This window comes from Lissotriton helveticus, chromosome 5_1, assembly GCF_964261635.1.
Source record: "Lissotriton helveticus chromosome 5_1, aLisHel1.1, whole genome shotgun sequence".
Classification (NCBI taxonomy): domain Eukaryota; kingdom Metazoa; phylum Chordata; class Amphibia; order Caudata; family Salamandridae; genus Lissotriton; species Lissotriton helveticus.
The window spans coordinates 1,355,912,744-1,355,984,832 of record NC_136065.1 but is presented as its reverse complement, the minus strand read 5'-3'; the positions used below and the strand labels follow the sequence as shown (position 1 = coordinate 1,355,984,832).

At 44.3% G+C, this 72,089-nt stretch overlaps 1 long non-coding RNA gene across 1 annotated transcript; it reads left to right on the top strand.

The window, feature by feature from the left end:
- The first annotated feature begins 34,392 nt into the window (after positions 1-34,392).
- LOC144753624 (uncharacterized) lies at positions 34,393-62,333 on the top strand. Its single transcript, XR_013594435.1, has 6 exons — positions 34,393-34,461; positions 34,552-34,619; positions 34,702-34,778; positions 34,865-34,946; positions 35,259-35,338; positions 59,465-62,333. It is a non-coding gene; the product is annotated as an uncharacterized LOC144753624 (long non-coding RNA).
- Positions 62,334-72,089: the final 9,756 nt, after the last annotated feature.

The window sequence follows — 72,089 nt, the reverse complement described above, 5'->3', positions numbered from 1 at the left end:
GAGCAGGGGCTTCGGATATACTCTTGACGTGATTGAGTTTGGGTTTAATTCCTAGCGCTGAAATCTCGTGGCCTAAGTATTCAACCTGACTTTGTCTGAATTTGCATTTAGACAGTTTAAGAGTGAGACCAAAATCCTGTACACTTTTTAAAACTTTAGCCAAATTTTTATCATGCTCCTCAAAATCTTTTCCATGTACCAAAATGTCGTCCTGGAATGCAATTGCACCCTCACATCCTTCCAGAAGTGTCTTCATGAGGCGTTGGAATACGGAGGCTGCACTAGCTAGACCAAAGGGCATACGACGGTACTGAAACAAACCTTCAGGTGTAATAAAAGTGGTTAGAAATTTGGAGTCCTCATGTAAAATCACCTGATGGTAGGCGCTGGTTAGATCAAGTGTGGAAAAAACACAGGCGCCAGAGAGAGTGGAAATGAGCTCATGTATGTTGGGTAAAGGATGTCTGTCGATCCAGATCTCCTTGTTTAAGCTGCGGAGATCTACACACAGACGAAGCTCACCGTTGCTTTTCAGGGATAAAACAACGGGCGAAACCCAAGGGGATGACTCGACCGGTTCAATGATTTTTTTTGAAACTAAGTCAGATAAAATTAACTTTAATTTATCACGGTAGGCTAAGGGTACATTTCTGACCCTATGTCGGACAGGAACAGCTGATTCTTTAAGGATAATGCGGTGTTTAAAATTAGCAAACACACCCAAATTATCATTAAAAATGCACGGAAAATCTCTTTTTAGTTGGGAGACAAAGTCATTTTCAGGAGGAACTACATATACAGGAGGGGAGGCATTGGGATCAAGCTTGATCCCTAGATCGAACTGATGGGGCCAACATAAGATAGATGCTCCTTTAGAGGAGACGTAAACCTTCCCCTTGATAGTTCTATCTTTGAAGCTGATCTCTGCCCACATAAAACCTTCAAGGCCTATCTTCTTCCCAGTATACCCACCGGGATGTATGTCGGGTGGTGACAGTTCTTTTGGAGACCAAAACTTGTCGAAAACATCTTTGCCTATTATGGTGTACCAAGCACAAGAGTCAATGAGCATGGAGATTTCTACACCATTAATAAGAATGATGTCACTAGGAAAACCTTTGCACTCGGTATCACCAACACACAACATCGTGTTAATTTCAGAAGGTTGTTCGCAGTCATCATACTCATCATGTGATAAAAAATTTACTTTCTGTGTGGATTTGCACATTTTAGTAAAATGGCCTGACTTTTTGCATTTAACACAAATTTTGTTCCAAGCAGGACACCCTTTGTAATTTCCCACATGGTCATTAGCACCACATCTATAACAAATTATGGGAGACCTTCTTTGGAAATTTCTGTTGTCCCTGCTAAAGTTGTCCCTTCTAGTGATATTAGAAGTAGGTTTTCTGTAATTTGGGGGGTTCCTGACTAATGAAACCTCCGGGATCGTTACTTTAGTTTTAATGTCATGGCCTCTTATTTCGTTAACAAATAATTCTGACTGCTCAATACCTTTTGCAATGTTTAGGACAGCGTTAAGAGAGGTCTCAGTGCCCATCCACAAACGTTCCTGTATCTTTTTACTTTTTGTACGCATCATGATTTGGTCCCTTAAAACTTGATCAAAGTCAATGGTTTCAAAGGAACAAGAACTAGCTAGGGTGCGTAGAGCAGCTACATATGTTTCTATGGATTCATCTTCTTTTTGAATTCTAGAGTAAAATTTAAAACGTTCCATCACGGTGTTGATTTTCCTGCCAAATCTAATGCTTAATTGCTTGACAACAACCTCAAATACATTTACATCACCAGCACCAGAGTTGTCAATAGGTGGAAGACTCTCTAGTTCTTTAAGACCGGCTCCACCTAGACAATTTCTAAGTAAGGCAAGTTTCCTTTTAGGAGAACAGCCGTCTTCTTCTACCACATCAACATAAGCTAAGAAAGTAGGATACCAAAGGTCCCATTCTACTTTGGGATCACCAGCTGAAGGTAGAAAATGTGCAGGTGAAATTACGTTGTTCGACATTTTTTTTTGAATATTGTTAAAAACACTCAAAGGAAAGAACAAAGGAAATGAAAATCACAGTTATTTTGGTTGGACGAATTGTCAAAAACACAGTAGTAATACAGTCAGAGTCTATGGTACCTTTTCTGCTTTCAATACAGTTTCTTCGTAACAAAACCATAAGCAGGAAACAGGCTGCAGAACATAATGGTCAAAATTAGGTAAATAAGTGTGGTAAATATCGATTGGTAAACGAATAACATAAATAATAGTGATGTTAAAAGAGTTAAGGAAACGGGACTCCGATCGGCGTTTGGTTGCTGTGGTGATCCAAGATGGCCGCTGGAACGCAGCGCTGTGCGTGAAAGTAGAGCGCTGACAGATGACGTGGATGCACGCAGGGAGAGCGTGTTGCGATGATGCGTCCGATCCAAAGAAGAATTCTGGCAGCGAGTGGAGCGCACGCGGGAGACTGGGTGAGTCTCGTGTGCTTTTCTTTTTTTTAAAAAATGCGCTTGGGAGATAAGGCTGTAGCAAATGCCCAAAAGTTCCACGGAGACACAGCAGATAGTAGATCTCACATGGAAATCAATCAAGTGAACATATGAGATGAAAATCTCAAGATTGTAGGCACAAATCGCCCAAAGTTTCAAATTAACATGGAAAACACGGAGAAACAGCCGCAGGTGCAATCAAGGCACGTTAAGTTAGGAATGCTGCCGCTGGTGTTATAATTTAACACATAAGAATCTTTTAAAGAGTACCTTTATAGAATTCACGCTGTAAACGCTGTAAACGAATTCACGCTGTAAACGCTGTAAACGGTGAACGCTGTCTCCGCACAGGATTTTCTTCTTCTTTTTCTTTTGTTGAGAAGCAAAAAAAAAACACGGGTTCTGTAGAGCTTCAGGCTTGATATCCCACCCTCGTCGCCAGAATATGTAGTAAATGGATAGAGGCTTCTTGAAGATAAATCCAGTTTATTATACAGAGACAGCTTACACAACCACCACGAACAGATGCACAGCTGTAACTGATCACACTAGAACATTACACTCCCAAAGATCCCTAAGAATCCTCAGGCAGTAAGAACCAAAACAATTCTAAATAGAGCACGGGAAGGGAAGTACACAGAATGGAATACTACACACGGCAGCAGAGATCTGAACCCCCAAATATGTTACCACAGCGCAGCTCCCAATTATGGGTATTGTTAACTCAATATTATGCAAGACTTGGGTTTTCTTTGCATTTAACTTATATCCAGAAAAGGACCCGAACCTTTTCGCTTCCTCCTTTATTATGCCCATTGCTGTTCTTGGATTAGGTGTAAGAACTGCAATGTCATCTGCGTAAGGACTCCAAGCAACACCATCTTTCCTTTATCTCCATCCCTTCCAATGTGCCTCCCCAACCTTGTTGACTTGCATCAGTTGTAGAAACTACAGGAATTGGGGAACTAGAGAAACTCCATTACGGAGATTCCCTGGAATCAACACCCAGTTGACATCCTTGACCACCACAAGAGACACTGCAATTAGAGACTCATAATTCTCTGACTCTGGAGGTGAGGAGATGAATTGGCTAACAGGTGATAGAAGAGCGGATTTAGGTGAGAAAGCTCCCTTAGGAAACTACAGCTATGATAGCTTTCATACAAACCCAAGACTGCAGACAGCTGCTGACTCTCTCCACATTGACCTGTATCTTAGAAAAAGAAAGGCAGAAATATGGAAGTATGGAAAACCCAAATACCCTCTAAATGAAGAGCAGCCACTCCTAGAGCAAGTGCCTTGATGTCAGGCTTTTACCTAAAAGTGTATACCTTTGTAGCAACCCTCAGTAACGACTAACTTCTGCAATGAAAGGGGGTGTGGAAATAAATGTATTGAAGGTGGAGTGTAATCCTTCCTGCCAGATCAGTGGGATTACAGACTGAATGGTGGTCATTTTACATGGAATCTTTCCTACATATTGGTTCTCAGTTTTCAAATCCAAGGCTGGATGAAATCTTCCATACATTTTTGGCACCATGAACAGGATTACATATGTTCCTTGTCTCTGTAGATACGGTTCGTCCACAATTGCTCCTTTGCTGAGTAGATCTTGTATGCATTGAGTCTCTGAAGAACCGGTTAAACCCACTTACTGGGTCTCGGCGGCGGGGGAACTGCCCAAGTCTTCCATACCTTCCATACTTAGTAAAAGGAGACACAGGAGCCTTTGTCTGCAGGAGGAACCCAGATTTATTCAATAGCCCGTGATATGGAACAGAGTCCCAAGCTAGTCAGAGACAAGACAGAAGAGGCTGCTGCTTTACTCTGCAGTTTACAAGCCTTTTATACTTTTTCATTCCAGTCTTTTGGCTGTTAGTTCATTGTTCAATCAGGGCAGTATTTGCAGTTGATAACCAGATCCAGACGACGTTTGTAGATGGTGACCTGGTCAAGGCTTGGTACACAAATCATGGTTCACTTGGCTTGATCAAGGCTCAGTCTTTCAGGTCATTGTTCAATCACCTTGATCAAAGCCCGGTCTTTCAAGTCATTGTTTAATCATCTTGATCAAGGCCCAGCAGTCAGACCATTGTCCAAATAACCTGATCACGGTGTCAAGGATGTTTACCAGGCTGGGAGCAGGAGGTGGAAAACAAATCATTTACTCAGGGTGTGAGTGTCTCGTGGCCTTCAGATGAACTGCAAAGAACAGGGGGGTTGGGTGTGCGATAGTTCCTGGGCAGAAATGCAGGCTGCAAGATGGCTGTTGTCGTGTTAGTTAGTTTTTCCTCAGGCATCAGCAGAAACGACCAGGTGGGTCGTGTGGAAGTGTTTGACACGAGATGGCAATGAAAGAGCAATGGAGTCCCGGTACAAATGATGCCGATCAGAAGAACACTTTTTCTCGTCTCTTTTAAATACATTTTTGCGAGTGGAGTTTGCTGAGAGATTGGATTTGGATCATATTTTAGCGTTATAAAATAACCATTATTTACAAGGAGTTAGACCGGTGTGTCTTTCCCAAGGTGGTTCTACTTTCCGAAAACCTTTGGGCTTCTTTCCCCCTATTGTCTCCCCTTGATAATCATTTTTTTGAAGGTTAGGATTGAGACTGGTGGAGTCAGGATTTATCCGCAGGTACAGCCTCTGGACACGGGCTCGACAGCAAAAGAGATGACACACTTGTTGAGTATTCTGTGCCAGTCTCCTTGGAAGGAAACAGTTCTTTGCTGGAGAGGACTTTAAGGGCTGTAATATTTTCTTCGGCTGTTTTTTTTAATCAGATCATTTAGTCCTGAACCAAACAGTTTCAGGCTGAAGAATGATGTATTAAAGACCCCTTACCCACATCTAACTTACATAAATTTAGCCACAACAGCCTCCTAGCTGCAATAGAAGCCCCAGCTGTGGTTGCAGAGAACCATAAGGAGGCAAAGGTTGCATGCAAAGTAAACTTTGCCAAAAACATAATGTTGCCCATATTGATGTAGGGCCCTCGCCCTGCTGCAGACGGTCAAACAAAGTGTGATGGTCTTTCAACAGTGCGTGAGCCACATGGGTTGCACAAGAACTACACCAGCAAAGTTTGAGGCAAAATACCACTGTTTCAGAGCACTTTCCACATCGTTGTCATAGAGTCTGATAAATATTACTCTTCTGAGGCCAGAGAAGAGATTGATGCCATACTTGATAAAAACTTCATTTTCTTTCATTAATTGAGGAACGGATTCTTCAAAATTTGGAAGTGGGTATCTTATCTTGAGAAAATTAAGAAACTGGGTCCATCAGTATCTCGCCGATCCTTTAGTAAAATGCTCTTTAACACATCATTAAAGAGGTAGTTTTCAGAATCCTCATATTGAGCATAAAACCACTCCACTGAGGGTGTGATGTAGTGTCAAACCCTAGAATTTCTCTAATATGCAAACCCCTCTCCCGGGATTGGACCCCTTCAATACATTTCTTATGGCATTGATTCTTGCTCACCATCATTTGCACTATTGTTGAGCTAAAGTTGTTTCTTTGTTCCTGGCTCATTCAGAGCTACTGAAACTGCATCTTGAATCATTGCCTGTTAGTCATTTCAGACAAGAGTTATAATCCCTCTTCTTGCTCTGCATGCTGACGTTTCTGGGTGCATTTCTTAGGCTCCATTATTGTTCCATCGTTGTACACATGGCATTTAACACTGTGCTAGAAGCAGGGGGTTTCTAAGCAACCAGATCTCGTTTTAAGACAGCTGGGAGTCCATAGAAACCTTCTCTCTGTGTCATCCAAATTTTCGACATGGGCGCTTTACGCTGACAGAAAAATCACTACCTCACTACAAGGGGGAAAGCAAATGTCCGACAGTGTGTCCTATTAATAACCTCGCGCGTCCCAGCTAGTGTTGGCACCTGACAGATTTTCCACCAGCACCAATGGCATTAATGTCCAGGCTGGTGCAAAAATAAGCAAAATCACTTAAAGATGGTACTATTAGTCCTTACCTGTATACTCTTCAAACAGCAAATATAAATAGAAAGCACTTCTAAATGTGTTTTAGAGCTGCATTAATGATCCATGACTAATATTTAAGGTAAACAGAGAAAGAAAAGTAATGTTACAAATGAAGGCATGGGATTTTATTTCCAAGTCCTATTTTGCAAGAGCCAAATGCAGGTTTCTGCGAGGCGGGTGAGGGTGAGGGGGTCAGGGGACTCTTTAGAAGGCCCCTAATCATGAGACATGGAAGACTCAGGGGCTCCTCATGATATTATGCGGGTTAGGGGCAACATTTTGTGTTACGCTGCTGTTATTTAGTCTGGTCCCTTTGCAGAGCCTTTGAAGACTCTTAAAACAACAACGTTTCTCTTGGAAATGTGGCAACCATAGCCAATGAAAGAATCAGCATATGTACATGAAGCACCTGTACCTGTGCTTAACTTGTGAAAAAGTAAGTGCCGGGCCCCCTTCAGGAGGCTACTTCAGCTGGCAAGTCCCATTGTCCCTGCCAGCACAGCCAATGACAGTACCAGTACAACTACTAACTGTCGCACTCCTCCAAGTGTGACAGTTCAGACTATTCCAGGCCCCACAGCTATAAGAATGACTTGGGAGGCAGGTATTAGTCATTTTTAAGATATATTAAATTAACAAACAACTTTTGTTGTGATCCTCTCTAAGGGGCTCATCATGATAGGGAGCGGACGTCAGTCCACCCGCCATCATAATGGTGATGGGACCACTCGCCAGACGTGCGGTGGTCCCACCAGCCCAATTAGGATGCGCCCGCCATACTGACCATTGCGGACTGTGCTGCTGACTGCAGCAGTGTCTGCAATGGTAAAAGGGCATGCACAGCATTTCCCTGCACCAAGCGGTGCCTGCCACTAGGCACAGGGAACAACAGAGGGTACCATGCATACCCCCAACCCACCCGAGGGGGCCCACAACGGGACCCCAAAGCCAATCCCCGTCAGCCTCGATGCCGCCATGGAAAGGCTTATCATTCACCCTCATCCTAATATGGCGGACGGTGCCTGCTAGGCACCGCCACCATATTAGTGGCCCAGCTCCGCCCAGCAGGCAATCGTGACGATTGCCACCGGTGGAAAAGCAGAAGACGGACTTTCCGTCCGCCGCGACACCCACCACCATCATAATGTGGCGGGGGTAAATCTCATGACGATGACGGAACGATCGACACCGCTGGGCCGGCGGTGGCGATCGTTACGCCATTGTAATGAGCCCCTAACTTGGGTATGATAATCTGCCACATGGTGGTGTTGTTTAAGTGCCATACCGAACACAGGAAACTACAAATTAAGCACTATGCTGCACACCATAACATGGCTATCAATGGAGCAAAACGTCACAACTGTCGGATAGAATTTAAAGGTACAGTCTTACCTCCATCTCCATTTCCATCTTCGATGTTCATGAGGAAACAGAATGAAGCAGGACGAGGGAGAGGGGGAAGGAGCATTTTTAAGTAATAGGGGAAGTTTTCTACTAAAGTATAAGAAACAATTTGCAAATGCTTCGGAGTAATCTCTCTCCGAGGGTGGGGGGCTGTGACAGCTCCACAAAGTAAGGACTATCATAGGAAAGACGGGTGAGGAGGTAATGGGCATTTTACAGATGCATTACAGTAAATACATACATCTAGGGGAAGGTTGTCCCTTTCCAAGGATGCAAAGGTCATTGGGACAAAAATGCTCAAGGATATCTGTGGGTGTGAGAGTTGATTTCTTAAACTGTGGAGATGAGGACAACAGAGCAGGTTTTGGCTCACCAGATCCTTACTCATAAGTAATGCAACACTCATGCCATCTGAGACTCATTAATGAACAGCACAGGCCTCTTTATGAGATGCTTTTTATTAATGCCATTTATTTGTGTAACAAGCCTGTGCGTTCTGATATCGACAGAGACTAAAAACACAGGAGGTAGCAGGAGATGTGGTCTAGTGACTAAAAGGAAGACTAGCTGAACAAGAGATCTGTATTATAATCTCATCTTCTCCACTTACCAAAATTGTATTATCTTGGGAAATACATGTATCTCCTTGTACCTCAGACCCTAGGCAGTAGTGCGCTATAGAAGGAATGTCATTCATTAACAAAGGGGTTCTATGTGAACTTAATATTTCTCGATTCATGGTTCGCCTCATGCTAGCTTTGCAGGACTGGAATAGTAAGGGGCACAGTATGGCTCACATGATGTATACACAGAGCTCGCAGTGGTGTTTCTGGAGCAGCAATGAAGCTGCAGGGCGGGTTTAAGGTGCATATGATAGAGCCATGTGGGGAGGCTTAGACTGGAATAGGAAGGCAGGATGGGTGTGCCTTTGTCAGTGCAGTGTCCTGGCCTTCAGAGCTGGAGTATCATGGGGTCCTGTAGGTTAGTGGTACCCTGACAGACAGAGGTGTGGTCCTAGAGCTGCAGTTGTGCAAGTTAATATTGAAGGTCATCAGTGCACTTCCACTACGGGGATACCAGTCCCCAGGTATTGGGATGGTTGTCAGAAGGCCATGGGCGATCCAGTACTAATCTTACACGTGGCAGGTCTTAACAAGCATTGTAGTTATAATTTCGTTTATATAGTGCTTACTGCCTCTAAAGATAAGTTGATGCGCTTTATGCCAGCAGCATGCTGCACTGGAATTCAAGCAAACCTGGCAAATTAAAAAAAATATTTGACTGTGTAAGGAGGGGGTGGCTTAGAGCCCAAGGCCTCCTTCCAAGAACTATCTAAGAGGCATATCTGGCCCCTCCCCTGCCTCCAACAAAAAAAAGAAAAACAATCGTCCTATGGGTGGTGACGAATTCCTGTGTTGCTTTCATACCTCTAACGGACATAGGCCCATCAAATCTCCTATTTGCAGTGATTTCCAGCTTACCATGCCTGCCACCATATGATATTGGTTCCTCACCCATGTGACCCTGTGAAAGAAGCCGACTGAGTTGGCAGGTGTGTTTCAGGTTAGTGGTTAGTCCAGTATTGTGTTATCCAGTGGCACGGCTTACTATGTAAAAGAATGAGTGCGGTGCCAAAGCTCTGCTCAGAAGCACGCGGCCGGCATTATTAAATGTTACTGAGCCAAATATCAAGGTTGATAGTCTGAAAAGCACCTCATACCCCTTTAATCAACTACTATACACCCCCATTACCCTTTGTCGCACTCTTGCATGTTTCTTTTTTCTCTCGCTGTGACTGTTTTTCCACCTGTCTCTTCCTTCTTCTTTCTCCTTTCTGTGTGTTCCCTTTGTGGACTCACATGGAACCACCGGCTCAAATTAAGCACTGTATTGAGCCTAATCTATAAAATAATGTGTGGAATTGCAGGGTATAGCACAGGTGCAAGAGCTCCGGAGAGCACAGTACTGAAATACCATGCGTTTCGAGAAGTAAAGCCACGAGTGCTGCACCCTGGGCAGACTAGGAGCCGCTGCTGCAAAGCACAGTTTAAAATGTTGGGGCCCAGTGCCTGTCAGGCAACAGGCAAGGGAGGTGGGGCGGGGGGCGATGGCATTCTACAGAGCTGTGTGCTGTGTCCACTACTGTTCAGTATTGTTGAATGTTTAATAGACTAGGGTCAGAGGTCAGACATGAGCTGCATTTGTCAAGGTGACTGTAATAGAGGTGCATTTGTGACTAAAATCCATTTTAGGTTGTGATGAAGTGCATTGGTTGTTGAAGTGTTTTTATTCTGAAAACAATGTGTGATCGAGTTGAGTTTGCCAATGTGAATAAGGTGAGTTTTGATAGATCTCGAGGGGCCTTTGTTGTTCAGATACATTTGTTGTTGAAGAGAAGAGCATTTGGGGTCCATTTTAAGATAAGAGGCCTCAGAGGCACATTTGTTGTTGAAGTGCGTTAGTATGAACGGCGTTTGTGAGTGTGGTGTACGCATTTATAAAGTCAATAACTCTGCATTTGTCGAAGTGACCGAGTAGCATTAGTGAAAGTGATGAGGTCCATTCATCAACATGAACGAGGCTGCAATTGTCTGTGGTGTGCATTGTTCTAAATACTGGAAGCATTAATTAGAGGTGTGATGATGAGGTGGTTAAAAGGTGACACTGGCGGCTGTGGCCTGCCTCCTCGCTGCCTTCCATCATGCCTGCTTTAGAATCCCTCTCTGCTCCTAGAACGCTGACTCGAGGCATGTCTACTTCTGTCAGTGTCCACGCGCTGCCCCCCTGCGCCCCCTGACACGCTGATCACTTCTTATCTGGTCCCTACACGCTGTCTCAGGCAGAGCTCTCCCACCAGCAGCCCTTTGTTCCCTAATAAGCCGAGGCGCTGCTGGTAATCCTCCGATGTCTGATAGTGTAGAGAAGTGTGGCCCATTCCCCTGGAGATGAAGCGACTGCTATCTCCTCCTGGCTGCTGATAAGCATGGCAGGCTAACCCCAGCTGGCTGCCAGGTGTCGGGAGCTCTGATAAACAGGGTCGCTTATTTCTCGGGCTCTAAGGTGAGCAAATCCGATTTTCGATGTTACACATCAGTCCTGGTATCTCTCAGAGACCCCCTCCCTCCCCCCTCCGTTTTCCTTTGAGCGTTTGAGGCTCATGAAAGCAGTACCAACAGCTGCGGTCACGGAAATATGCTGCGCTAGAAAGACAAACAGTGTTGGGTCAGTAAATCAGTCATTCGCTCTTCTTACCACCTGCCATGAACAATGTAAACCAACAGCCTACATTCCACCCAAGTTCCATCTCTGTCTTTCCACTTCCCTCCTTCGGAAAAGTCGAGGGGCAACAAAAGTATTATTTTTGTTGGCGAAGTTTGCAAAACTCACGATGTTTCTCTATCACAAGCTTTCCAAATGTTCCTGAAATACCTTTGTTTTTGTCTATAAACTGTTTTTCTCTGCAGAGGGAGACAGACTCTGCATTTTTACATTTTGCGGATTTTTGTGTGCACGTTGCCAATATATGCATTGCTTTTCTATGCACCATGACATTATGTAGTAGACGAACGCATTTTTTTCAAATTATACTTTGTGGACAACCACTTTGTTAGCATGAAAATCAAAACATAAACTGTCAAAAGAATCACGACTTTCAGGTAGATGTGACAAAGCTAACGACCTCTTAAGCTTCCTCAAGGAAGCAAAATACACTTTCGATTCTGCATACCCCTATTGAAATCTAAATTCATGCAGCTGCCAACCAAAAATTGTAGAGCTTCTGCAAGACAATCCTACACAGCTGTAGTAGTGCATTAAAAAAAGTATGGGAACTGTGATCCTGAGTCCAATGGTGGTGGGGTCAGTGTGAGTGGGGCAGAGCAAAGGAGTGTTTAAAAAGACCAAAATATCTTGTAAACATTTTGTTGGTATTTCACCTTCAAGTAACTGCATATAAAATAACACACCTAAATGAAAAATACATGCAAGTTAAAGTAATTATTGAGAAATTCACTTTTATTTTGTGAAACCTCTATTGTTTAATAAAGTACTGCAGATATCAATGTGTGTAGCCAGAGAGAACCACAGAAATTAATTCTATTTGATGCAGTGGGAAAAAGTGACTTGTGTGTTTTTAGTGTTAGGAAGTGACAGCCTGTGACAAAGCAATGTGAATATGTTTGCACACAGTCTAAAATTGGGCTTCCACAAGGTGCACAAACAAGTTTAGGTTTAAAATTCAAAAAGTGCTTCCAAAATATAGATCTAAGTAATATGCAGACTATACTGAGTGCAAACATGGAAGCACTCCAATGCTCATTAGGTCACCTTACAATCCCTCTCATAAAGAACAGCTCTTCTAGTGACTCAATCAAGTAAAGCCAATACCGGCTTCCAAAATGCCTTTACATTTGCAGATTAACCAATTGCGAACATTTACATTTCTTTCAGGTAACAGATACCCTGGAAAGAGGGATTGTTTCTTGTTCAGCTGTTTGTCCTGCCTCAGCTTCACAGCAGAGAAGACTGTCTCCCCTTCACTTCAGCTGAGGCATCTCATATGTCAGAATTAACTATCCCGGGGTGGTTGCCTTTTAACATAACGTGGAGGGATCTGTTTTTGTCAAATAAAAAAAATATGGGCACATCGTGCCCCTTCGATCAGGCCACCTCTGATCACATACTCTCCCATAAACAGGTCTTCTACTGTAAACCCATTTTAGAACTGCTCCTTTGCTTGCCAATGCAACCTCCTTCTATTGCACTTATACAAGTGATATTAAAACGCCTCTCTCCTATCTACTACACACTTCTAAAAAACTAGAGAAGGCATTTACAGTTTTAGCAAGAGGTCATGTATAATCTGCCATCAATTGGTTGTGCTCCCACCGCACCAAACTCGTGGCTCCAGCACTCTTTTCAGAGTCTGAGGAAGCACTTGGTTTCTGACTGTGGAGCCTCATGCTGGCTCTGTTCTCAGAGACCTGGGACTAACCCTGGGCGTAGGACTAGCGTAGCAGGCATTTTTTGCTTGCTCGTGGTCCTCAATGTCAAGGTGGAGACCGCGAGCGGGCAAAATAACATCCCGGCGAGACTTTTTCCTCGTTCGCGATCAGCAACCTCAAGTTGCTGATCGAGAGCATGGAAAATAAACCTCTGGGCGAGACTCTCATTGCGGGGAGGTCAGGTTTCTCATTGCGCGTATGCTCGGAACCTCTCGCGATGAAAAACTACCAGTCCACGTTGAGAAAGCTGCCGCGCGAGTACAAATCTATTCGAGCGGCAGAAAACGACCTGACACTGCACAAGATGCGGTTTGCAATGATTGCACAGTGCGGACAAGCATCCGGCACTGTGCAATCAGTGCGAACAGCATTTTGCACAGTGCACTACGCAGTTCTCATAGTTTGCGTAGCGCTTCTACGCAAACTACGCCCAGGATTACCTGGGGCGTAATAGACCTTCCACTACTGGTCATCCGATCACAGAGGGGATCATCTGTCCTATTTAAAGTGGGCATTTGTCATTAGAGCTCTCTGCCCAGGACCACCATATGAGACATTATGGTCCCTGGTAAAGAAGTCAAACAATACCTGCAACCCACAAGGAGAAAACCCAGGGCCAATCGTTTTTTTTTTTAAGGAAACCAGCTCTCATTCTGCATGGTGGCTGCTAGTCAATGTTCAGTGCCTAAATGCAAAGAGATCTCCCTTATCTGGCACCAGGAGAGCAGGTACCATGGCCTTCATTGACCTGACGGGCCATCAGGCAACCTGCCAGAACATACATTCTCCCCTCATCATTGTCCCTGAGGAGTTGTGCTTTAAAAACTAGGCATAATTCTCTAGGCGAAAACTCTACAATGATTGCGTAGTTTCATTTTACTGCTTGTCAAGTATTTCCCTAACATTGTCGCCTTGTGTTCTTGTTGTGATCTTGATTCATTCACACATAGACATGTATTTGCTTGTGTTTGTGTTATTTTGACACTATATGGTTCTGTTGTCATGGTGCTATTCAGGGGGTTCGTGAGAGAGTGGGAGTTGCCGCTGGCTGGAAGGAAGAGCACCATGCATGAAGAGCTGAGACTATAATAAATCTAAGTTCAAGCATCCAGAGACTGTAGAACTCTATAATTACGGCATAATTTGGCAACGAGGAGCCAGCCAAGTGGACAGAAACCTCTTCATGCGTAGATGTGAACCGATGCATTAACGGCATGCAGATAAGTGGGCTTGTAGCACTTTACAGCTCAGGTGCACTATTCTGCAGATGAAAATGTATAACAGCAGAGAAGGAGATTAAAGGCGCTAAAGACAGACTTTGTTTAATAAATTATCGGCAACCCATGCCAATCTAAGCGTGAAACTAACTGTCATTAATAGCGAGCAGAATTATTTCCATGCATTCACACAGAACTCTTCATGCCCTGCCCAAGTGCAAGTGTTCGAGCAGAACTCTTCACGTACTGCCCAAGCACAGGCGTTCACACAAGGCCAACTCGATTGTTTATGACACAGCGTGAAAAAAGAGTTGCGCACATTTAGGGACCGCAAGCACAAGGAACAAGGAAAGGATCACACACGCAGGCATGGCCTAAAAAACAAGCTGACCACAAGTGAGTGTGAGTCACGATCAACACAAGCTGTTTGTGTTAAATGTCGGAGGATCAAAAGGAGATCGTAAGACGTGCAGGAGTAAAAACTTGCAGGAGTAAACGTTTGGTTTACCACTCACCTGAGGAACTTCATGTCCTCGCTGCTGTTTGTTAGTCAAATGACACTTTGTCAAGGATTAAACCGCACAGTGTACACACCCACTGATTATTAGAGGAAAAAACCTTAGACATCTCTTTTCAATATGAAAAACATAATGGGACAATTTGTAATTGATTGCAATTATCTAAGGGGCAGGCTGAAGGAGATTAATCTAAAGTACGTATAACTGTGCAATAAAAAAGGAATACAATAAGGTTTTTTTTCAAACATCAGTTACAGTTATATGTACGCATGGACAGTATGGATATCACCTCCATTTCACCACCACAGTTCTTCTTGACATAACCAGGAGTTCCACCCAAAGAGTGGGAGTAGTAGTTGGACATGTTTGATAATTACTTGTAGGCATTGGATAGTTAAGTATTTTGACCTAGCTGGAAGAAGGCAATTCTTTTAAGTATCTTAGGAAGAGAAGGACAACACATTTTTAAATACTTACCTCCAGCATTCAACACTGAAGGACAACCTATAGAGAAGGTGTATAGTGAAGCCAGGAAAAGATGAGAGATGAGATTTGTATAGGAAACTAATGTAGTGATGAGGAGATATAAGTTCTATATGCTACCACACAAAGTAGCTGAATCGATAGATGATTTTGTAACACGATTACGATACCTTTCAATCAAGTGCAAATTCAGAGTAGTGGCAGAAAAAAATGATAAGAGACCAGCTCATTGTTCAGTGCAGGAGCAGGAAAATGCAAGAGCGTTTCTGGGCTGCCAAAGATCCATCTCTAAGGGAGGCTATAGAGATTGCAAACATTGTAGAATAATCTGAGTATTGTATGAAAGAAATAGAGCAGAGAGACAGCAAAGGAGATACCAGGGGGGAGAAGGAGGTGTTAGCGGTGGACAAAATGGATGAGGAAGTAGCGAAGACCTCCAAGTGGAGCTTGAAGGGAGGAAAAAATATTCTTGGGAATAAAAGTGTTTGAAATGAAAGTGGTAATAGTAACATGATGTGCAGTAAGTGTGGGAGTAGCATTCACACTTTTGACTCATATTTATTTTTTGCAATTGAAAAAGAGTGTAGGCAGTGTGCTCACAAAGGACACTTTGCTAGGATGTGTAGCGATATTGGAAAAAGCAAAGTGGCAGCCTTGATGGATAAAAGAATAAAATAACTCCTGTAGAAAATAGTAAATGTCCTGATATAGTTTTATATGTAGGGGGGTCAACCATTGAGGATAGAGGGAAGAATAGATCCAAGGCAAAATTTAATATAAGAAAAAAAGTGGAATTAATGGTAGACTCAGGATCATTGTTTAGGAAGTTGGGGACCCCTATATAAGAGTACACTAGCTATACATAGGGAAAATTATCTAGTTTGAAAAGGTCTATAACTAGTAAATGAACCTAAATGGATAAATACATCTATATCTTATTACCCACTATATACAGACTTGTGACCAACTACATAAGTGTGAATTTTTCTTCAATTTTTATTATTCAAATATATAATTTTTTTGTTGCTTTTTTTAGAGATTAAATATACATTTTATGGGTACATTCCAATATATTTCATAATGAATTGATATTTCTATGGATTATCTCATACAAATCTTAAAAAATTACATAAAACACACATAGAAAACATGTAAATCGTCAGAGCCTTGTATTCCAGAAGTCGATGTTAATACAGATACAGTTAAATAATTTTATAAAAGGATTCCTTCGAACGTAGAAGGGTGCTTAGTAGAATTTACTTCTTCGATATATGAAAGGGTCCATAATGGTTCATATAAGGACAGCCAGGAGAATAAATTAGGATAAGAACAATCACTCTTAGGATATGATCGCTTTATTGTGTCTGGGGCCAAATACGTTTTTTTGTATAGTTTGGCGAACATTCTTGTGCTCTAGGATGTAGAACAGGGTATGGCCCTCACGGCGTCTGGCGCTCTGCCGGTTTGTGCAGAGCGCCAGACGCCGTGAGGGCCATACCCTGTTCTACATCTTAGAGCACTAGAACATTCGCCAAACTATACAAAAAACGTATCTGGCCCCCGGACACAATAAAGCGATCATATCCTGAGAGTGATTGTTCTTATCCTAATTTATTCTCCTGGCTGTCCTTATATGAACCATTATGGACCCTTTCATATATCGAAGAAGTAAATTCTACTAAGCACCCTTCTACGTTCGAAGGAATCCTTATGTCAAATTATTAAACTGTATCTGTGATAAACATCGACTTCTGGAATACAAGGCTCTGACGATTTACATGTTTTTAAGCCAGCATTTTCTCACATCTTGAGCTATCTTCCCATTGCCAAAGACGGGTCACCTGATGAAGGCTTCCAAGCCGAAACACGCGTAATGTGTTATCCACCGCTTTGCCTGTGTGTTACCTACCGCATTGCCTCCATCAATTTTGTCTTTTGCTCATCTATGTGTGTTTTATGTAATGTTTAAAGATTTGTATGAGATAATCCATAGAAATATCAATTCATTATGAAATATATTGGAATGTACCCATAAAATGTATATTTAATCTCTAAAAAAGCAACAACAAAATATCTATATTTGAATAATAAAAATTGAAGAAAAATACTCACTTATGTAGTTGGTCACAAGTCTGTATGTAGTGGGTAATAAGATATAGATGTATTTATCCATTTAGGTTAATTTACTAGTTATAGACCTTTTCAAACTAGACTCAGGATCATTGTACACAATCATTCCCAAATGCATGTTCCTAGTGGACTGGCCTAGTGTGAGGTTGTTGCGAAAGGATATCAATCCGGGAGGCTATCAGGGCAAACAGATAGACATCATAGGGAATATGTATACAGACATTGAGCTTAGGAACAGGCACTCCAAAGGAAAGGTTTACATATCAGAGTAAGGACCACCTATATTAGGTTGATTCCATCAGTACGACCTTCACATAAGAATTGATCCACATGCACCAGTACAGGTGATTAAACTGTGTATGACATATTAGAAGGCTCATAAAGGGGTTCAGACATGAGATGGGGAAGTCAAATGGGTATGTGCATGAAATAATGCTCACGCAAGGGGCTATACCAGTACAACACAAAGTCAGAGGGGTACCAATCATGGGGAGGAAGGAGGTGGAAAAAATGTTGGGCAAATTGTTGAATAATGGTATTATTGAGCCCATTGAGACATCTGCTTGTTTTTTTCCAGTGGTGATTACTGAGAAAGCAGATGGCAAATTGTGTTTTTGTGTCGATCTAAGAAGCCTCAATCAGAATATTGTCACAGACAACTTCCATTACAGAACATCAATAAGCTTATTTTATTGTTGCAAGGACGGAAGCATTTTTCTAAATTGTACCTGAAACATGCGTATCATCAAATTTGTCTCCATGATTGCTCAAAACCCTTAACGGCTTTCACTATTATGGAAGGTACTTATCAGTTCACAAGAATGCTGCTCGGGTTGTCCTCAGCCGCCAGTGTCTTCCAGAGGATGGTTTGTGAAGAATTCAAGGGTTTGGAAAATTTGAATTTATTTTCAGGATATTATTTTTGTATTTGGAGATAGTGTAGAAGGTCATAACACAGCTTTGTAGGAGACCTTGGGTAGAACTGCCGTCTGGTCTAACGTTAGGTAAGGAGAAATGCGCATTCTTGGTTACTGAAGTGGAATACTTGGGACACACCTTGTCACTTGAAGAGGTGAAACCAGAAAAAGATTTACTTTCAGCAATGAGATTACCACCCATTCCACAGGACAAGGACCAATTACGGTATTACAGTGCTAACCAAGTATTACTTTAAGTTTGTTAAAGACTTTGCTTACAAAACTGAGTTTGTAAAAGCATTGATGAGAAAAGGGATTGATTAATCGTGGGGTACTGACCAACAAAGATGTTTTGATAACATTAAAAAAGAGTTTCTAATGCAGATATTCTTGTACCATTTGACACCTAGAAGAGCACAATACTTACGGTTGATGCTAGTGTTACTGGAATTGGTGCTGTTCTTTTGCAAAAGGTAGGTTCAATACAAAGAACTGTTGCATTTGCCTCATGCTTCCTGACTTCTGTTGAGAGTCATTAATCTGTTATTAAGAAAGAGACCTTGGCAGCCGCATGGGGAATGGAATATTTTAGAATATATGTGTGGGGCATCAAAATATTCTCCCTACAGACCATATGCCTGAATTGAAGATATTATCCCTAAGTGGATGTAGGGAAAGGATCAGCGAGGCTTGAGAGACTTCCTTCACATTTTCAGGAGTATAGTTTCACTGTAGACTATATACCGGGTTGTTGGAATGTTTAAGCTGATTGCTTGTCAGAGTTGTCATTGGCCTGGAAGAGTGTGGGTGAGGAAGTTGTGAACAGGTGTGCAAGGAGGGAGCAGTGGCCAGCGTGGAAGATGTCATCCAGTGGGGTCATGGAGCCATTGGTAATTTGGAGTGGCTTTGTGCCACGTGTAAAGATGATGTTTTGAAGTTAGTACAAGAAGTGATCAAAAAAGGAGGGAAGAGGGAAAGCACCTTGTCAAATGCTTTGAGGCCCTGCAGCAACGTTTTGGATGAGTTGCCAATGGTGGCAGATAAGGTAGTTATTCAAGTTGATAAGATTCTACCACCCATTGATGTTTGACATTTTTTTTTTTGAAATAGCTAATAAGGGGCATCTGAGTTAGACGGGTACAACGAAATGGTGGAGGATAGAAGTTTGGTGGCAGAGGCTGGACAATGATGTAGTGTCATGGGTAGAGCAGTTTGTTAAGTGCAAGGAGTGTGAGAAGAGGTTGAACGTGGATGCCTAAGCTCATTAAGTTGTATTTGTGATCCAGGTCAGGGATGGTATAGTATGTGTCTTGACTTTATTGGTCGCATGTCAGCAGTTGACTGTTGTAAGAGGTTTGCCATTGTGTTAGTAGACGTTCATTCAATGTCGGTGATTGTGAGATTTCTTCCTGAAATTTTGACGAAGCTCATGATAAATGTCTTGCGTGATATTTTAATGGAGGAGGGTTTTCCTGCTGTACTTATAACTGACAATGGAACCAAATTGACCTCTCAAGAGATGAAAGAATGTAATATTAGACACTCACACACGGCCAAAGATAGTGGAGAGGGCAAACCGCATAGTTGAAGGCGCATTGGAATTAGCCTTAGTGAATAATTTGGATGGTGAAAACGTGTTTTCTGACTTGGTGTGGGCATACCGTACCACGGAACATGCAACCACCAAATTGATTCCCTTTTGTGCAACGGGAGGGAGGAGACCCACAGCCAAACTTTTTCCATACTTGATAAGGGAAATGATTGAAGTGAAGAGTGTGGCAGTAAATGAAAAGGTTCCTGGGCTATAAAGTGTAAGGAGAGGATTAATCCTGGTGATTGGATCAAAGTGCATTCGGGATGCATCAGGACCGACTTAAATAAGTTCTGAGGGACTTTTCGGGTGAAGGAGTGCATAAATCGCATGCAGTGTTGGTCAGTGGGGAATTAGGAATATCTGTAGAGTGACCAAGTGTTGTTCTTCAGAATGTGAAGAAGGTAAACAAAGGGAGAACGAAGTTATTGATGGTGAGGATGTATGCAGTGGATACATGTTTGCACAAGACCGCCAAATAGGGGGGGATGCAGGATTGAGTGACAACAGGCTTACTTGAGTGCCAGGAGGAGACAATTTGGGTAGTAGCAGAGTTTATGTTGATGCTGATGAGCGGATAGGAACTTGCAGAACTCAAAGACCTCCAAGAGTCCGAAAGCCCCCAGTTACATGCAAGAGTATGTACATTAATTATGAAGCTTTGTTCTACTTGGCATTAGGTGTAAAATTGTTATTCTTTTCAGCTTTTACAAGTATGTACGTTAATTATGATTCTTTGTTCTACTGTTGATTAAGTGCAAGGATATTCTTTCTATAAAATTAGATAAGGTATTTCAAATAACAAACTTCTTGTTCTTATAGATCTGTGCTTGCAAGTTGCTAAAGCAAAATGTATGTCATGTTTGGTACATTAATGTTTTTGTAAATATATATATATATATATATATATATATATATATATATATATATATATATATATATATATATATATATATATATGTGGAAAATGACTAAAACTAGGTATATATAAGCGGCGTTCATTTATGTTCACCACAGCCACTGTTGAAAGTAAAGTGAAAATCGTGAAACAGTGGCCACGCCATCTTGTCCCTTTTAGGTCCCACCATGCACGTAAGTGGCAGCCATTTTGTGTGTCGTGGCCTCTCTGCCCACTGTCAATAGCCTGCGCGTCTCTCCCCCTCACTCCCCGGCCTTGCAAGCATTCCCCCGCGCCCCGACAGCCCCCGGTCTCTCCTGCTTGGGCCATAAACGCACCTCTAACGCGACCCTGTCTCCGAGCCACATCCCGTGCTGAACCCCCTCGCTCTTTCATCTCATTTAAAGAACAGGCCCTTTTGATAACCTCTTCCTCCCTGCCCGATTGTCCGGCCTGATCCCAGGCCATCACCTAGCCCAACAGATGCAGTTTATTGCCCCCTACAGTAGGACCTCGCCTCACATCAAAGGAGCGGGGATTAATCAATGCCTTCACACCCCTAGATCCGACCGATCGCCCACATTCCTGTTCCCAGCGGAATGTCCAGCTGCGCGATAGCCATCATGCTGAGAGTTGGGTGGGGACCTCTACTGTAGATATGTGTGAGAACGGGCCTGAACCGGGGATTCCAAAGATGCCTTTTTGAACTTCAAAGCAATACCACGGATGTCATAAATGTAATAAAGTCATAAACTTGTGTATAAGAGGCCAGGCCTCAGAGATGCGGTTAGAGCACCTCGAGAAGATACCCTGTTGTCTGATTTGACGTGTTCTGCTCCGTCGGAATAAACTCCTGTTTCCTGCCTTCCTGTCTCCAGCGCCTGCCTCTTTGTTTGGTAATATCGGATGGTATGAGAGGCGGCTAACGCCGGGCAAACACTGAAGGTTCTTGGTCGACATCGGCCCTACCTTTTCACAATTGGCGTCCCAAACGTGTAGCCCATCAGCGACACGTGGATCCAGTGGGAGAGGTCCCAACGACAGAGTGAACGACTGCAACGATCGGGACGTGCACCTGCCCGATAGACCCTCGTCTGGCAGCCGATCATCCGAACTTCACTGGTTCCGAGCAGACCTCTCTCGAGTGATCTACGGTCCTGACTGGGAACCATCAGGAGTGCCACAGCAATTACGGAGAATAGAGGACGATCAGGTGCTGGAAGCGGAAGACGAGAAACTGTCCATGCGGTCCGGGTAAGGTCGTGTAACACGACAAATTGCGAATTGATTGTTTGATTGTTTGAAAATACTAGTATTACTCATTTGATTGTTTCTGAGAGATTCTCTGTCTGCAAACAGGGAAGAATAGGAGTATTCTCTCTTTGCAGATAGTGAAGGGTAGGTAACGCAGGCCTTTGCCCCCTTTGTAATCCGTCGTGCCTGCTTCCCTCTCCATTTGATTGATTGTTATCCAAGCATTTACTGTTTTGGAATTGGTTCTCTTTGGATCATTCTCTATTTGCAAACAAGCACAGAGTCGCAATACTCTGTTTAGTCTTTGCAGATAGTGAAGGATAGGTAACGCAGGCTTTTGCCCCCGTTGTAATCCGTCGTGCCTATTTTTATCCCTCATTTGATTGATTGTTTATCCAAACATTGATCGTTCGGAATTGGTTCTCTTTGGGTTATTCTCTATTCACAAATAAGCACAGAGTCGCAATACTCTGTTTAGTCTTTGCGGATAGTGAAGGATAGGTAGTGCAGACTTTTGTCCCCTTTGTAACCCGTCATGCCTATCTTCTCCCCATTGTTCAGTAGTTGGTTCAGCCCGGACCGTTATTAGAGGTAGATCATCCGGCTCCACCGGAGGACACCCCTAATGAAAAGGACATGTATATAAAAATACGGATTAGCCGCTGTATCGTGCTAGCAAACTATAACATAAAAATCGTTAGGAAAAACAAAAGGAATAGAGCAAAATCAGTAGGCCACTGATGGGATCTTTTTGACCCCGCTAAAATAGAAACATTAGGAACAACCCCTCATGAGAAATATGAAACTGGTGAGAAGAGCCGAGCTTGACGCCATGAAGGCCGCAAGACAGCTCGGCTCCGCCGCCCACCCCGCCCAAATAACGACAAACCCTATGCAAATATTAAAAATATATACAACACTCCAGCAAAGTAATATGTTAAAACGTTTTATTATATAAATATTTACATGGCAGCCGGCTGCAACATCAATCCCAATGCATTCGCCGTCTGCTTGACGCTGTTCCTGTCCCTCCTTCCTTAAAGTAGCAATGTTGGGCTACTTTGGGCTACTTTTTAGTTGGCTTTGGGCTATAGAAAGTCTACAAAAGCCATCAGCCAGCGAGGTAGCGTCGGTGGCGGCCTGGGGTGGAGGACCGTTGTGCGAATAGGCCGGAGGCAACACCACGCGCCGAGGCCCGTCCCCAGATCGTCCAGAGGTGGTGTCCAGCAAGTTGTGTGCGGGGGATGCCCTGCTGATGGCTCCCCCCTTTGTTGCCTGGTTCAGCCATTTTGTATATCTACGCCAGGAGATGGCGTGGGGCGCCTGCGGAGAGGTGGCGCGGACAGCCCCCTCTCCCCCCCCCCCCCAGGTGGAGGTTCCTCTCCCGCACTAAGACTGCCATTAGCGTTCCACTCAATGAGCCCCCACGGTTGACTGGCCGGGGGACCCGCTCCAGTGGCTGTGGTGAAGGACAGCTGCGGGAGGGGGGGGGGCTCTCAAGATGGCGGCCGGCTCCCCGGATTTGGGCCTGGTCCACTAGGATGGCTCTGGGCTACCATGGAACTCGGATGCTTGCCTGCTCGGGCATGAGCCCCACTCTTGAAGACGTCCTCCCAGTTTTAAAGATTCTACGAGAGTCGTTGGCCCTCGACTCCCGCGGGCTTCCGGTGGGGGCAACCGCCACTGTTGCTCGACTATCCCCCATGGATATGCCGCTGCCCCGGGTGACCGCCGCCTTATCCACATCTGGTGCCGTAGGAAAGACTGATTCAGCGCATCTGTGGAGGGATACGCCTGCTGTCCCGCTCTCCGGAGTGGCCACAACGTTGTCACAAGATGGTGGTGCTCTCATGCTGACACTAGCTTTTGTCTGAATTACTAAGAGACACTGAAGACTGCCAACTCGATCAGCTCCGGTGGGACCTCAGCGTGACCCGGTAGGGAAGATTTTGCCTTCCTCGCCTTTAAGCCGCGGTTCATGCCGCCTGTCCTTTCTGCTGGCGTTAACGGAATTTTTTGAACTGCCGAAAGGGATTCTGGTCCGGCCGCTAGTTATTGGAGGCATTTAAACTATACTCTGGACCCGCCTGGCCTCGACCAAAATGGCGCCAGTATGGGCGGGACTCATGCCGCCTGTCCTTTCTGCTGGCGTTAACGGAATTTTTTGAACTGCCGAAAGGGATTCTGGTCCGGCCGCTAGTTATTGGAGGCATTTAAACTATACTCTGGACCCGCCTGGCCTCGACCAAAATGGCGCCAGTATGGGCGGGTTCATGCCGCCTGTCCTTTCTGCTGGCGTTAACGGAATTTTTTGAACTGCCGAAAGGGATTCTGGTCCGGCCGCTAGTTATTGGAGGCATTTAAACTATACTCTGGACCCGCCTGGCCTCGACCAAAATGGCGCCAGTATGGGCGGGACTTGCAACTCCTTATGAAAATTCTAGTTACTTAGCCTTGATGTTATGGGGGATGTATGCGGTCTTTGTGCACATGGCGGGCGGGGAAGGGTACTGACTGGGCATGCGGACAACCCTATTGATGTCGGGTTTTTTACTGTTGATTATTGTATTATTAAAGCTCCGAAGTAATGTTACTCATGATACTCGCCCATGGTGTGCGTATGGACGATTTTATTGTAACTGATCCTGTTACACTTTCAATTATAAAATCAACCTTCACTGATCCTGCAACCGTTTGTCACGTTTAGTTTTTTCAATTAAAATGGCTCGCTCGTTACGTACTCCTATACTACAGTGTAATCTCTCCTTACCTCATGCGTTTCCCGTCTGCCCCGTGGCCAGCCTGTATGGTTGAAGGCCCGTATTTGAATGCTGACATTTTTAAAATCAAAGTTTTAAAAGAAAAATATATATGGAACTAGCATCATAACAGTCATTTAGATTGATAGTTTTTTTCTTTTAAATACCATGCTCTGCGAACAGGAACGACCCTATACCACCGTAAACCATTTCTTTTCCTCGAATGAAAACATGAATCCGTCACCCCCCCACCTTATACTGAATACGCCTGGCCTTTGACCCTCTCCTACACGCGGTCTGTACTACCGCCCTCGCGCGATCTATGTAATGAACAGACTACCATTGGTCATCTTTGCCGCACTACCAGTTCCTCTGGGCTTCAATGCCGAGACACAAGGGACTGCATCCCAGAGAGATAAGTCAAGTACGTGGTAGGTAAAAACATTTTCGTGTTTATGCGCGCTGATATGCTTTGAACGCTGCCACCCCCCCTCTTTTCCATTTTTTGCAGGTTACATCGGAATTTCAGCTGAAGTATGGAGAAGACCTAAAACCGCACCGTGTTCCACGCGAGGAAAATAGGCTAGCTCTGTGAGACGGTACATTATATGTAGGAGCTATCTCTGGGAGCGTGAAAAATTGTATGGTATGAATGTGCGCATGGGCCCTGATTTGTACGGTATGAATGCGTATGTGTGGCGCACGTCTGGGTCAATAAAAGAATGCTTTTTGTATGATTGAGGCGTTGACGAACGGTTAATGGGATAGGAAAATTAAGCCCGAACATGGTACCTACATGTGAAAGACGAATAAAAATATAGCACTTTCCTTACTTAGGAACGACTCTCTCTGGAGCTAGCGAATGGGAGAGTGGCCTACACCAGAAACTTGAAGGCTTATTTCAGTACGACGAACCCAACCCCAACCGATATCCCAAATGTACACCCAAAATAATGCGCACCAGTGAGTCAATTTATGTGCTGACTAAATAAGAAAAGTTAAGAGTACCCCGGGTTGGGGTTCATCCAAAATCCCCCTCAGCCCAGATATTAGGGATATTGTTATTTTTTTAGATTTACCCCTTCTCCTTCCACCCTCATAGAAAAGTCAGAATTGTACCATCGCACGTCCGACTGACACCCCTCCTTTACCTCAGCTTGGATCATCATTTGCTAGATGTCGGAAGACCCCACCATGAGTATAAGCGCGACTGGACTAGTGTCCGACCAATTAAAAAGGAGTAAGTATTTTTGAAGCGAGGTTACCAACAAAAATTGTCTACTATTAGGAAGGAAGGAGAACAAAGAGCTCGACCCCCAAAATGAATTAAAGGGAATACTGAGAATACGCAACATGCATGACAAAGTCCTTTTGCCCAAAATAGCTCTGTGTTCTGTCTTAGGTTTCCGTACTTGATGTATGTACTGTCGCACCCTATCTGGTATTTGTGTGTAAGTAAACTATGAATTTATGTTTTCCCTCAGCTTGTGTTTTATACGTGAAACCGACCCGTACTGTTCTATATGTGTGTGCACTGAATAACCTATTATTATACACGTTTCTCTCTCTCTCTCTCTTTATGTTGTACGTGTGCTAATGGCCTATTTGGTGCACACGACGCTCTCTCCCTCTGAGGGCTCCCTTGCTCCCTTTTGAATAAATGATGACACTGTACCTCGCCGGCACAGGTATAATTGGCTTTAGACACGACAGTGTTTGAACAAATTGACAGAAACAAAACGATCGTATTTTGCCATATTACTACCTCTCCTTTCTGCAAAATGATGGAACTTAATTGGCTGAGAAAGAAAGGACAGGTAATACGACTAATGTCCCCTAATCTGACCCTTAAAAGGGAACTATATGTCAGTGGCTTTTTGTTTTAGTGCTTTAGTAACACCACCCTCATCATTCGGATTACCACCGTCCATTGCACAAAAGTAGAATGTCCGAAACGTCCCCGTTTTTCCAGAATGGTCCCAGTTCTGTAACCAACCGTCCCAGAAAATCTTAAAGACTGTAGCCGATGACCTTGTTTTTAAAGATAAATCGTCCAAAAACTGATAAAAGTTAGCCGTTGCTGTCAGAAAAGAAAGAGAAAAAAAAATAAAAAATAAATGCTTAACGTATGTCCTTCCCTGGAAAAAGTAGCTGTAAGCCCATGATAATAAGCACTTCACACTTTTTTATGAATTAGCAGACCTTGAAGAAAAATATAGCTCAACAGGATTTGTTTTAGAAAAACACGAGTCTCTACTGGAGGAGCCGGTTTGAATTTGATGAACCATGTAATTGTTGGATATCAGACTTCTTGCCACGCTCGCGAATATAACAGGAATAAACACCAGACAGACATGATGTTTGAAAATAGAAAGATACTTGCAGACCTGCACCACAGCAATGATGCATGAGTTAACAGCATACACCGATGTAAGGGTTACTAAGCATCCACCCTATCGTGACCAATAAACGTTTCCCCAACTACTTGGGGATGGGAGAGAAATTAAAGTGTGTAAACATCTTCCCCTGCCAGTTCTCTAAGACTTGTTTTTTTGTACTCATTTAAAGATAACGTGCGGTCGTCGGAGGAGAGGGGCCGGACGTGACGCACAGCCTGGCTGCAGATCGGGGAATATCTATGACCTCGACCAAGGTGGAGCCACAGAGCAAAGAGTTGCGGGACAAGGTACCATTCTCAACGTGGAAAGTGAAGGAAAGAAGGGCTGTCCAGAAGCCCCTGCATGTTGATGAGCTTGTGCCGAAAGTCCCAGCCCATTGTGCCCGATTGATGGGCCCACTTGCTTGAAATTTCTGCCCTCCTTGGTCCGTTTCAGACCTGATCCCACTCCACCCTCTTTTCCCTCGGCCTCCCAAAGCACGCCCCCATCACCCCCTTTTTCCATATGGAGTTTTTGAACTTGACTTAAAGAAGAAACACAGCACAAAAGATAGAATAGGGTTTGTCCCGAAAGAAGAACGGAATACGGGTACCCCGACTAAAGTACCTATGGTAGATTAGTTAGGTAACAGGACAAACAGGACTGTGGTCCGAGAGCAAAGAGTGGCCACACCCTGCAACGCGAAATCTGAATCCGAGCTGGACGCATAGCTCCACCGCCGGTGCTCAACAGTGCCAACAAAAGAAGAAGAACAATGAGAGCCTACCAGTGATGGCTCGCTGTTATAAGACACTGGAAAGACGAACCCTTTTTTTGACATTGCCACCCCTTGACTGTCCCTTGTATTAAGTTGAATTCCTCTCCCAACCGCTTTGTATTGATTATCACCCAATTGAGCTTTCGAAACCTTACATCGGTCACTTTCAACTGTACATGGATAACTAAGAAGGCGTTAACTCTGTATCTTGATGATTGTAGAACACCAGTTATGCACATGAACATGCTGTCTAGTTTTGACCCCCATGGAGTCCAGACCTCAAGTGATAATAGCCCTTATCCTGCCAGAATTTTTTTTTGTATGACATCATGTTTGTATTCAAACGAATCTCCTACATTGTCTAAAGTAATGTCCCTGCCTCCAAGGTCTATCGTATGACGCAGCTAATGTAATTTTGTATGCACTGTCTCCCCGCCCATCACATTGACTACATATAGTTATGTGCGATTCTGTCTGCATTGATAGCAGAATTATTTCCATCTGCCTGTAATGCATATGGGCTACCAAAGCGAATTGTATAACTAATGTCAGCTTGTACATCCTCACCTGTGACATGAACAGGAATGAACTAACTTATGATAAAAACTGGGAACTGTGGAAAATGACTAAAATTAGGTATATATAAGCGGCATTCATTTATGTTCACCACAGCCACTGTTGAAAGTAAAGTGAAAATCGTGAAACAGTGGCCACGCCATCTTGTCCCTTTTAGGCCCCACCATGCACGTAAGTGGCAGCCATTTTGTGTGTCGTGGCCTCTCTGCCCACTGCCAATAGCCTGCGCGTCTCTCCCCCTCACTCCCCGGCCTCGCAAGCATTCCCCCGCGCCCGACAGCCCCGGTCTCTCCTGCTTGGGCCATAAACGCACCTCTAACGCGACCCTGTCTCCGAGCCACATCCCGTGCTGAACCCCCTCGCTCTTTCATCTCATTCAAAGAACAGGCCCTTTTGATAACCTCTTCCTCCCTGCCCGATTGTCCGGCCTGATCCCAAGCCATCACCTAGCCCAACAGATGCAGTTTATTGCCCCCTACAGTAGGACCTCGCCTCACATCAAAGGAGCGGGGATTAATCAATGCCTTCACACCCCTAGATCCGACCGATCGCCCACATTCCTGTTCCCAGCGGAATGTCCAGCTGCGCGATAGCCATCATGCTGAGAGTTGGGTGGGGACCTCTACTGTAGATATGTGTGAGAACGGGCCTGAACCGGGGATTCCAAAGATGCCTTTTTGAACTTCAAAGCAATACCACGGATGTCATAAATGTAATAAAGTCATAAACTTGCGTATAAGAGGCCAGGCCTCAGAGATGCGGTTAGAGCACCTCGAGAAGATACCCTGTTGTCTGATTTGACGTGTTCTGCTCCGTCGGAATAAACTCCTGTTTCCTGCCTTCCTGTCTCCAGCGCCTGCCTCTTTGTTTGGTAATATCGGATGGTATGAGAGGCGGCTAACGCCGGGCAAACACTGAAGGTTCTTGGTCGACATCGGCCCTACCTTTTCACATATATATATATATATATATATATATATATATATATATATATATATATATACTAGCAGCCCGTCCCGACCTTGTCCGGGTATGAATTGCTGCCGGCCAGTAGTATATTGTTTTGTAGGACTTCGTTTTTATAGCATTTCTTATCTGTGACAGGCCTGTGAAACGCTCCGATTCACAGTGCACTGCTGATGCACTTAAGAGTGCGCGTTCAGTAGTGTGTGAACTCGAGTTTCCCTACTTTATTTTTCTTTGCAATATTATATAGCGCAAACTCGACAACATGGCATGAGCACAATTTACATTACAGAAGAACACATTCATTTGTGGTAGGCACAGGGAGACAAAGCGATTTGCCTGGAATCACAGGATGTTGAGCTGATGCCGAGATTCAAACGTAGCTCCCCAGCTCTAAAGTTCGCAATTCTAGAACTTGTGGCGGAAGGTGTGTCTAAAAGTGTACGTCGGTGCTGGCCATCAAGGAGAGAGACCTGTGCCTTTTTCAAATGGGTTGTGAAAAAATATGAGTATGTTGCTGGAGATGTGGGCCGCCATGCCACCAATGTACTTACCGGGGGAGGGTAAACACCCATTATTCCGCAACTTTCTTTCCGCATACATCACTCCGCATACTTTCATTACGAAAGTACCATGCCATTATAACGCATGGCATTACATTTTATATGTTTTTACCACGCATACATTTACAACTAAATTAGTTGTAAATGCATGAATGGTAAAAGCATGTTTTTCTTTAATGTTTGGATACGGTAAGAATGGGTATGGGGATATATGTTTTGGGGTACTGAGGTATATGTTTTGGGGTGTTTGGGTATTTTAAGGGTTCAGATATAGTTTTGGGTTATGGGGTACAGGGGTAGTTTTAGGGTTTAGGGATAGGTATGGGTTTTGGGGTACAGGGGTATTTTTAGGGTTCAGGGCTAGGTTTGGGTTTTGGGGTATAGGGGTATGTTTAGGGTTATGGGGTAGGTTTGGGTTTTGGGGTACAGCGGTATTTTAAGGGTTCAGGGCTAGGTTTGGGTTTTGGGGTACAGGGGTATTTTTAGGGTTCAGGGCTAGGCTTGGGTTTTGGGGTACAGGGGTATTTTAGGGTTCAGGGGTAGGTTTGGGTTATGGGGTACAGGGTTATTTTTAGGGTTCAGGGCAAGGTTTGGGTTTTGGGGTACAGGGGTATTTTTAGGGTTATGGGGTAGGTTTGGGTTTTGAGGTACAGGGGTATTTTAAGGGTTCAGGGCTAGGTTTAGGTTTTGGGGTACAGGGATATTTTAGGTTTCAGGGGTGGTTTTGGGGTACAGTGGTATTTTTAGGGTTCAGGGCTAGGTTTGGGTTTTGGGGTACAGGGGTATTACTAGGGTTCAGGGGTAGGTTTGGGTTTTGAGGTACAGGGGTATTTATAGGGTTCAGGGCTAGGTTTGGGTTTTTTGGGTACAGGGGTATTTTTAGGGTTTAGGGATAGGTTTGGGTTTTGGGGTACAGGGTATATTTATAGGGTTAAGATGGGTTAGTGTTTAAGGGTGTTGAGGTATTTTAAGGAGTAAGGGTGGGTTATGATTATGGGGTGCAGGGGTACTTAAAGGGAGCAGGGTGGGATTAGCACACAATATTAGACATGGCATGAAGGGTGGAACGTACCACACGCCCCCAGCATTTGTCACGCCCACAGCACAACGCAGACACGCCCACAAGGGACTACTTTGCTGGCACTGTTCTTTTACCTTTTAAATGTATATGGTGGGCGTCTTCATAGCCTATGTCTTTCTGCTGCAACTGCCCTTTCCAACACTGTATTGGGTGTTGTTATTGGTGCTGTGGTTCCTGAGATTACCCGCCTCACAGGTTTGGGCTCTCTCTTTATTATATTAGTATAGATATATATATAATTTTTTGTAATTGCCTTGTGGTATGAAGAAAGGGAGATATGTTGTGGCCTTTTGTTTGTAGGATGTTGACACTATATTGTTCTGTTGTGATATTCTGAGGTTCCTGTGAGAGTGGTGGTGGCCTCTGGCTGGAAGGAGGAGCACCACGCATTGAGAGTTGAGACCTTAATACATCTAACGTCAAGTTTCCAGAGGCTGAATAACTCTTTGATTACAGAAGTTCTCCTTGATATCCAAACTAACTTGTCATATTTGTTATAAACCCTGTGTATGAAACAATATAGGGGCGAGGCCAAGATGGCGGCTACTTGAGACATGCACTATTCTCTGATGCCCTCCCGATGCCCTGAATACCACTTTTCAAGTGGGCCCCTGCTATCTGACTCTCAGTGGGGATGGCTTGGAGAGCGAAGGTGTCCCTGAGACTTGGTTGGACAGCCTCGGGGAACCAAAATGAAAGATTGAAGCGACACTCCTGTAGGCTGTGCACACCTGAAATGGCGGTCATCATTCTCGGAAAGGAGCTGAAGGGCAGGTGAGTGCTTCCATTCTGCATCAGAAGTAGCTCCTAGTGCCATGGACCCCGATCAGTGCCTGAGCCCCGGATGAATTTTCCTGGATGGCGCTCTCTCCAGTACCCCCAGATGGAATTTATCCACCAGCATAGCCAAAGACCACTGGCCCTCTCACAGAGCGGTGATAGCAACAGGCTGTGGGACATGTGGAGTTGAGATGTCTGCACCTATCAGGCAAACCTCTCACAGGGGCACCCTCAATGCATTGAATCCCAGCAAGTGCCTGATGTCTGCAGACCCTTCCCCGTGTAGTGCTTCCCTCATGCCTTTGGGTGGAACCGTGCCATGATTTTGTTATGGACTGTCGGTCTGCGCACAAAATAGCAATACTTACTGATTCTCTGAGTCAGCGAGGGCACAACGTTTGCAAGAGATCATTGCGCACAACTTCACTAGGAGAAAGTTCGGCTTGGAAGCGTCGGGCTTACAGCAATCTCCTGACGCAGCCTATTGTCAGGGGCTGTGAGAAGGAGTGGTTTGGTCCAGGGATCAAAGGCCCATTCGAATAGATTATGGATTTACTATGATGTGAGGGCCCAATGCTTCTCTGCGGTTTGGTAGTGTGGAAAGAAGCAACCTAGTGCTTGGAAATCTTCTGCCTAACAAACCACATGTGCTACAGGTCAGCAGGGTTTCAAGGCGGAGTGACTCAGAGCTCCCTGATCTCATAGTGATCACAACCCTATATTTCTACTAATAAAAGTGAGGAGCTCTCACTGTCCAACAACATATCTGGACCTGTTCTGCCTCTTTGCTCCTTCAAGAGTGGCTACTTCTACAACACTTCTCTACAGAGCTGTACCTCATATTTAACCTGCCATAAATTTATTTATTTATTTATGAGACTTTTAGTGCGCAACTAATACCCTAAGGTGTCTAGGCGCAGCAAATACTCAGGATTACAACACTAGTCAAAGCACGTTCTCATTGATTGAAAAGCCAGGTCTTCAGTGATTTGCGGAAATTAATAAGGGTGGGAGCAATTTTAATGTGCAAAGGAAGAGAATTCCAAAGCACGGGAACTGTTACCAAAAATCGTCTGTCACCCCAAGTAGCCGTTCTTGTCCGGGGGACAGTCAAAAGATGGCTGGCCGCTGATCTTAGATTCTTTTTGGGGATGTACATCTGGAAAGCTTCTTTTAAAAACTTCGGTCCAATCCGGTGAATGGCTGGTAAAGAGCTGGTGCAGTCTAACTGAGTAATTCTAATCATTTTGTTGCCCAGTGGTGTGATAGGCCTGAGAGTTTGGGGCGACGGCTTTTAACTCTGGCATGCTGATCCTGGAGAGCTCATTTTGATCAAGGGGAATACCTGTGCAGTGACTCGCAGCGGGTACATATAGAGAATGTATTTTACCTCCAGATAGCAAACATGGTTTCCAACTAAAGCAAGAAAGACCATAACCTTAAGGACATGCTCTTGACAACAGGCTAGCTGCTTTAGAGGATTCAGGGACAACCTGAGGCGAATAACTCGAAATCTCACAGCAGGAAGTGGTGTGCCTTCAGAAGCATTTGCGAAATTGCTCCCAACAGAACAACATCAGAATTAGGGGGGTGCTGAATTAAGGTACAGAAGGATTCACAGACACCTTTCTTCTAGCAGATCTTAGGGTCAAAGGACTATTTGGATATTCAGATTGATAGAATGCACATGGTGGGCCGCTGAGAAGGAAATAACACGAGGCCCCCAGACATTCTAGCATACATCAATCATTTTAAAATGAAAGAGGAGATACTAAAAATATCAGGGTATGCTCACCCCTTCCAGTGCTGGGGTCATGCTATGCCACTCTTTCAAGAACTCTCGCTGATAACACTCTAGAAATGTAGAGACTTTACGCTGATTATGGATTACCTCAGAAACAAAGATACTACCTATGGCTGGGGCCACACATTTTTATTTACATTTCGATGCCCAGGTAAGCTTCACCAGGTCCTCTCAGTCTCCGATGAATGGCAGAGTCTAGGGCTTGTGGAGGAGGAGACATAGTCAGATGCATTGTACCAGGAGTAAATATCATCACAGCATACTCACACATGGCAGCAAGTAACTACATCCCCTAGAAGATACCGTCTGGTCCCAGGCACTAGTGTACAGGAGAGGCAGGTGGTGCTGGATCAAGTGTTGGAGGAAGCCACCTGCCAAGTCGCATGATATGATTTGAATGGGTCCCTGTGAGCTGAAACAGCCTGCTCATAGTATTTGGCTTATTTTGAGTGGACAGAGGAGGGACTTGTCTGTACTTGTCTCTACTATATGTTGGGTTGCTCTGTCCCTGTCCGGAATACACCCATTGGACAGATTCTTTTATTCCCTAATCTGAATAGCCTCTTTTATTGTAATGCCATTCTAGTTTGGAACACAATCCTATGCACACACAAAAGTGGAAGTCATTTTACGGTCTAGTGTTTACTGCAATTCCGGAATGAACACAAAACGGAAGTCATCTGCACGGTCTAGTGTTCACCACGATTCCGCATTGAACACCAAGCGGAAGTCAATTTTACGGTCTAGCGTTTGATACGGGGCAATCGTTATAACGCATGCGTGAGGCCACGTGTACCGCAATTGCAGTCACCGTCGAGAGAGAATGCCGGATTTGCGGCAGGAAGACAGAGCAGGTCTGTGATATGTACAGAAGTGGGGTTGCAGTCGACTGTGATTATCCGAGAGGGGGCTTTTTACTGACTGCAGTATCTGGCTACTTACAGGTTCCTACGAAGTGGGGTCACATTCTACAAAACCGGATATGGATGGTGGAGTATAAAACATAATCAAAGTAAGTCCTGCACATTGGGGCGGCAAGATCGAAGTAGTGGAAGGGAGAAGTTGTTTTCACGGCATTATCTCGCTTTTTACAGGAGTTCTGCGAGGGACAATTATACATTATTTTCTAGAAAATCGAATACTGATGTGAATATTAGTGACAAAAAAACAAGTAAGTCCTGCATGGTGGGGTGGTGAGTACGAGAAAGTAGCGCCTTTAGAATTGTCTAATAGGGGTATTTTTGAATTTATTCACAGGCACATTCAATTTTCAGTGATTAAGATCCCTGCTCTGTTCCTCAACTATAGTACGGCCATACTCTGGCAATTTAGTGTCCAGGTGAGGAACTGTATACTGTAAGTGTTGTCATTTTTTAGTCTATTTGGTAGAATAGGGCCAGTAAATGTCATAGTGAGTTTGAATTTTTTGTAGAAATTGTTTCGCCTTTTGGTGTGGATCGTGGCAGTATGATTTGCCTTTTAACTCAAGTACCCAGTGATTGGTCAAACGTGAAAGGCATTGACCTTAGCGGTTAGTAGTTGAAGTAGGATTGTATTCTTATTCCACCCACTTCTAGAAATAGCGTAATCAGATCATTGATTCCCCTTTCCTTTTTATTCCATTCTCCTGGCATTGGCCCTTGACCTACAGGAACTAGGATAACTGAGACCCGTCCGAACTGGGATACACACAGATACCCTTACCGGGTTGGAATTATCACCGGTCAAGCGGTAAGCTTTACTTCACTTAAATACCAATCTACTGATTGTATTTAAAAAACTCTTAAATCCCCTACCAGTTGATTATTTCTGTGACATATTTCGTTCATTACATGCAGGAAAGACAACACAAGCCTTGATTAGAAGGCAGGTATGTACCAGCATGCCTTCTGGAGACGGATTTCGCACGATGAAACACATTTTCATACAGGGACATGGTTTTATGTTTTCACTGCACTTTTCTCTATAACTGGCTCATCCGTCGGTTCCTTGGTCTCCATACTTTGTCTTTGTGGCACTGATTTTAGTCACTACTACAAATATTGACTTCGAACTAAGTGTAACAAGAATACGTGACGGTGGTATGTTGTCGATGTCACTGATCACTTTTCTTTTTTCTGCATGAGCACCAGAATTCACACCAATAATAGATGAATTCTTGTAGTAAGTTGCAACGCATTGAGCATAGACTCATATTATTACAAATTTGCATGAGAGAGTAGCAGTATGTCAAGCCTTCCACATGTTGGGTAGTACTCCTCCCGACAACAATTTCATAACTAGTAATGTGAGATAATGTAATGTTTTGATACACATGTCCATCATGAGATGGCTAGCGAAACGGATATTCTGGCCAGAATATTCAGGAGTGTTTATATTTTGTTTTACTCTCCAGCCCTGAAGAGTCAAAGCAAGAATTGTTTTGATGAAACACGTGTCGGCTGGCGCGGTGTAACTCGAGTATTAAAAAGAAAAAACTTCACAAACAAGAAGATTGGGACCGAGTTTTTGATGTTGTTGCATGATTTAATCATTTATGTATATGTATATGGAACTTTTGTGTGTGAATAGGATTGTGTTTCAAATTTCAGGTGTTGTGTAAACAACATCCCTAAGGGGGTCGGAAGGGTCGCCCCTTTCCTGTAGCACCACCACTATAATTGATCGAGCCTTACAGGCACATTCAGAAAACATTTGCAGAGCGCAACTAATCCCTATGATAAAGACCCCTGCCCGTTGCATAAAGCCATTCTAGTTTGGGTTTGGTTTCTTTACGGGAATTATTCACTCTTGAGAAAAAATCAAGGCCCACTCTGTCATCCCCACAGCTGGCTTCTTTTTCTGTGACCCTAATAAATAAGCCTTCAGCCCACCTGCCACGTACACCCCTACACTCTCTCCTCAGACAGTCTAGCTCCAATACTTCTCTAGGTCCACAATTACCTTGGCTGTCAAAGTAGTTAGTTTCATGTACTCAGCTTAAATGGCCCCATAGAGCAGCAAGCTGTTCTTTCTATGCTAGAACATAGAAAGCCCCTGTTTGCTCAATGAGACACAACTTCTATGCAAAGAATGGCATACGTTGATGTTCAAATGGTTCCATATCAATTTCTATACTCAGAGACATCAAAAAGAGAAGGGGTTCCCATACTGTATTGTATATTGGATTTGTAGAGCGCCTTATCACCCAGGGGTCTCTAAGCGATTAGCGGAGAGTGGACACAATGTTGTTAGGGGAGCAAGCTAGATGGTACCCCATGCCTCCTGAAACAGCACGGTTTTTAGCTTTTTCCTGAAGGGCAGCAGACTTGTTTCTTTGCGCAAGCTCTCTGGCAGTTTATTCCATGCACTGGGAATTGTGTAGGAGAAAGTGCGCACTCCTAGAGAGGACAGTTTGAACCGTGGGCAGACCAACAGTGCAGCATCTACTGATCGTAAATTCCTGCTAGAGCCGTACGGAACAAGACGTTCCTTAATGTATTTAGGGGCTTGCCCGTACAAGGCTTTGTGCGTAATGCATAGGCCCTTGAACTTGGCCCGCTGTTTCACTGGCAGCCAATGGAGTTTGCAAAGAAGGGGGGTTGCATGGGTCCTTCTTGGTTTATTGAAGATGAGTCTGGCAGCGTCGTTCATGACTATCTGGAGTCTGTTCATCAGTTTTTGTGGAGTACCGACATACAGAACATTGCCGTAGTCCAGACGTGCCAGGATTAATGCTGATACTGCTCTCCTGAGTGTGTCCGCCGTCAAAATGGGGGACAATTTACGCAGTTGTCTCATTAGGCCCACACAAGTGCCCACTACAACTGAGACCTGGGCTGACATAGTGAGATTGGCATCTAAAACTATGCCTAGGCTTTTAACTGTTTCTGCAGGTGCAGGGGAGTTTCCTAATTCAGTGGGCCATAAGAGGTCACTCCAAGGGCTAGATGTTGTCGTGATTGCAAGCACCTCAGTCTTGTCAGGGTTAATCTTTAATGAGTTTGCCGTCATCCAATTGACGGTAAATTTTAGGATGTTTTGCAATTTCTGATAAGCTGTTGGAGAGTTGCCGATTTGAATGATGATCTGTGTGTCATCAGTGTAGTTGTATATACTGCAGTCCATCTGATTTAGTGATGAGATAAGTGGTTGCAGATATGCATTAAACATCAAGGGTGACAGGGCCGAGCCCTGTGGGACTCCACATGTGATCCTTGCTGCCTCTGATACCAGGTCATCCAGCTGTACTCTCTGAACCCGTTCACCAAGGAACGAGGTCAGCCAGGCATGGGCCGTGCCCTGGATACCGAAGTCCCACATCCGTGACAGTAGTAGGTCGTGTTTGACCGTATCAAATGCCGCGGAGAGGTCAAGCAGCACCAGGGCACAAGGATCTTTTTTATCTGCTTTAAGTCGCAGGTCGTCCAGCACGGAAAGCATGACCAATTCCGTGCTATTATGGGCCCTGAATCCGGCCTGGTTAGGTTCCAACAAGGAATTGTTCTCAAGATGATGTGAGAGGCTGGGCAGCACATGCTGCTCCATTATTTTGGCTAAGAAAGGAAGTTGTGAAATGGGCCTGTAGTTTTTCAAGATCTTGGTATCTGCCCCTGCCTTTTTTAAGAGAGGAATCAACCGGGCTTCCTTGAGGTTGGAAGGGACCTGTCCGGATGTGAGTGAGCTGTTTAGGAGCGATAGTATGTCATCCTCCAGTCCTGACCAGGCTTGTTTGTAAATCCTCGGAGGGCATGGGTCTGCCGGTGAGCCTGATTTGACTTGACCCATCACTATTTTCAGAGTTTCTTTAGTGAGTAAGGGTAGTGAAGTTAGGGGCTGGGTGACTGTAGGGGTAGGTTTTTGAGTGATTCCCGGGCAGTCCAGTCTAGGGGTGGTCTCGATTTCTATCAGGAGGTCAGCTATCTTGGTGGTCTGAAATTTATGGCAGTCTTCTTGCGTGAAGGAGGGGGGCTGTTCCTTCTTTTTCCTCAGTTCTGTGAGGACATTGAAAATTTCTTTCTGGGGATTGGGCACTGTCGCAATTCTGCTTTCATAAAACTCACGTTTCCTGGCCCTAATAGCTTGTTTGTAGGTGGTGAGCTCTTTAACATACGAGGCTTGGGCGTTGGGATCATACCCCTTTCGCCAGGCTCTCTCGCTCCGGCGCAGGGAGCGTTTCAGGAGCCTCAGAGCGTCATTGAACCAGGGGGCCCCTTTCCCTTTGTCCCTGATTTTTACCCTTCGTGCAGGTGCCACTGCCTCAATGGCATTTTTCAGTTTTTGTGACAGTTTGAGGCTGGCCATCTCAACGTCATCCTCTGGTAGTCTGTTAAGGTGAGAGGGTTTCTCTAATGTGGATAATAGAGTATCAGTGATGATTGAATTCCACCTTCTCACAACCTGCCACTCAGCGGTGGGGATTACTCTTTGCCCTACAACAGGTGATGATCCGACCATATGCAGGGTGAGATAGTGATAGGGCTCAGCACCGGGACTGATGTCCAAATCAGATCCAATGTGTGACCTTTCTTGTGTGTTGAACCTGTCACTATCTGGATTAGTTCTAGCGCGGTCTTAGCATCTTCTAACTGTTTGGACGTTGCGTCTTTAGTGGACTCCTCCCAGTGGAGATTAAAATCTCCCATTACCACAAGACCCTCATACCTTGTTCGAAGGTCGTGGACCAGTCCCAAAAAAGGCTTGATAAAGGCTGGGGGAGTTCTAGGGGGACGGTAGACGATGAGTATCGCCAAGCAATTGGTGTCAGAACCAAGCTTGACTCCCAGGATGTCCGCACCCCTATACTTTCTGCACAAATGCTTTCCGATTTAAAGGAGTTATTATAAAAAACGGCAACTCCCCCCCCTTTCATACCATCTTTCCTATTGTGGATGGTGGCACTGAAGTTGGGTGGCAGTGCTGCCACTAGGTCAGGCATGGACGAATCCTCTAGCCACGTCTCCGTGACCCCTAATACATCTAGATTGCCTTCTTGGAGCAAAGAGAACACCTCCAAATTGTGTTTTTGGAGGGAGCGTCTACTTTCTTCCGGGGCTTTCACTCTGAGGTGGCAGAGCCGGTGGTGAAGATCAGGGGTGGAATGCTAGCGTAGGGAAGCTGTTCTTTAATATAGTTAGTGTTTAGACTCTTAATGAGTGAATGAATGAATGAGTGCTAGGAGCAGATTTTACAACAAGCGCTCGCCAACATTATGCAAACCCCAGACAAGGCCGTTCTGGCGGGGGCAACATCAACCTGGTGATGAATAATGACAGGTCAGGCCAATGCTTTGGAGGAGAGACATTTTCATGCCCTGCAGGCTTACAGATAATATAATGCTAAATAAGATGAAGAAAGACACATTGAATATAATTATTGATCACACTCTGTTAAACAATGACACGGGAAAGACATCTCAGGCTGTTCTGTGGGATGCATTGAAATCTGTAATCAGGGATGAGGTGATTGCAATAGTGGCTCAGGAAAATAAGACATGGAAAGAAAAGAGGGACAACTTGGGGAAGTGGGTGAAAGAACTGGAAGCCATCCACAGGGGGACCGGGGCACCAAGGGTGTAGAGACGTTCAGAGGCAACTCTGGCACAACTCAGAAGACTGGGCTTGGATAGAGTGGAGTATGTCTTACCGCGACTCGAATAATAACAATTTGTGGGAGGTAATACATGTGGACAGTTCTTAGCACATAGATTAAGTTCTAATGCGTGCAGAGACAGAGTGCGGTCTGTTCTAGACCTGGCAGGGAGAGAAATTAAAGGGGATGCCCAGGTCGCACAAACATTTGTGGATGATGATGCAGACATAGATCCATACTTAACGGAAGCTCACATTACAAAATTATTTACATAGAACTCCGAAACCTTGGCAAAACCTATTAGGATTGAAGAGGTTATTTCTGCTATTGCTAGGAAGAGAAAACTCAAATATCTGGGTTGAAATCGTTACAGGCCCTATTTATATAAAGCCTTCTGCCATGTGCTAGCCTTAAATCTGAATAAACTTTACAATTCCATTACGAAAACGGTACACAGACACTATATACATTAAAGAGATCAATGCTGTTATGCCGAAGCCTGGTAACAATAAACAACAGTATAACTTCTATAGACCAATATCCTTAATCAACATAGATGACAAACTCTTAACAAAATTCCTTGCTGCAAGACTGAACCCTTATATGCGCTATTTGATGCATCTGGCCCTAGCAGGTTTTATTCCTGATTGGAAATGTGAGGGTAATAGAACACATATGCTTCATATTATCAACACAGTCCACTAGTGTCGCAAGGAAGCTTTGCTAATAGCAATTAATGTCAAAAAGGTGTTTGATAGAGTGCATTGGCTGTACCTGATTTAAACTATGAAGCAATCCTATACATAAACAATCCTCCCCTGCACACAGACACCCAAAGAGTGTATCAAGGACATAGGAAAGTAACAGGAATTAATAAATACTGTCAGTGAGAGATATATCTATCTGATATATGCCAAACTTTCTCTTTTATTAATGTCCAAACCATACACGTTGGTCTCATAACATGCAGCAATCCGTTCATTACAGTGTTTTCTGTTCACTACTAGGGGGCTGATTCCGATTCGGGTCGGAAGGGCTCCAAACCATGTTCGGAGCCCTTCTGACCGAATGGGTACGTGTCGGATGGATTCCTTTCCGACCGTGCCATTCCGATGGGCCCGGTTGGAAAGGTATCCGACTCGGATTTCCAGATGGCCTACGAAGGGCTCGGAGAGCCCGTCTGCCATCCGGAAATCCTCCAGTACTCTTTACGACCAAGGGAGTAGAATGGCAGTTTTCACTGCCTTTTCATGCTGGTGTGTCCGGCATGAATAGGCAGTCAGAAACTGTCTCTGGGGGGCCCCAGAAGGGCCCCCATGGGTGTGAGGCTGCTGAATGGCGGCCCCTCCGTTGATTCCTGCACCCGGTGGCAGGCACTTTGGGGTGCCAGCCACAGGATGCAGGGATGAACTGCACCCCTGCATTTAACATTGCAAGCATGCTTTCCAGTCGCAATGCATGCTTGCATTGTGTACCATACGAATGCGACCAAACAGGGTTTGGTTGCATCGTACTAGCAGGGCCGTGACCGACCACAGCAGGTCGGTCGGTTATGACTCCTGACCGATGTCGGACGGACCTGAGTACGTCCGACATCGGAATCGGCCCCTAAGTAGGTAAATAATTAAGTTTATCAGTATCTATATACGTAAATGTCTGGTCAATGGTGCACTAAATATAGATACCAAGCAAATGTTTATCGTATCCGTGTATGCAAATGTCTGGTCAATGGTGCACTAGAGATTAAACGTCAAACACATCCCGTAACATACACAGCCCACTTACCCTCAATAGCGTGAGTATATGGCCTCTTGGGAGCTGAATGCCAAGGCACATCCTCCGAAACCTAAGGGAATACAATTAAATGCCAGAATGCCCCTTGAGAGAGGTCCCTGGGGCCTCTTCATACACCAGGACAATCTACCGATCCCTCTGCGATTTGAGTGGGTATACAAGTCTGTCCTGCAACTTGAATGTCGAAGGTGGTATCAATATCCTTCAAGATTTTCTCCCAAAATCGTGCAAGCTTAGGGTACTTCTACAAAAGATAAAGAAGGGTCCGCCTCACCACAGCCCCTCCAACACTCTCTGGTGCACTTGGGGCACAACTCCGTGGCCCAAACTGCTGTGTAATACCTATATGCTGTTATTTTAGTCATTGTTTCTCTGCTCGAGATATTTGAAGCTGGGTGCCATGAACGGTGGAATATGTACTCCTTATGTGTGAATTTGAACCATATCTCAAACCCCCCACTGCTTTTAACAAGGGGATTACACCAGAGGGAGGTGATTCAAGGAGAGAGTATATTTCAGAAGCCAAATGTTTCTCTTGAAAAACAACAATTTTTCAAAATCTGTACGTGGCCTTTGTGCATGTGCTGTTCATGAGGACTCTGCCGCCCGATGGAAGACCTGCATATATTGCTTTTGATTGCCCTCTGTGAGCCCATAATCTGCCATCCACTTGTGGAAGGGAATAATCCCCTCCCTATCACAAAGGCTGCCTACTCCTTTACACCCAGGTGTACACTATAGTGCAAGGGTGTCTGTGTGCAGGGGAGGATTGTTTATGTATAGGAAGGTGTCCCTTACTGCACATAAACAATCCAAAAATGCAATTTTGTCACTTTCATGTGTGCTGCTTCATGCAGCCCACATGAGTGACAAAATGGCATTTTGTTTAGATTGGAAATGTACAGGAAGGGAGACTCCTGTACATAGACAATCCGTGGCATTTTGCTTTTTCCATGTGTGCTGCACAAGGCCAGCACACATGGAAAAAGCAAAAACAAAGAGAAATAATGCATTTCTCCTTGTTTCGCTAACTTATGACCAGGTTTTTCCTGGTCTGAATGTTGGCACTGCCTCCTATGTATGCTGCCGTTGTACATAGGGGGCAGCGTCAAAAACAATGGGTGTAGCAGTGGAACGCCCACCCCTGTACCAGGGCCACTCTGACACTGAGGGACTGGATGGCAGAGAAGACCGGCCTTACTTCCTTCTCCTCACCGATGGCGACGATTATCTGTAGCCCAGACTTTACTCCCTGTCTTCAAGGAGAATGCTTCATTAACTGGCAGACACCTGGGTGTAAAGGAGTAGGCAGCCTTTGTGATAGGGAGGGGATTATTCCCTTCCACAAGTGGATGGCAGATTATGGGCTCACAGAGGGCAATCAAAAGCAATATATGCAGGTCTTCCATCGGGCGGCAGAGTCCTCATGAACAGCACATGCACAAAGGCCACGTACAGATTTTGAAAAATTGTTGTTTTTCAAGAGAAACATTTGGCTTCTGAAATATACTCTCTCCTTGAATCACCTCCCTCTGGTGTAATCCCCTTGTTAAAAGCAGTGGGGGGTTTGAGATATGGTTCAAATTCACACATAAGGAGTACATATTCCACCGTTCATGGCACCCAGCTTCAAATATCTCGAGCAGAGAAACAATGACTAAAATAACAGCATATAGGTATTACACAGCAGTTTGGGCCACGGAGTTGTGCCCCAAGTGCACCAGAGAGTGTTGGAGGGGCTGTGGTGAGGCGGACCCTTCTTTATCTTTTGTAGAAGTACCCTAAGCTTGCACGATTTTGGGAGAAAATCTTGAAGGATATTGATACCACCTTCGACATTCAAGTTGCAGGACAGACTTGTATACCCACTCAAATCGCAGAGGGATCGGTAGATTGTCCTGGTGTATGAAGAGGCCCCAGGGACCTCTCTCAAGGGGCATTCTGGCATTTAATTGTATTCCCTTAGGTTTCGGAGGATGTGCCTTGGCATTCAGCTCCCAAGAGGCCATATACTCACGCTATTGAGGGTAAGTGGGCTGTGTATGTTACGGGATGTGTTTGACGTTTAATCTCTAGTGCACCATTGACCAGACATTTGCATACACGGATACGATAAACATTTGCTTGGTATCTATATTTAGTGCACCATTGACCAGACATTTACGTATATAGATACTGATAAACTTAATTATTTACCTACTTAGGGGCCGATTCCGATGTCGGACGTACTCAGGTCCGTCCGACATCGGTCAGGAGTCGTAACCGACCGACCTGCTGTGGTCGGTCACGGCCCTGCTAGTACGATGCAACCAAACCCTGTTTGGTCGCATTCGTATGGTACACAATGCAAGCATGCATTGCGACTGGAAAGCATGCTTGCAATGTTAAATGCAGGGGTGCAGTTCATCCCTGCATCCTGTGGCTGGCACCCCAAAGTGCCTGCCACCGGGTGCAGGAATCAACGGAGGGGCCGCCATTCAGCAGCCTCACACCCATGGGGGCCCTTCTGGGGCCCCCCAGAGACAGTTTCTGACTGCCTATTCATGCCGGACACACCAGCATGAAAAGGCAGTGAAAACTGCCATTCTACTCCCTTGGTCGTAAAGAGTACTGGAGGATTTCCGGATGGCAGACGGGCTCTCCGAGCCCTTCGTAGGCCATCTGGAAATCCGAGTCGGATACCTTTCCAACCGGGCCCATCGGAATGGCACGGTCGGAAAGGAATCCATCCGACACGTACCCATTCGGTCAGAAGGGCTCCGAACATGGTTTGGAGCCCTTCCGACCCGAATCGGAATCAGCCCCCTAGTAGTGAACAGAAAACACTGTAATGAACGGATTGCTGCATGTTATGAGACCAACGTGTATGGTTTGGACATTAATAAAAGAGAAAGTTTGGCATATATCAGATAGATATATCTCTCACTGACAGTATTTATTAATTCCTGTTACTTTCCTATGTCCTTGATACACTCTTAGTTTGATTATCATTATCCACTTGGGATTATTGTTGGAGGGCTGGGCACTGGTGAACTGTTGATTAGTGACTTCACATTTTAGGGCAACATATGGAGCTTGTACCCCCATAGTATAGGGTGAAAAAAGCCTTAAGTCCCGATGAAATGCCAATTGGCCTGACTGGGCACACCTGGGCATAAAACATGTAGACTGACACAGAGGGACATCCGAATAAATAGTGTTCTATTGCTTCTCTTAGCGATTTTTATCCTTGGCAGGAATCTGTAAATAAAGCATGTGCACTAGGAATTCTTGAGGCAATTTTAATTTGCACGATTTTCAAAAATTCACAATCTCCTGCCACATCACGACTGCACTGATCACGAACAGTACTCTTCCCCTCTTTTTGTGGGTGGTAGGACCCGTGAGCCATTTCAGGGCCACCTTGCATATGACCTGCACCCAATGATGAAGCATGCTGCATAGGTGGGTGAGCGTTCTAGTATCCTTATTTTGATATACCCTTGATGGAAATACCAGGGGATTAAAAGGGCAACTACATGACATATGTTAGACTTGACTCTTGTTAGGCAGAGGCTTGCTGGTGGAATGCCACATCTGTTTCTATGTGCTGTGATAGGGGGATATGCAACGGAACAATTTGAATAGCTCTATTCCCCATTTCCTCTCTGTTGAGTGTATTGGTATGAGGTTATGCAATTACCCATGTACAGAGGGTCACATATTTGTTGCCTTGATTCTTTTGCAGATTAATTAGGACTAAAAACATTATCACATTGCTTACAGTATTGCAAACTTATAGTCTAGGTGTCTTAGAAAGGGTTACTAGATCGTCCATTAAAAAACATGCATGCATTATTTTTCACTGCGTGATGGTGTTATATCCACATTGCCGTGATTGTTGTGCACCATAGTATGGTACTGTAATTGCATTTATAAAGCACTTATTACTGCTGATGAGGCATTGAATCAGTTTACGAAGAGCAGCCCACTACTCCAAGACCCAAAGTTAGGGGCCAATTACGATCGTGGATTTCCTGCATCCACCGGGCCGGCGGAAGCCACCACCGGCCCGGAGGATGCGGGAAATCCGCCGCGGAGGCTGGAAAGACCCACCGCCAAATTAGGATGGCTGGTGGGTCTTGCAATCTGTCCTCCGCTTATCCGCCGCGGTCGCCTTCCGACCGTGGCGGAAAAGCATTAACATGGCTGGCGGTGTCTATCGGACACCGCCAGCCATATTAGGATGGAGTAGAAAGTATGCTTTTCCACGGCGGCTTTTCCGCCGTGGAAAAGCATACGGACCTTCACTTTGGGGGCCCGTTGCGGGCCCCCTGGGTGAAGGGGGGGTGGGGAATGCACATAGGGGGTACCTATGGTACCGCGCGGTGCCTGCTGCTTTGTGCACGCAAATGCCGTGCATGCATTTTTAACATTGCGGCGGGTGCAGCTTGAAGCTGCACCCGCCGCAATGTTAAATATAGAAGATGTGACCGCCAGGGTGGCGGTCACATCCTAATTGCACAGGAGGGAACTCCGCAAGCAATGCGGAGGTTCCCTCCTACTCTATGGTGGCGGACGGACTCAGGTCCGTCCGCCATCATAATCGGCCCCTAAGTGTTTAGTCCAGTGGTTACTCTTGGTTATTTGGATTAATCTTGTGCTCCCAGAGAACACATTCCATGCATTTCTCAACTTTCTTCGAGTTAGAGTAAATTAATGAGAGTTAAGTTTGATTCTTAGGTTAAGCTTGGGCAGATCATGCGCTGCTCTGCGAGACATGCTGTATTTGGTATATGGGATATCAGGAACTTTGGACACGCCTGCCGCTTTTGGTTGGTGAATTGGCCTGCTTTTTAAAACTCCTTTTCTCTCTGGTAGGTTAATATTGTGCATCTTTTCCACCTTTCTGTGTTTTTTTCCCTCCCAGCGGACATCATCAATTGATTCTTTTGGTTGGCCAGCTCTGGCCATCTCTTGATTCCTCTATGGCACACCCTCCCGACCTCCCGTCACGCGCAAATGCAGCATCCAACTATGTCGTTATCTGGAGGGGGAACATTTAGGCCCTTGGTGAATGTCATGGGATCCGTAGGTGAGATCAAGATTAAACAAGCATTTGCAATTCAATAGGTCTCGAAATACTGAAAATTTGACCTATGGCATTGCAAATAATAATGCAATGCCAATAGCTCAAACTTTCAGTAATGTGAGACCTATTGCATTGTAAATGCGTGTCAGTAGAGGCTATGTGGGTTCTTGCAAATTGGAGGTAGGATGCCTAGATAGGCTAGAGGAGATTAGGTATTGCTAGGTTGTTGGAGTATGGTTTCAAAGGAGGAGTTGTAATCTACGAGTGTTTTCCCCAGTCCGGCTACCCAGGTTAGAAACCTTGGGGTGTGTATCGATGATTCTTTGTCGATGAAGCAGCAGGCCAATAAAGTGGCTGGTACTTGTCTCACCATCATTAAATGGCTGCGGAAGATTATCTGGATGCTACCTGTGGACACCCAGAAGACCGTAGTCAATGCACTAATAACATCTAGGCTTGACTACGGTAACATTCTCTATCTGGGCTCCAATTTAGCCGTAATCAGACGACTACAATTGGTCCAGAACTCCGCAGCCAGGCTGTTGTGTAAGATCCCTAGGACAGCAAGGATCTCGAAGCACCTTAGAGACCTACACTGGTTGAAAGTTGAAAACCGGGTCCGGTTTAAGGCCTTGACCTACATGTTCAAGATCAGGGCAGGAACCGCACCACGGTACCTGCAGAAATTGGTTAGGCCCCATGTTCCTGTACGGAATCTCCGTTCCTTAAATGGAGCAACTTTCGTGGTTCCCAGATTCAAACTGGCCCGAATGGGAGGTAAATCTTTTTCCCATTTGGGACCAGTTCTTTGGAACTCCCTCCCTTTAGCCTTGCGCAAAGAGGAAAACTTCGCCAGTTTCAAGAAAAAAGTCAAAACCTGGCTGTTTAATAAATAATTGTTTAAATAAATGGTTGTTGATCTTTTGACGGCATTTGCTTTCTGTATTTCGTTCTCTTAGCCATGGCGCCGGGAAACCCTTTGTGGGTATCTGTGCGCATTACAAGTGTAAAAAAATAAAAATAAAAAAATAAATAAATATGAACTGAGGTATAGATAATTTTCAGATTTCTAATATTTGATATTAAGGGAGACAGGCATGTGACAGTATCCTATGTACTTAGGATGCGTGTAGAACATGGGAAATGAGGAAAGGGTAATTTGAAAGAAATAAAGGAGAAGGAATAAATGGAAAGGTTTACATCGAGGTTATTTTTTCATGCAGGGTTTTAGGAAAATAGTGGGAGGAGGATTTTAAATATAGCATGCAGTCTTTGAGATTGAAAGGTTGTTGCATTACTGCATTCCACATTGTAAAACACACACCAGTTAATGCAACATCTATCTGTAGAAAATTCTGTTGGTAAGACAAGTAAATACTCTTTACTGTGCCTGCTAACATGAGTTAATTTTTGGCTGATACAAGTACTATTCCATAGCCAGCTACTACACACAGACAACCAAAATAATTGAGGAAAGAAGGTGGGGTGTAAAAGGTATTCCACCTTGTGGCAGATACCCAAAGTACTTGCATACCTCACCAGATTCAGTTAATTGAAGACACTTCCAAAATTTTTGAAAAATTCAAGTATAATTCAGTAGGACAGTGTGCCCGATTTGTTTGACATATCCCAGTAACATTTTAGATCACAGTCAGTTTGGTTTCAGGTCATGCCACAGCACAGAGACAGCTCTGATAAAGACCACAGATGAAATTCGATCCGCATTAGATGGCGGAGGGTCGGCGGCTCTTATCACCCCCAGAGTTAAAACAATTAACTGGGGGTGGGAGGAATTTTAAACATAGTACCATTAAGATATGGAACGCTCTTCTGCTTTCTCTTAGGAAGATCACATCCCTGCTTGAATTCAGGAAAAACCTTAAGACTTGGCTTTTTAAAAACTAGTGTCCCTCTCACAGTATGCGATCCGGAAGCGCCTAGACACCTATGGGTATTAGTGCGCTATACAAATTGTTATAACATAACATAACAGTAAAAAAAACCTTAGTGATAGCGGCCTGCCGCGAATCCCTAAATTGAGAAATGTCACCGGGAAACAGACAAGCGATTGACTTTCTTACTCACACTCACCAATTTACCATTGACGAGCCGCTTGTGATAAAAAACTCCACCACACGGCGGTTGGTGGAGTTTTTACGGGACTATGCGCTGCAAGAGGAACGCTGAGTGGGCCAAACTCCGCAATCTCCTCTGGAGGAGCGGAGTTTATCGCCCACCCCTAATTCTAATTCAGGCATGGAAAAAGGACCTGCTAAGTTCTTTTCCAGTGTAGAAAAAGTGAACCATAGATAGATGCAGTGAACCTTTGTATCTCTGAACTTTGGTGACATTGCACCAACTGAAGTAGGAGCAATTCCAAGTAAAGAATCAACTCAAAGGCTATATACCACCAACAAGAAAAGACAGCATGTACTGACTTGATAGATTATGAACAAATACATGCATAAATGTATAAGTAATTAATGATTATGTCGTGAGGAGTGAGACCTTCACCATGGATTGCGTTGCAGTAATCAATGCCCTGTTCGGTTACTGTGTTTTCCAGGGGATGGTGACCCCTTCATAATGAGTCTGACTATCAACGCAGAGTGTGTATTTATTATTTTATTTATTTATTCATGCATTTTTATTTAGCACTTACTTTACCCAGAGGTGTCAAAGCGCTGTACAATAGAGCACAGTAAATTACATAAGGCATTCAGAACAACATGGTAGTGGGTGACAATACTTATATCTACTTCCGTTACTCGTTGTGAGAGTTACATATTAACAAGTTACATATTCAATCTAGATAACACATTACGAAAAGGCAAAATGATTAGGGTTGCACAAGTACATATAACATATTTACAAACTTGTGACGGAGGGACGCAGTAGCTTGTTTGTAAAAGAATGAGTGCTGGTGCCCAAAGCTCTGTTCAGAAGCTCACATCCGGTGTTCTAAAAACCCACCTCATGCCTCTTCAGTCCACTAACAGACAGTCGCTGACCCTTAATCTAACTCTCGAAGGTTCCTGCTTTTCCCCTTGAGACAATTTTTCTGTCTTTTTGTTCCCTTGTCTTTACTCTATGTGCATTTATCCCTCTCCTGCCCTCTGGAAATGTCTGATGCAGAAGTAAATGCCGGTCCCCAAAAATGAGTGCCAGTAGGTTCCACCGGCAAACTCTGGCTCAATTCAAGTTCTGCTAGATTTGGACTGGAAACCAAAATCAGTCCTGCCAAAAATGTCAAACCAACCCCACACTGCAGGATGCTGTGATTAGAATGGGCAATGGGGGGTTTCATTGTTGTGTCATGGAAGCCCATCCAGCTCTGAAAGCTTCCCTCTAGACTCCAGCGCACTAGAAAAAAGCCAGAGTGACAGAATGGCCAGTCCTACCTGGATGTGGCTGGGGCACGCACTGTCACATGTGGATGGGTGTATTGTTCAAATTCTGGGCACTCTATATGCACTAACATACTTGCACCATCAACGCCCAACTCCATACCCTAATGGCTCAGAATCTGCAATCTGTAAATAGTACGAAAATGCTGAGTTAATTGCTAAATGATGGTTCATGCTATGCATGACACAGCACTGTTCAAAATAATTTTTCTAGGTACTTGGATTCTAAGAAGAACACTAACTCCAAATCTATCTAGTTTCAGTCCCTCCCCCCTTGCCCACTCAGTTGCGTATTAATGCACACAGCTGGGTGACCTGCACCCTCTGCCTGATCCATGATATTTGTCAGAAGATACTGTTCTGTTTTGCAGCGATGTGTTGATAACTTCAGCAACCTTGCATCTCGCTCCCTGCATACATACTTAATCAAATTGTGTTAACCTGGGCAAATCACTTTATTACCCTCTGCATGGGTGTACTCAGAATTTTTTTAAGGGGGGCATATTTTTAAAGTAATCCATTCTCTGTGCGGCACGGACGTCACGGCACGCAGTGACGTCTTCTCAATACATAGCTAGCAAGTTTTGAGATTGCTTATGTGTGACATCTCACGTTTGCCATGATTTTATGTGTGACACTTCAGTGACTTTAGGGACAGTTTATCGTATGTGGAGTCGTGTCATTGAGTATAAAGAGATTATTTGCAACACTAACGTCTTTTCTAAATCGTAATGGTCTACAAGGGCTTGAAAGCAGTGTCAACATTAGACACACATGATGTTTGCATTGGCATGCCAGAACTTCAGAACCTAATGACTTTGATCCTATAGGCCATTGACAGGCAGAACACAGCTGTAGCGGTGAGGTGGTCAGCAGTACTACAGACAACCATGTGCTCTTTACTCCTGCATCTGAGGCTGCTAAAAGTCAGACTGAGGTGGGGAGTACTGTCACAGTTAGGAGCAGCAATGCTAAAAAGTTGGGTTACTGACACTACAGACAGAAAGAACAGACAGCATACAATGGAGAGTCCCCTTTTGATATTTCCTCCACTATGCTATCTCAATGGTGAAAGTAGTTCCATCTATGAATTATTTTCTAGATTGACCACTTTTCTTATGAGCCAGAAATGTCTATTTTCATCTATTCCTATAACAAGTCTTAACTAGTCAATCATGACAAAGCACCAGAGGCCCATGCCATTTTTTTTGTTGTTTTACAGTTTAGAACATTCCTAGCACGTTCATCTCTTTTCCCAACTCGCTTACCCATCCATTAATTCAGTTTCTCTTTCTGTGTCAGTTGCTAGCCCTTTTCCTTTTCTCTTTATCTATGTATTTTCTCTTTCCTTCATCTTATTCCTCTCATCTTTTACCCTTCACTCCCTTATCTTCACCCCTCTCGCTTTAATATCTCTATCTTGTCTTCCCAAACTCCTCAAGCTTTCCTGTGTTCTCTTGTTAATATTGCTTCTCGCTCCTCCTTTAGTCCCTACATCCTTCCATGACACCCTTACTCAATCTTCAGTATGCACTATTCATTCCCACATATTAATGGTTCTGTTGTTTCATGCGCTGTGTAAAGCTCTATGTTATGCACAGTTTAGATGCAGTGTCTCCTCACCGCTGAGTGACATTATCAGCTAGTTCTAGCCTTTTAGCCAATATCACATTGCACTCTGGGATTTGTAGTTTTACTTTTGTTTTTATTAATGATTTTATTTTAAATACCCAGTGTGCAAAGTGATTGTGGGTAAAAGTTCATTATTAAAGACTAGCAGACCTGGGAGTAAACATAAAAGAAGCAAATGGCAGCATCTTGATATGGTGAGTGTTCTGCTGAGCTCCTTACCCTGTCTTGTCATCACTGTGTTTCTGCAGTATCCGTGATTATCTCGGGCACTGAGAGTTACAGTTCAACTGTCATCCCTGATGACATAACCACAGATACTTGGCAGCAGGGTGATCTGGGCATTGGTTTGTTGTTAACCTTCCCTGGCCTTCCATTTAGTTTCCCCAATCATCAGCCTCAAAGCCAACAACATCTCGGCTCTATTGTCTCTACGGACTTAGTGTCCTTCAAAGCGCTACTCCTCTCATCACTAGGGTATAACTTATGGTCACAAAACAAGATGCTGCTGTCCGCACAGAGAGCAGCTGGACCTCTCTGCTCAGCAAGCACCAGTGGACGATGGTTGTGCTGCCCAATACCAGACATGATTGCACCTTTTCCTTCCAAGAAAAAGGACAATCTCTCCAGAGGCAAGCCAAAGAGCACATATACCTGATGTGACATCACTGCAGCGTCCCCAAACCAACCCAAAGGAAGGAAGAAATATTAGCTTATGTTACCAATCATGAGAGTCAGTGCTGCCATTTAGGCCATATAATCCTTATTCCAATTGGCCTACAGCTCCATGGCGTAAAGCCTAAATACTGAATATCTCAAAGGAGAGGATCACCTGGAAGCTGGAGGTTTAGATGATTTGCATGATTAATGCCCGGCACAAGGGAAAAAACAGGGGGAGGGAGCATTTCCCTCTGCCCCCCTTCTTGACGCCTATGACCCTCTGTGTCTTCAGTGATTGATTCACAATGTTCTTGCTGCGCGGCCAGTAAGACAATTTTATTGGTAAGTAAGATTTTTATTCTTGAATATTTTTGGGAACTGTGTTTAGCCCAAAAATCTCTTGTTAGGCATCGGAGGAAGTGGAATTCAAAATGTACATTTCTTGATATATTTCTGTTATTTTTTTTAATGGACTATGGACTATTTGCGAGAAGCCTTGGATTTTCAAGGGAGGGCTGGTACTATGGATTCTGGTATCTACCCATCCAAAATCTGGTGGTTACAAGGTGAAGTCGCAAGACACAACAAGAAAAAGGTTGACAGTCAAATGTCTTGTAGAGGACTCAGAGGAGGTATATGACAACTCAGGGAATACCATGGAAGAGGCACATGTGTTGAGTATAGGAGCGGTATTAGGGTGGGCTGCACAATTATAAAGAAAATAATTTGTGACATCGTAGCTGGAGGGGTGAATGTTACGTTAGTGGCAGATATCAGTACCCTTGTTCTATAAATAACAAATAATCTGGGAGAAATGTTTTACAATTGCCCCTGGGAAGGAGTGTGTAGCAGCCAGATATTAGACACCAAAGCTTCACATGTAAACCAGGTTTTCACAAGCTCGAATTTGAGTTTAGGGACAATTGTGTAAGTGTAAATTGCATGTTGCCGAGACAGGACCATCAGTGCTTAGATGTAGGGACCAAAGGTAGCTAGGCATAATGTTATATCCACACAGTCTAAAACCAGTTTTGTTGGTAAATACTGAGACACAAGCAGAGGATATCACTGTCAAATGCTTCACAACGGTATTCTCATGGAAAATATGGAAATCAAATTGTTTGATGCACAAATTAATTCATACAGAGACAGCATAGCCTTGCATACACAAAGTAAGAAAGATTCCTTTGGCCATTGAGGATGACTTGGTAGCAGAGTTTGTGAAACTAAAGGAACTTGGTGCAAGAGAATGGGTAGAGTCATCTGCTTGGGTGGCTCCACTAGTGGTAGCTAGTTAGGTCCAACCGCAAAGTAATGTGTTGTATATTTGTACTTCCTTCAATATGGCTACTTGGTGTCAGGAGTCCTTTATTTGTGTTTCTACCTTCCCAACCTCCCATAGTACCTGAGAGTGTTCTATCTGGTATGTGAAGGTTCCAGCCTTGGCAATTGATGGTCTGGTCAGATGTGAGGTTTACTGCTCTGTTGTGCTATCTTAATAAATCTATCTTAATAACTTGAAGACGTATCTTGCTGCCTACTTAATCTACATACAACATTTTGGCGACGAGGATGGGATATAACCTAAGAACGAGTCAATCTGATATTTTGTGAAAAGTTAAACTGTTTTCCTGCAGAGTACAAGTAACTCTCTGGTGGTGCAGTAACAAAACAGACAGTGCAGTCACAACTAACTATTTAAACAAAAAAAATGCAAGCTGGTGAACATGCAACTTGTTTCAATTAATAGACCCAGTTTGTAGTCGAGTCCTACAACATAACAAAAAATATCCTGTCTAAGTAGAATCTCACTTGATGAAAAAATAAAATATTTGTTTGCAAGTGAGCTCAGTGTGCATAGGTTTCTGAAGCACTAAGGCAGTACTTAAGCACAAGGAACTCGGCATCAGAGCAAGAGCCCAGAAGCGGGTCAGAGCACTTTGAACAGGGACAAGTGTCCCACAACTAGTGCCTGTTTTACACAGAGCCAGGAAAACAACACAGGGTCTTGACTCCTACCCAATAAGGCTAAGCCAAATGCATAAAGAAAACAACACAATTGCCAATACTGGACATTACTTAATCCTTTCTAGTATGACCTTTATGAACAAAACATCCCGGTCCGTTTTATAAATTACGTCACTAGTTAACTAGTCATAAAGGTCATACTAGAAAGGATTAAGTAATGTCCAGTTTTACACAGAGAGCCCAATGACAGGGCAAAGAGTTCAATTAAGTGAAAGCGAGCCAAGCACATAAGCGGGTCGCTGGGCTCAAACCAGAGACTAACGTCCTACAACTGGGAGCTACCACATCATAAAAGCAAGATTTGAAACTGCATGCTTGTAGAGACTTAACTGCATACAGTTATTAAGCATCAATGGGGTGTATGAAAACAGTTTTAGCGGCATAGTGTTAAAACCCTTTGCAGCGCATAAATACTCCAATGCTTAGTGACTGCCAGTTGATGCCAAGGAAAGTACACTACTGTGGTAAAGAATTCAATATTAGGGCGGATGATCCAGAACCACGATGAGACAAAGATTGTCCCAAGGTTCAAGAACCGGTTTTCGACAGAACCAGAAGGTGACAATGGTCAAAGAACCAGGAGGTGATGAATGCCCCCGAACCAGAAGGAGATAAAGGTCTCCAAAATCAGAACCGGGAGTGGACAAAGAACGTCCCAGGACCGGAAAGAGACAAAGGCCCCCAGAATGACAACCGGGAGACAACAAAGGACGTCCCAGGACCAGATGGGGACAAAGGCCCCAAAATTAGTACCGGGAGTGGACAAAGAACGTCCCAGGACCAGAAAGGGACAAAGGCCCCAGAATTAGTAACAGGAGTGGACAAAGAACGTCCCAGCACCGGAAATGGACAAAGGCCCCCAGAATCAGTACCGGGAGTGGACAAAGGATGTCCCAGGACCTAGAGAGTTCACGACCGAGATTCATGACGGACAAGAGTTCCAGTACCACAAGAGAAAGTTGTGACAATGTAGTTCTCTGAACCGGGATAATGTTCCACGACTTGAACCAGGCTTTACAGCCCACAGTACTGAGACAGTTTGTTCACAAAAGAAAACAAATTTAAAGGTAACATAGAGGCCCGAACCACAACCAGAGGCCCATAACCCGAGGAAAGAACCAGAATCTAGACACCTGATCCAGAACTTCATCTTGGATTGTAAGAGAACTGGCTCCAACTTTTTCTTCGGGAACATCCTTCCAGAACTTTTTGAGCCTTGGAGGTACTTGTTGAACTGTTCTATCTTCAACAATGAGCGGGAAGCCACGATGGACAAATACTGATCGGCAAAAGTAAACTGTCTATTCCCGTTTTGGCTGGCCACAATGACGGATTGTAGAGAGTACACTGGCTCTTCATATTTTGTCAATCGAAGGGGAGAAGGTGGTAATCTTGATCTTCATCATCATTCTCATCTTGATCCTGTTCCTCTGCCTTCATGATCTGAAAGTCCATGAGGTCGCTGACCTCCTACGTGTTATATGTTTTCTTCTTTGTGTTTTTCCATACTTTAACTCTTACTATGTGTTTGAGTCTTCCATTTTTGTTTTATCTGTAAAGGGAGAATATATGTTGTATATTTGTACTTCCTTCAATATGGCTACTTGGTGTCAGTAGTCCTTTATTTGTGTTTCTACCTTCCCAACCTTCTATAGCACCTGAGAGTGTTCTATCAGGTATGTGAAGGTTCCAGCCTTGGCAGTTGATGGTCTGGTCAGCTGGGAGGTTTACTGTGCTGCTGTGCTATCTTAATAAATCTATCTTAATAATTTGAAGATGTATCTTGCTGCCTACCTAATCTACATACAACAATAATGCTTTGTGTTGATCTGTGAGACCTGAACAAAAACCTCCTGATGTAGAGATTTCCTTTCCCTCTCATTCTTGAATTATTTGCCTTGACCAGGGGATGAAATGGTAGTCAACCCTAGATCTTACAGCGGCATACCACCAAGTAGCAATGCATCCCGACAGCAAGCATTTGACAACCTTAATTGCACCAGTTGGTTGCTTCCAACATTTAGGGTACCTTTTGGACTAACGTCTGCAGCCACCATTTTCCAGAGACTCATGTATATTCTTTTTAAAGATGTCAAACAAGTCACATTCTTTCACAATGAGATTTTTTTGATTATCAAGAAAGACAAGGAGGACCTTGATTGTAAAGTTAGTAAAATATCAGAAACTCTTGAAAATAGGTTAACAGCTAGATGCAGCAAGTGAAAGTTTTCCAAGGAACATGTTACATATTTGGGTCATAAAATAAGTTCCAAATGTATTTTACCGAAGAAAGATCTTGTAGAGGCCATTAGGTTGGTGCCAGTATCTCAAAACTAGGATGACCTCTGTGCTTTCCTAAGGATAGCAGAGTTTTACTCAAAGGTTGTGAGTATGTTTTCAGGAAATATGAACCATATTTGTAATTTATTGAAGAATGGGTGTAAGTTGTATGTAATGCCATTCAGCTTTTGACAAAATCAAAGAGGACATCTGTTAAGCACCATTATTACAGGGTTTTGATCCTAAATGCAAAAGTATAATAAAAATGGATGCAAGTGGATAAGGAGTTGGTGCTCTTTATCCCAACTGGATGGAAAGGGAAATTAAGTTGTTGTAGCGAGTGCCTCCCGAGCTTTGACTCCTAGAGATGAGAGGTATTCTGTCATCAAATGAGAGGCACTTGGAAGTGTGTAGGGCTTGAACCATTTTGGACAGTTTTGTGGGGATCCACTGTGTTTGTCCGTTGTGTTCACCACACAAGGCTTGACAAATGCGTAACCCAGAATTGCTAAATTATCTTAACAAGTCTTGAACTATAATAATGAGAAACAATATGTACCCAAGGCAAAAAATCAGGCGGCTAATGCTCTTAGAATGCCCTTACTCATTAAGGAAAGTTTGAATTTTGAATGGGATGGATGTTGTGCTGCAGTCCTAGGAGGAGGAGTGTTGCAAGGTACCAGGGAGAAGGAATTGAACCTTGTATTGAAAAAAGACACTGTCTTGGACTGTGCAATAAGGTACATGACTATATATTGGCCAGAAAAAAAAATAATGCCAGGTATCCCTTTTGGGAGGTGAGGATTGAGTTATCAATGGAAAATAGCTTGTAAATTAGGAAGGGGTGTTTTATTCTCCCAATATCTTTACGGAGTAATGTCATGAATTTATGTCAGCAAGAGCATCTGGGACTAGTTAAAACAAAGTGTAGAGTCAAGGAATTGTATTGGTGCCCCGACTTGGACAAGGAGATAGAGAAAAGTGTATGAGAGTTTGTGAAGTGTATGAATTCCTACAAAGCCAAACTCACCGATAGACCACCTGTGCGTCCTATTGAATCTCCCAATATGCCTTGGGAAAGAGTGGGTATTGATGTAATGGGACTGATTCAGGATGGTGATGATGGTGTTTGCTCTTGTAGTGGTAAATCATTTTTCTAAGTAGCCAGGAGTAAAGATTGCACACAAGGTGGATGACATGAATGTATTGAATTTTACGGATGTGATTTTTCAAAGGGAAGTGCAAAAACAAGTGCATGGGTGGAATGTTTGAATTAATCTCAGCCACTGGCAATAGTTCGGACAGCATCCCAATCCATCTTTTTTGGCCTACCATGCCACCTCAGTATGGACCCATCCATACGCAAATCAGTCTTCATCCTCCTCCTCATGGTAACAGTCTAGCCTGAACTGCCAGGCGAAGTCCTCCTGAAATCGGAACAGAAGCAACCTAGGACTGAAAGAGAAGGACAACATAAAACTGTAGTGAGTAAAAATTGTGGACACTTTCTGGTAGAAATCTTCCAACAACTTGTGGACAGGATTGGTATTAAACACAGGACTACCTCTATTTATCATCCCAAGGTTAACAGTTATGTGTAACTTTTTAATATAGTAATCAAGGGGCTCATTGAACTGACAAGTAGCAATTTTGATTTGGAAGCGGGAGATCAAAAAATAATTTAGGTGTACAGGATTTTGCGGTGTGAGAGCACCAGTTACAGCCCATTTGTGTTGATGAGAAACTGGCCCCCTGTCACTAAGGTTAGTATGAGATGGATGAATAAGGCCAAGGCAGTGATTTGATCTCTGGGAGAAGTCAAATAAAGCATAATGTGGGCACACGCAGGATACAAGGAGAGGTTTGACAAATTGCATAGTGTGAAAAAACAGTGCTTCAAGTAGGTGATATGGTTAGAGTAAAAAAAAAGTGGCATGGGTGAAAACACTTTTTTGCCAACTTTATGGGGAAAAACATTTCTTTGCAATGCAGCCTTATTGAGTAATGACAAACCATGGCACGCTAGTTGGTTATCTTTGAACAGAGATGGAAAAGAGACTCATGCTCAGAAAATACATTTTGATTGGTTCGAAATTGATGATGGCGATGGGAAGAATGTCATCACAATGTTGGTGTTGATGGTTAGAGTGGACATGTTGATGGTGGAAGTACTGGAAGTGATGCTCCAGCAACGTCATTGGATGTTACGGATGTTGCAGTGAGCACATGTGGATTTGGAATGAACATCATGAAAGTTTTTTTTTTACAAGAGTTTGACTGTGAGTAATGTGACAAACATGAGCATTATGACAAATAAATATTATTGTATAGTTGAATACTGTCTTTTATTTTGTTTCTAACTTCTTAATGTCATGCAGTTTAACTTTTTGTTTCTTGTTTATTGTTTTTATGGTTAAGGGGGCAAGAAGCTTGGAGTCTACCCTGGAATGCCTGCCTGCAATTCCACCTGGTGCTATGAATAGTGGGATGGAATGCAGGATGGTTTGTGTGGCTGGCAACCATGACAGAAGTGCATGTGCTCCGCGCCAGGCTTGAAAGGAATAAACACATTTGCAGGTCAAGGTCTACCAGACAGCACAGCTGAAGACATTTCGGGGACATTCAGAAAGCTTCCCTGGGTATGGATTCTGTCCATTGCTTACCACTGGTGTTGTGGTTTCTAACTCATATTTCCTTGCTTTCTATTTGCTGCTTCTATTTGTTTTAGGCTGTCCAGTTTGAGTGTGTCCCTTCTTTTGCCAAAGCTTGTTTAAGATCTCACTTTCTGTAAACAGGCCTTTAAATCTTGTTCTTATCTTGTCAAAATTACTTTGCCTTTAAAGACAAAGGTCGAATGTCAGGCTGTGTTTTCTGAGGGAGCCTGGTGTTAAAAAAAAATTATGTGACTTCAAAGTTAGAGCGTTTATAGGAAAGCAGGAGGAATGTATATTACTCTCCCCATGGAACGCGCTCCTGCACCGCTTATGCTCCAGTTTATGAGGCTGTAACATAACCCTTAAAACAAGCCTGCAGGGAGGAAGTTCACACTCTTTCTGTGGCAGCACATATTCATGTAGTAGTTCTTCAAAGTTCTGTTGGCTTTTGCTCAATGTTAACCTCTAGTGAATGACTAATTATCGTCTGTTTACAGTCAGCGAGACTGAGTGCCATACACTTGTAATAATAACATGTATTGGCAAGCCAAAAGGCATAGCCTACACAACTATACTTAATGAGCAATTACCTCCGTATATGCAGTACATGCAATAGCACCATGCCATAAAAACCTAGACAACACAGATTATTGTTTTCCAGAAAACTACAAATGGGAGCCCGGGTACCAACTACATTATTTACACTACAGCCTTAAACATCCTGGCTATGTAAAATCATATTTTTTATATTATTTGGTGGATGTGTGTGTTGTCAACAATGAGACAGTCAAACAAGTTCCACTGAAACAGCAACAGCCAATCACCAGGACCGGCTTTAGCACTGCTGGTATCGGGTGCAAAACTATACGCCACTTTAATCTATACCTCTATACTCTACTCTGCACCACTCTACTCTATGGCAGTGCACTCCACCCCACTCTACTATGCACCACTGCATTCTTTGCCACTCTACTCTGCACCACTCCAATCTATGCCACTCTACTTTGCAACATTGCACTCTATGCTACTCTACTCTGCAACATCGCACTCTATGCCACTGCACTCTTTGCCAATGAACTCTACACCACTTCTCTATGCCACTGAACTCTATCCTGCGCCACTCAACTCTACCCTGCACCACTCCATTCTATGGCATTTCACTCTACTCTGAAAGAAACTAGTATATGCCTCTGCACTCTATGCCACACTTCTCCACTCTGTGCCACTCTACGCCACTGCACTCTACGCTGCAACACTCTACTCTGTACCACTCTACTCTATGCAACTGTCTTCTGCGCTACTCTACTCTAAATCACTTCACTCTATGCCAATGCACTCTACGACCATAGTCTATGCCACTGCACTCTATCCTGAATTACTCCACTGTCCCCTGCACCACTCTACTCTATGCCACTTCACTCTACTCTAAAAGAATCTACTCTATGTCACTGCACTCTAAGCCACATGACTCCACTCTGTGCCACTCTAGGCCACTGTACTCTACACTGCACCACTCTACTCTGCAGCATTTTACTCTATGCCACTGTCTTCTATGCTACTCTACTCTAAACCACTACACTCTATGCCACTGCACTCTATGTCACCTACTCTGCACCACTGCACTCTAAGCCCCTCTTATTTACTCTGCAATACTCTACACCACTGCACGCTACACCACTCTGTTATACTGTGCTACAGTCTACTCTGTGCCACTCTACTCCATGCCACTGCGCTCTACGCTACTCTACTGTGCAAGGCTGCACTCTTTGCCACTGAACTCAACACCTCTCTACTCTGAACCACTGAAAGCTACGCCACTCTACGCCATTGCGCTCTATGTCACCGTACTTAAAGCCACTCTTTTGAACTCTGCACCACTGTACTCAATGCTACTGCTCTCACAACCACTGTACTCTGAACCAGTCTACTCTGCACCACTCTACTTTATGCCACTGCACTCTACTCTGCACCACTCAACTCTATGCCACTCTACTACACTCTACGTAATGAAATTCTGCTTCACTCCATGCCATTCTAATCTATTCTGCTCCCCAGCACACCACGCCATTGCACTCTACACCATTGTACTCTACACCTCTGCACTCTGCCCTTCACCACTCCACTCTGGTCTGGACCACTCCACTCTACGCCTCTTCATTCTACTCTGAAACAATCTACTCTCTGCCACTGCACTCTATGCTTACCCTACTCTGCACCACTCTACTCTATGTCACTGCACTCTACGCCACTCTTCTTCATGCCACTGCACTCTACATCAATGCATTCTACATCAAAATACTCTATACCACTCTACTCAAAACCAAAGACCTCTGCATCACTGTATTCTACGGCAACTCTAGGCCAGTTGTTCCCAACCGGTGGTCCAGGGACCCCTTCGGGTCTGCAAAGCCTCCTCAGGGGGTCCGCAACTATTTAGAAAATTAAATAATATTAACAGATTAATAAAGTGCAGGTAAATAAAGAAGATAAATCTATAATTGAAAATGTTAAGAAAAAGTACTGTTAATATGAAGGAATTTGAAATTGGATTCTAAAATGTAATTAGTATCCTTAGATTGATTCTTTGGAGCAGTGCAGGTGCATCAAACAGAATACTGTATGGATGGTGAGTGGCCTCAACTGAATTCAGAAAAGCTCCAACTTTCTATTAAATTTTCTTTATTTTTTTTTCTTTATAGGTGTTTGTGAATTAAATAAAATGTGTCATCATTTGTGTATTTGTTTGATGAATGCTTTTTTCTGTATTTTTGTGTATTGTTTTGTGGTTCAAATTGACAATACTTAGGGCCGGCCCCCTGCTTCCAGTAATGGCTCAGTGGGGGTCCTCAGATTCCATTAATGATTAAGTGTGGGTCCCCAGAAGCAGAAGTCAAGAGATTGAGAACCGCTGCTTTAGGTCACTCTACAACACTCCACTCTATGACACTACATGCTGCCAGCCTCCACTCTATGACACTCTACTCCATTAAACTCTACTCCACTCTGACACCCTGCTTCACTCTACAACACTCTACTCCACTCTTTGCCACTCTTCAACACTATTGCACTGGACAACACACTACACAACTCCCTCTATGTCACTCCACGACACTATGCCACTCCATGACACTCTACTCCATTCTGACCTTCTGAGCCACTCAACTCTATTCCATTCTATACCCGTCCACTCTATGACAGTCTACTCCCTCCATGACACTCCACGCCACTCTGACACTCCACTTCACCTCACTTCACTGCAGGCCATTCAACTCTACACCACTCTATGCCACTTCAATACACGTCACTCTACTTTGCCCCACTAACTTTCAGACGTGATGAACAGCAGCCACGTTGGTGTGCAACATGGCTAAACATATTGGCAAAGTCAATAGCTTTTGCATAGGCGAGACCTATTGGCTTTGCCAATGCTTGGTAAGTATACTGCCTTCTGTACAACGACAGGCTGCTACAAGTCAAGGAAGAACACAGTTAAGCTAGAACAACACCATCCCAAACAATGATCATCTCCCAACATTCTCTTGAAGCTTTTGTTCTTACAAAAAGAGAATATTGACCATAATTCCTTAACATTCTAGAAAGCATAGCTTTCACAATCAATCCATGAGGAGTCTTTACAGAAGATACCTGCTAAAAATGTTTAATAAATTATATTTGCAACCCTCTGAGATGGGCTTGTTAGGGGTGATTTAAATTGGTAGCCTTCAAATGGAGGCCTGACTCACTGAGGAACAAGGAACCAGGTACAGAAGTACTGATTTGTTACCAGGGATTCTGTAACAATTCAGATCAGTAGAGCGGTTGTGGGCAGGTGCAGGGGGTGGTTGTCTGTAAGCAGCACTATCTACACACAGCATGTGCAGTGCAACGCTTGCTTCAGTACTCTGCCTTCTTTCTTTCCAGAAAAATAAGCACTTTATCTGAGAGTGCCTTGTAATTGTTTGGCTGATGTGGTAGTCATCCAATTATAAATCAGTTCAGTAGCTGCCCGTCTGGTCTATGCGTTTTCTGAAAGTGGGTTTAACGCTGGCTGCCTGCAGCCTCTGTAGCTCTCTTTGGAGAAGGATGTAGGCTCCGACTCTCTATGATATGCAAAAGGCTTCTTTAATTAGGAGTGAGTTGGGCAAACATAGCCTAACCCACAGCTTTACCAAAGTTTTTATTACCATTTAACATTCATAAATTCTACATTTAACATTCATACATTCTAGTTTTCCCATATCATGCTCATAAACCCTTTCGCCTGGATCAACTCTTTCTTTCAGCATAACATGCCATGTTTTTCTCGTCCTGGACAACGCTTACCTTCTTATTCATTTCTTACCCTGTGTATTCCATGGTTCCCCTGCTGATACCCCAGATTCTTCCTTAGAGCCTCCTCACCTCCAACCAACAAACCCTTTCTCTGGGTGTTCTTTTTCTTTGTAACTCTTCATCAGCACCTCCAATTATTTCATCGTTCCCAATAAGGCCAGGGCACCCCATCTTGACTGAACATCACTAGAGAGTCATATGTAATGTCTGAGTGGCTTATAACCTCCAAGCCATGCGCCTTTCAAAACCCTGAAACTTCTCAGTTGACCTTTTTTCTCCCCAAGTTGATTGCTGCTAGTTTTCTCGCACTCATCCAGACCCTCTTCACCCCACCTTTCACTCCTCTCCCTTTAAACCCTTTTTATCATTTCCAAACCTGATGGAGTGAGGGTAGAAACTACATTTTGTATACCCCTCGTGAAATCCCTCTCTCATAACAGTAACATGAACTAATTGAGTGGTTTGAATTGCTAATCAACCTAGAGTAAATTTGCACCTACACAAGTACACGTGGGAAACTAATTTTGCTTATGTTGCAACCATAATTAACTAATAAAGTGATGTTGTCATGTCCTAAACTAACAAGCAGCTTTAAATTAATCCAAAAGCCGCATGAATGTGCTTTCTGTTTGTCTATTTGTGGCAGAAACTGGAAGATGGGTAAGCAAATTACGCATAAGTGTGGCTTTATTTGCTAGGTAACAATTAACAGGGATACCTTAGTAAAGGGGGAGGTAAACAGAATGGGTTTTAACTCAATAATTAATAGCTATCTGTGTTTGTTTCTATAATAGTCCCCGTATGGGCTTTTGCGGCCTGTAGAAAAATGGACGTTTGTATGAAATAAAGCTTGAGGTGTACTGCGCATGTACAGAGCTGTGAGCGAAAACTGCAGACGAAGCTTGCAAAGCCTCTTGCTGAATGAGATGGGTCAAGGACAGTTTGCCCTGAAACCCTGAATGACTGCCAACAAAATGGAAGTCCGTAGTGAAATCATGGGAATGAAGACCAATATTGCCAGTCAGTCAGTCAAGAGGTCTTTATTCGATTTGCATCATAAAAGACAAATACATATACATAAAAATAGCATTTTACATATAAGATAATAAATACTTTACAATACAATTTAAAACCATGATAAGAAAGTATTAAATTTATAGACAATGATGGGCGAAAAGACCCCTTGCTACATAAGAACATCTTACTTTAAAAAACAGTACAATGGAGAGTTCATTTGCCAAGGTTACGGGTTCGGATAGACCATGCCCAGCTCACAAATTTTGCTACACCAATAGTAATGGAAGGGGAGGTATCAGTTTTGAGAATTCTAAACGCTTCAACAGCGGATCTGGTCCCTAGTACCCGACAAACTGGAATAAGCCAAACTTTCCTGGGTAGCAAGTACATGGGGCAGCAGAATTAATTTTTTTCGATATTCTCTACTGCTGTTACACAGAAAGGACACTTAACACTGCCTCCAGCCAACCAAGAGTGCGCTAGCCCCCGCACGGGTAGCGAGCCCACTCGTAGTTGGTGGTACAGTTTGCGATCATTTGGCTTGGTGATCAGGTCCCAATAAGCTTCGTATTTAGGAACATCTTTTACAACCAAAAATTCCAGTGTCATGGTCGGACCATTGGACATAGCAGATCTCCTCTCAGCGATCCAGTGCCAGTAGATATCCTTGAGTGCCTTTTTTGTAGGAAAAGTCGCACTTGCTGGATCAACCCATAGTGCCTCCAGGTTTAGATTTTTCAGGAGTGTCCTGAGGTGGCAAAACCAAGGTATCCTGTGAGACCCTTCAAGACCCTCACATCTTCGATGGCTTCAGCAAACAAGGATAGTTCCGGTGTAGTCCACAGACGCCGCCAAAACGCCAGTGGTCTAAACCGTACCACATCCTCAATGGACTTGACACCTAGGTCTAACTGCAGGGGTAAACAGGGAGTCGATTGTGGGAGGCCAGTTGCCATTCTCAGGAACCTATTCTGAGCCACCCTCAAGGAGGAAAGTTCACTATACCCCCACAGCTCGGCCCCATAGATAGTTGCAGGAATTACCTTGGAACCATAAATTTTAACTAGCGGTGCCATGGGTTTAGTGAGGGATTTAGCATACTCCTTTAATAAGGCTCCCCATGTTTCAAGGTCATAAGATCCATTTGTGGTTTCCAGCTCAAATTCTCACTTAGTGTGACACCCAAGTATGTGAAGACCTCAGTTTGATCCAGAATGGCACCACACATTGACACCTTGGCCTTCACAGCCTTGGGGCCCCGCAGAACCATAAATTTGGTCTTATTAACATTCACCTCTAACTCATGATCGCTGCAAAAACACTCAAACCGAGCCAGGGCGGACTGCAATCCCTGCCTCGTTTTCGAGATAATCAGAGTGTCGTCCGCGAACATGAGTAGGGGAATTTTCCTTCCTGCAAGTGTGGGTGCGTCCGTTGGAAAGTTTGTAAAATACTTGGTCACCCCATTAATAAACAAAGAAAACAGGGTCGGGGCCAACACACACCCTTGTCTGACCCCCTTGGCAACTTTAAAGCTGTCAGTAACTTCCCCTGGACCACCCCATCTTACTTTGGCGTAAGTATTTGTATACAAATTAATCAGCAACACCACCAACTCTATGGGCATACCAAGATCCAGCAGAACTTCCCATAGCTTAGCCCTGGGTACAAGGTCGAAGGCTGACCTGAGGTCCACAAATGCCGCAAACAACAGGCCTCCCCCAAGAAGGACCACCTTCCAATATAATAGCATAAATCTAAAAACTTGCTCCAGGGTCCCCATATGTTGCGGAAAACCCGCATGTAGAGGGCTTAAAACCTCATAGTCGGAGATCCAAGTCTGGATCCTGCCCAAAAGAAGGCGGGCCACAATTTTTTGTACTGCATCGATGAGGCTTATGGGTCGGTAATTGGCCGTTACTGAGCGGTCCCCCTTCTTATGAATGGGGAGGATCTCCGCCCCAAGCCATGATTCGGGAACTTTCGCACCCCTTGCCAGTGCATTCGCCAAGAGAACAATATATGGGACCCAGAGGTCCTGTTCCTGCTTAAAGATGTCAGCTGGTATGCAGTCAGGACCTGGCGCTTTGCCTCCCGGGATAACCCCTAGCACCGCCCTCACTTCGGTAGGCGTAAAAACCAAGGCTTCATTGGTGGTGATGTGCATCGGATAGGCGGGACTGGAACCATTCACTTTGAATTGGTTCCCATAGTACTCAACCCATTCCCTTGGCTCAACACTATTTGCGGGGGATCTATCTTGTGGGCGGTTGCCCCATTTGAGCTGCCGCCAGAATTTGGTCATATTATTACTCTGGCAAGCCTCCAGCAGTTCCTTCCAGCGGGTCTCATCCCAATTCTTCTTAGCAGCGGCCTGCACAACTTTATAGGTGGCCCTGCAACAGCGAATTAGGGTCTGGTCTCTTGACCTTAAAGCCGCGTGTAGCGCCTTTTGTGATTCCCTACAGGCGCTATCAAACCAAGTTAGGGGCTTTTGCTTATTCTTACTAAGGCCCATGGGTTTAATGAAAAAGGTTTTAAGATTTAAGAAGAAATCCCTGTGTAGTAATGTAATATTATTCAGAAGGGCCAGACTCCTGGGTAAGCCCGCTGATTTGGGTCAATATATCCCTCACCATGCTTCTAATCCTTAACAAGACCTCCTCATCCAGGGCTATTTTGGGCCAACTAACCCTTCTTCCATTGTTGTTTATTACGACCTGTGGCGGGAGCGCCTCTGCCGCCATGGGGGCTGCAAAGGCACCTTCTTCAATTGATAGAACCAATGGGTTATGGTCACTTTCAGCTCTATTAACAACCACCATATCCAGCAAACTGGGCCACATTTCCACGTTCACCAGGATATAATCAATGCGCGAGCCGGATCTGCCATTATCAAAAGTCATTGCCCCCATCCTATCAGACTTCAGACGCCCATTGACTGCACGCATTCCCTGGTTCAAACAAAGACCCTTTAGAAAAATGGCTGATTGAGACCATTTCTTAATTGGTTGCAATTCCAGACCAGGGATACCCCACAGGGAGTTCTCGTCCTCGGTAAGCAGACCGTCGTCCAACCCCATGGGTTCAAAACAGGTATTGAAATCACCCAATACCACCCTATTTGTGTTCACCGGTAGTGAGCTTAGGAATCCGTCCAACACCAAAGCAACAGGGGAGCATTTTCCCCCTTGGACACCCCGCATATAAATATTTACAATTACCATATTTAATCCAGAAGATGAGGTTACCCGTATGGCCAACATGTCGGGATTAACAAATGGGAACTCCTCCACCATTACACCTGCGTGTTGGCGCACCCAGATAGCTAGGCCACCCACTGGTCTACCCCTTGCACCCTTCGTAGCGGGTCTAGAACAATTCAAGTACCCAGCACGAAAAATTGGCCCAAGAGCTCAAGTATCCTGAAAGGACCAAATATCAGAGAGGTCAATAAAGGTCCCCCCAATCCGGAAAGTCTAGCTTTGATTCGAGACCTGCAATGTTCCAAGAACTTATCCGTAGCTTTGACAAACATAAGTTGGATGCCTCCAGCCCCACTCCTGCCGGGCCAGAAGTGGCAAGGTGTGGCGTACAAGGAGAGAGGCTGGCATCAGGGCGAGGAAGTAGAAAACTTGCAGGCGGGACTGGAGGAAGTAAATCACCAGGGGTGGCTTTGTCCTCATTTAAACCAACAAATGGCCCCTGTTCGGCTCCCTCGGCAAATAAGCAACAATCAACAGAAGGGAGATCAGATATGGGGTCAGTAGGAAAGCCAGATAAGGGCCAGTCATATACTATTTCTGTTAATGGGTTTGATCTGGGAGTGAACGTACCCGATGGACTATCAACAGATTCCCCCAGCTGTCAATCACACCCATCGAAACAGGAGAAGATATTAAATCTGTTAGATGTTTCTAGCGGGGTGAAAGGAATCAGATGGCCCATTCTCCTGTCCCCATGCGCTTGTTCCAACCTCCCTGGTGGCATACCATAGTTTCTTGCAGGCACTGTATTCCACCCAAGATCTATCCTGGTGGGGAAGGGTATAATGGCCTGTCCCATATAACTATTAATGGATGGCATGTACATATTGTGTTGTGTATCAGCTAAGCCTCCTGGAAAGAAAGGGGGGCACACAAGTGATCTTGGATAAAAGAAGGTTAAGTCATGTGGAACTATGGCACTGCTCGATTTCCCCGAAGACCCATTCAATATGAATCTGACCAATATTGCAATTTGAGGACACAAGTGACATGAACATTTACAGAGACAATGACCATATTCAATTTTGCTGATGCCGCTGAAGCTGAGATGAGGTTATGCTCATCCACTCCTTGAAAGGACCAATCAGAAGTATTTGAGACCCCAAATGTGTCAGAAAATTTGATAGTTTAGTTAGTAAAAAGGGTATAAAAGAAGGCGTTCCGATGAAGTAAAAAACTTTCTTTCCTGATGTATCCTGACATGCTGCCGGAATGCTGATTAAATCCTGATGCGTAAGAACTTTGCTGTTTTTCTTGATATTTTGAACTTAGCCTGAATGGGAACGGAGTCTTTAGGTGAGGTTGATAGTTAGGGAAGTAGAATGATGAGCTTGGGAACTATTATGTCTCTTTTCTTAAATATCAGTGTCCTTTGAATCTAAATAAATGTTCGTTTCTGAGCTTTCGTTTAATAAAATTAAATGTTTGAGATTTACGATTAATAAACCTGAATTCAGTATAGTTTAGATTGCGTGAATAAAATAAGTCATGGCAAAGAATCTTGCTAAATAAAAATTAGATAAATGAAGAATTAAGCTGGTCTTGTTCATCCTTAGCCTAATTTTTTACTAGCATGATCCATCGAAATTAATGGTGGTGTGTCTGAATAAATTGATTAAGCACTGGAACCATGGTTAAAGAATTATAACTGCAGATGTATATTTTGTAAATAGTTTAGCTTAATTTAGACACTCCGCTATGATCCAGCCGCTCTCCTTTGAATCTCACCAATGCATGAAGTAGAGAGAAAGTGCGTAAAGTGAAATCAGTGATATGGGCCCCACTGATGAGTAAATGTGATAATTTTAACTTCAGGGTAAAAGTGATGAGTATTTTAGAAATTATTTCTGGAGAGACGCTGCATCAGTTATAAGCTTGGTAGCAGAGCATTGGTTGCTATAGACTTAGCTAGGATAATGTATAAGGTGAAATATATAGAGCTTGATGTACAGAATTTATGACTAACATCTGTTGAATTCGTATCTCGTTATATGTAGTCCTGAAAAGGCTTCCGAGGATTGTGTGAAGCTGGTGCCTCTGTCTGCAGGCAGAGGAAGTGTAGCAAGTGAAGTCACACATTGAATAGTCTGTTTCAAAAAGTAGTATCGTCGTATACTGCAGTGGTATCGTCGTATATCACAAGTTGTCGTCGCACATCACAAGTTTAGGGTCTTTACGTGTGAAAGGATAAATGCATAGCAAGGACAGCCTATAAAATCTTGGCTTTTGAGTACAGGGATCAATGCGTATCCTGATTTAAAACTTACTGCCAGGAGAGTAACATAGCTTAACCCGAGCTTGTGAGAAGGGTAAAGGTAGAGGTAAGCTCTGCTTTATCGGCGAGTGTAAAAATTCTGTGGTAGAGAAGAGGTAAGCGCTGTCTACTGGAAATACAGAATACTTGTGTGATTGAGAAAACTATCACTTTTGTTTAGCGAAACAGACGAATGGAGTTGTTTTGTGTAAGTTACTAACCAATTCAGTTGTTTTTTTTGTAAATACTGCTTCTCGATAAACCTTGTAAAGGAGGGGTTGTCGGCGGGGGCGTGGCTAACCTGGCCAAGATGGCGGACGGGCTCCCTTAGAGCTCCAGAGGGCTACCCGCCGCACCGACATTGAAAGCCACCATCTCGCACATATAACCCCACCAACTGCAGCGGGAAACTCCCGGGGCAGCCTGAGAGTCCTCGGAGAGACACGGCGAGTCCGCGGAGTGCCCGCACCGGCTCCTGATGCCCTCGTCGGATCCACCCCCAAAATGGCGGCGCCCAGGGTCTGAAGCGGGAGGTCCCGAGATCCCAGAGCGGTGCCCACCAGTGTCGGCCCGGGAGTGACCAACGCACCTCACCGGTAAGCTGAGACAGCCGGAGCGGACTCCCGGTCACAAGCTACGTCGGAATCCGATGGTGAGCCTCGGAATCGGAGCAGACGCACGGCAGTCGGGGCGCCGAGTGTGCTCCCTCTGAGGCGGGAGAACCCAGACAGGCACTACCCCCTTGTCCCACCGCAGCAAATACTCGGGGAAGCCGACGTGGACCCAACGCGGGACACTGGGGAGGCTCATTGCGAGGGATCCTGAGAAGACCCCAACCCAAAATGGCGCCGCCGGGGCGATCTGAATGAGGAGGGCTCCGGAGCTCTGACTCCGACGCTGGGGGGCTGGCACTGCTGAATACCACCTGGGGACTACGCGCCGAGGAATATCTGGGGGCATTACCATATGCGTTCCAGTGACGAGCTCTGATACCTGACCGATGACCTCCGGTGACTGACCCGAGACCCTCTGGGAAGTATTGACCCCCGGTGACTACACGCATCAGGTGATCATAACAGTGCAGACGGGAAGTGTCTGTTCCCCCAACCATAGAGGTGCCATAAACCCCCAAAAGCAAGGAGCCTGATAGATCCACGCCGAAAGGAGGAGACCCTGGAGCCCGGCTCACACGACGTTGCGGGGGACAGGAACCTGAACCATATCTCACGGTCGAACCGGACCGGCGGACCACCAGCGACACCCATGGGGCGACCACAACGGACGGTGCCCGTGACGCCGGCACCTGTTCAGAGAAGATCACCGTCCCCGGGCCCCTCACGTGGATCGAAGACCGGAGGTCATCCACAGGAACCGGACATGTCCACAAAACTAGGCAAAGTCCTAGCGGCCATCGAGCACTCCCGGGTCTCCATGGAAACTAAATTTGGGGAACTGGCCTCGAACATCACCCTGCTACGTGACGACCACAGGAAGCTGGCGGATAAGGTGAAGCAAGAGAG